This window comes from Camellia sinensis, chromosome 15, assembly GCF_055761805.1.
Source record: "Camellia sinensis isolate YWXY chromosome 15, ASM5576180v1, whole genome shotgun sequence".
NCBI lineage: Eukaryota > Viridiplantae > Streptophyta > Magnoliopsida > Ericales > Theaceae > Camellia > Camellia sinensis.
This window is the reverse complement of record NC_138975.1, coordinates 48,738,678-48,810,766: the sequence shown is the minus strand read 5'-3', so window position 1 is coordinate 48,810,766 and position 72,089 is coordinate 48,738,678. Positions and strand designations below refer to the sequence as shown.

Sequence of the window (72,089 nt, the reverse complement as noted above, 5' to 3'; positions counted from 1 at the left end):
GATGTTATGCCGAGTCTATTGTATCAAGAGTCGTCACACGTTAATCCATGATGTTTCGACAACCCTTGAAGCATCTTTACTCCCCCCTTTGAGCTCACTCCATGATAAAGGGAAGGTGTGTTTGTTATTCATTGCATTCATTGAATTTTGTCCAAATCGTTGCCGAAATCATCAAGCAAGCAAATTGCTCATTGATTGTTTTGGAAACGACTCAATCCTTCTCTTGAGGCTTTCCATGACAGAGAAGTGTGAGAGGGACACACAGAGCTCAGAAAATTCTGTCTACATTGTTTTCACCTCAAAACACAAAAATAAAGTTTTGCATAAAATTAGGGCACAGCCGGCCATCAATGTTTAGTAAGGCAATGTGTTTTTGCAGAAGCAGAGGGTAATGACTGACGGTGAAACAGGACAAATTCCAAGGAATGCAGACAGAATTACTTCTGAAATCACTACGAGCATGCCATCCTTGTGCTTCCATTGTAAATTGTAAATTAATGATCTCAAAATGGTTATAGTTATTATCATCGTAATTAATATTGTTGTAGCAATGATTCGTTAGATAGTTAGCGTATTTTGTTGTAATAAATTAGCTAATTAGTTAATTATAGCTTAGCCAGTTAGTTAATTATTCATTCATTCAGTTTTGTAATAATTAGTTTAATTCGGACTCTCGAACATTGATTCGCACCCTCTTACAGGAGGGCCAATATGTAATAACGTGTATGTCTCCCAACCCTACATCTTTCTTCCTTTTACTTATTCGCTTACGATGGTAGTGTAGAGCACCACTTTTCAAATTAACATCTTTATGCTTTGCATCTATTGTCTTGCATACATCCAAGGTTCGGTTCATCAAACTAACCAAATGTTTAAATTCATTGCTTGAATACGTGATTCATCACATGTCTTGAATGGAATCATATGCCATGTTCATAGCTGAGCCCATTAATTGCATCTTGTATGTGTCGGATTAGTCATTTTGCATTAGTTAGAGACATGCATGTTTTCTAATTATTTTGCTTTGTTTTGGCTCAGAGAACTGGGTGATCATTTAATTGCTTTAGCATATCGCATGTGTGTGATTGTTGTCATATCAAATCATGATTCCATGAGGCTAATTGCTTAAGTGATACATCTGTTTGAATGCCAGTGGATGAAGGTTAATTTCCAAAATTGGGATAAATTGACTAATGTACATACAAACTCGCTTTTTCGAGTGATGCATATTCAAAACAATTTTCAAAACATGCATGAAATCAAAGTGTTCTAACTTTTGCAAATTAGTCTATATTTGCGTGCAACACATAGTAATGTTAGCCTAATAATCGGAACAAGAGCATATAATGTAAATAAAAATCACATCATGATTAATAGAAGCCGATCTTTGATTAGGCAAGTGGAGTGCTCAATTCATGACCTTCTCCTCCCGTGCCTAAGTTCCCAAGCCGAGACACGTTGGTGATAACAGATAAGCGGCCTTTGGCATGAGTTACGGGTTTTCTAAATTTTTCAAAAATATTTAGGTGACGACTCTATATCTGGCAAAGCAGTCCATTTTTGGCATTTTGATTCAAACATCGATTTTCCAAAAAAAGCGCCGGACTTGGACTCTTTTTGTGTTTTCACTGTTTCATATTGCACTTTGTGAAATCAGATTCAGAACCACAGGCATCCGAACTATAAAGCTAGTCGTATCCGAAAGGAGCACGAAAAGCAAGCTACACACCTCTCTGTTGGAATTTTTTATTTAACAAAATAAACAAAAAAAATAAAATTTCTAACTGCTCTTTTATACAATAATAAAATTATTTGAATTTTTAATTGAAGCAAATTTCTAACATCATTAATTTCTGACCCAATTAATAGAGGATATAAGAGATGGAACTAACATTGGTTGGACATTCATTTCAGACAGACAAAAAGGATTGGTGCACACCTTTACACAGATGTTGCCTAATGTTGAGCACAGGTATTGCTTGAGGCACTTCTACACCAACTTCAAACAGAAGTTTAGGGGAAACCTGTTTAAGGAATTGATGTGGAAAGCTGCAAAGGCTGGGACAAAACGGGAGTTTGATTATCACATGAAGAAGTTTGGAGAATTGGACAAAGAAAACAAGCCAAATGAGTGGTTGATGCAAGAGAATCCTGAAATATGGGCCAGGTCTTACTTCAGCACAAGATCCAAGTGTGATATTCAAGTGAATAATCTGAGTAAGTCTTTCAACAAGTACATTTTGCCAGCAAGGGATAAACCAATCATCTCAATGGTGGAGTGGATTAGGAGGAAAATGATAAACAAAATACAAGTCAAGAAAAATGGAATGGAAAAATATGTGGCTCTATTTGTCCAACTATGCAACAGAAACTTGAGTCAAACAAAGAGGATGCTAGGAATTTCTTTGCTAGCTTTGCAGGTGACTTAAAGTTTGAGGTGGATTATTATGATACAACTCATGTAGTGGACTTGAGGGCAAGAACATGTGGGTTTAGGGATTGGGATCTAACAGTTATACCTTGTAAACATGCCATAAGTTGTATATACCTTAATAGGGAGAAACCTGAAGCTTATGTGCATGACTACTTCAACAAGGAGACATACTTAAGGCCATATTCTTTCATGATAAATCATGTGCCAGGAGAACATGATTGGATTGAGACTAGATATGATGCCATAGCCTCTCATTACTATAGAAAACCATGAGGGAGGCCTAGAAAAGAGAGGAATAAAGCTACTGATAAGCCCAAGAATCTACATAGGGTATCAAGGAAGTACAAAATAGTGCAATGTACAAAGTGTATAAGTTTTGGACATAACAGAAGATCATGCAAAGGTCCAGTACACAAGAAATCCAAAATGTTCAAGAGGAGGGGTGGAACAACCACCAGTTCCAAAAAATCTGCAAGTCAACCAAGCAAGGTAAATTTATTTCAGTTTCACTAATTTCATTTTATGCATTTCAATTTGAATTGAATTCTTTTTGCAGTTCTCAAATGCTTCATCTCAACAAGCTGCAACACACGCATCTTCATCCCAACCAACTGCCACTCATCCTGTTTCATCCCAACAAGCTGCCAGTACTCACCCATCTTCATCCCAACCAGTTGCCAGTACTCAATCACAACCAACAATGCCTTATGGAGCAAGTGGAAATGGAAGTGGATTTGCACACCTGGAATGAATGCAAAGGACAAGGCAAAGGGTTTAAAGGATTAGGTTTAGGTGGCCTATCTTATGATTCAAATAGACATTGTTTTTTGTAATTGAAATGTTGTTACTTCTGGAATGTTATAGTGATTCCGGTTATCCCTTTTCTATTCTGTTGTTTTCCGGACGTAGTTCCGTGGAGTTGGTAGTTGTACCTATCGTGTTGTCAACCTTTAAACTCTTTTGTTTGAGTTTTAGAACGAGTTGGGCTCGGTTGTTTCAGGTTGGTAGAGCTTTAGCTCCCATTGTTGTTGCCTAGTTTTTGAGCGGTCCGCTCGAGCGGATCTTCTTGCGCTCGAGCGGGGTTTTTACAGTTTCAGTATTTCGTGCCTCTGCAAAACTTCTGCAGATGTGTTTTCTACGCTCGAGCTGATTTCTTGTGCTCGAGCGGGATTGTTAGCGCTCGAGCGGGTTGTACTTTTTGGTATAAGTTCTAGGAGGGAGAAATCTACGCTCGAGCGGACTGGTTTTCGCGCTCGAGCGGATGTACTTTATTCTTGTGTCTCGGCGCTCGAGCGGGCCTTATTGCGCTCGAGCGTACCTAGATTTTTATTCTTGACACTCGAGCGTTGTGTTCTCTCTCTTACTTTCCCAAAACTGATTTTTGAGAGCTCCTCACTCTAAAACCTAACTTCTCTCTAGGGTTTGATCTAGTAGGAGTGTTTTCCTCACCTTGTGCCTTTGTAAAAAGTGTGTTGATCGTCGAGGGCTTCGTTTTGATCCAAAAATTTTGAGATTTGGAGCAACTTCAAGATTCTCCATCTTCTCCATTTGAGCTCCGAACTTGAGGTAGGGATTTCCTTGTTCTTTTTCAATACTTCGTCTATAGATAGACATGTGGTAATTTTGTATTGCATGAAAATCATATCCATGTTGGATTTGTTTGAAATCATGAGAAGGAACCTAGGGTTGGGTGTTTGAAAAATGGTTATGTCACCATTGATGGTTGTTTTGGGCTAATTGGAGTGTAATTTAGCATGTTGTAGTTGATAGAAGAAAAAGCCCTAAATCATATTTTGATTGATAAATTAAAATGGAGGATAGTGAACCCTTTTTTGAAAATCTCTATTGTTGATGAGGGTTGGGTGAAGGTGTTAATATCTAAGGGGTTAACTTTGGCTTTGGAATGGTTTGAAATGAATGTAATGGACTAATGTGAGTCATGGCTTTATTATCAATGGAATTGGTTGGTTTTGTGACTACAAAAGGGACGGAGTTGGTTTTGTGAAAACAAAAGGGAAGTGGAACTTGTTTTGTAAAATGGGAAAAGTATTTTTGAAATACGTATGAAAATTGGATTGTTGTTTCTCGAGTGTTGAACACACACTTGTGGGGAATCGTAGCTTTAACTACCATGTTAATGTCGTTGTTGGGTTTGTGGTCTCATAGTAGTTGAGTCCTTAATAGATGTATTAAATATTTGCATCTAGAGGTTTTGTCCTTGGTCATCGGTGGAGGATGACACGGTTGTGTTGAATTGTCGTGTATGCATTATACCATTGTTGATGGAACATCGTATGTGATGAAGTGTTGAGATACATTTTATATGTATGCTTGCTCGGGAAGAGGTAGTTATGTGTTCATATACTTTAACACATTGTTTGTATCTGGATGGTTTATGTATATGTGTTATACATGTTATTTGTGCCTTGTTGCATTTGGTTGGTGGTGTTATACCCTGCGCTAATAATCAGAGGTACCGTGACCTTCCAGCTAGCGCCTGGAGAACTGTCTACGCTAATAATCGAAGGTACCATACCCCTCCAGCTAGCGCCTGGTAAACTGGCTTGTTGTTGTGAAAGGTGTATCTTTGGCTTACTACGCTCATAGCTAGTAGAGCAAAGTTTAGCTGTTGTTGTTGTTTCAGTGTATCTGAGAACATCATGATTTGTGTTAGTTACAGTCTTAGAGGGCCGAGTTGCCTCATTGGTTTATCTTATGCATGTATAGTTATGATTGAATTGGGAATGAACCAAAATGCCTTTTGTCTTTTGGTAACGTGAAGAAGATCGAACACTTTAGAAACATGTTTTGAAAAGGGCACATCTATAGTATGTGTAAAAAAAAAAAAAAAAAATGTGGAAGAGAGTAATGGGCTTAGTGAATTTATTTCCTAAGAAATTGTTAATGTTATGAAAGGTTTGGAATGGGGTTTAATGAAAGGAAAAGAAAGATGAATCATTTATAGCATTGAATGAAATGGTTGTTTTCGAGAAAAGTTCATACATATATATATTTTGTATAAACTGTCACATTACTATTCTAGTATGAGATTGAGCATTCATGATCATAGCTATCTGTAAGTTGTTATTGTTGAGGGCCATGTTGAGATCCCTACTGGACTATATATTCATCCCACGTTGTTGAATCTTTTTTTCAGGTGTTTAGCAGGATGAACTACAAGATTTGGGTCTTCTTATTTGTTGGTCACGGGGCCTCTTTGTTGTAGGTGGAACGCCATGTATATGTAAAAGGGTTGCACCCTTCATTTGATTATTTAATGTTGTAAGCCTGAGGGCAATTTATTTATTATACCCATGTTGTATTTACTTGCATACGAATGAGAGTAATATTATTCACTTCTACGAGTTTATTTCCGCATGTTATCTCTGAAATGGAATTAAGTAAATGAATTTGGTAATACTTCGAGTAATAAAAAAGTGGGGCGTGACAAATGTCGTTGGAATGTTTCCTTCCTTGGAATTTTGTTATTTTTGTTGTCTTGTTGGAATGTTATCTTATGTTGAATTGAAATGTTATTTGCAATTGTAAGGTTGGAATGTTGGTCATTAGGTTCGAATTAAATTGGAATGTTGAAATGTTGGAATGTTGTTATTTTTTTAGACATGCTTCAGGTGTTGGAATGTTGATAAATGTTGATAAATTGATCCTTCAGGTGTTGGAATGATGCTTAATGAATCGATGCAATGTTGATAAATTGATGCAGTGTTGGAATGATGCTTTTTGTGAGTACAATGTTGATAAATTGATGCTTGATGAACATGTTTCAGGTGTTGGAATTGAACAGGTTTTGTAATGCTTCAAAAATATATTTCATTTATAGCAAAAATAGTCTTCAATATTACATATCTTCCTTCCTTATATCAAGTTACATAATACTTTTTTTTTTTTTTTTTGCTTTCATTTGAGTGTACATGCAATATAGCATAAAAATAGTATCTAGCTTCCTAGCAACATTCTTCAATACAACTTTTATTTTTTTTGAGCTTTTTTCACTTCTAACTCTATATGATTTAATCGTTGCACGAGTCTTTGTAGCAGATCACGCGAGCGACGGCACAATGGTGGATCAATCCACTAAAAATATTCATAAGTGGCATGAATCTGAAAATTTTAATAAATAAGTTTAAATTTTTATTTCAATATTATATAACATAACAAATAAATAAATTATTTACTTCATTATTAAATATTGAAAGTGATTACCTCAAATTTGCACATCCTACAAATCTTTTTCCCATATTTGCATTTGTCCAAGCTATTCTCACCGGAGATCTTTGGCCACAGTAGCATGTACGAGCTAAACTTTGTCCACTATAGTGGGAACCTTGGAAGGATGACATCTTCAAAAATGGAAGTGGTCCCAGAATTTTTTGGTTGGAAAAAGTGGGTTTGGAATTTTTTTTGGCTGGAAAAGTGGGTTTGGAATTTTTTGGTTGCAAAAATTGGATTTGGTGGCTTCTTGTTTATATAGGCAAGTGGATAATAGAATTGGGGGCAAATTGGTCATTTAACCCTTTCATTTTGGCGCCAAAACACTTAAAACTAGCGCAGACACGCTTTTCTGGCACGTGTTCCACATGCACTGTTAAGTCTACCGATTCGTCACTTTTGCAAAATAGTCAAAATCACAGGGTGTTTATGAGTATATTTACAAATGTCAGGAGGGTAATGTGAAAAAAGTGTTAAACCACAGAGGGGGTAAAATGTAATTATCCCATCAAATTTCCTCCATATCTCATGTATTCACTTTTCAACACGAGTCATTATTTCACTACTCGCAGCCACATTTTCCCCCCAACCCCCAACCCTACCGCCAACTATTAACAACCATAGCCAGACCATTATCTACAAGTATGGAATTAAGATAGTGTTTGATTCTCTGAACCTAGTGGTAACCGTGTTATATATGAGACTTTATAAATTAAAAAATAAATTATTATAATTATCTTGAAGTAATTTAATATTTTGTCTTGTGGTATACATAAAATTTATACGTTACTTTTTATGTTTATAACTTTTTTAAATTATTAATTTAAAAAAAGTAAAAATATATATGTAAATCTATTTAGTGCAATTTTAATATTTGTAATAAAAAAAAGTTAAACCTAATTAAATAAGATTACATGAGTTATGACATACCTCTTCTTGTTATGAAAATATACAAATTTAAAAGTCATAATTAAGACAAATATACGATTTTATTATTAAATGTGAAGTGAATTGATATTTAACAATAATTGATATGATATTTCTGTTATTAATCCAATAATTTAAGTTACATTTTTTTTTAATTTTAATTTCATAACTAAAAATGCAATATGAATATAATACGCACAAGGATTTCTAATCTTTAAGAATAAGAAGGTTTTAGAATATTTTCAACCTTTCATCATTTTCTTTTAATTTTTTTTTTATCTAATTTGATTTTAAATTTGAATAAAAAAATTTATTTGATATAAATTACTTTAAGTTTTTCATTAAATTTTTATCAATTTTTAAAAGAAATTTCATTCTTGTCCTAATTTTTTTTTTGTTTTCATCAATTTCTATAGGGAAAAACAAATAATTTCCAATGCTTCATCTTTTAAAATTTTTATCAAACTATAATTTGAAATATACTTATCTCAGTTTACTTATCTGTTCTATTATCAAGGTTTATCCTCAATTAGATCAGTCACTGCACAGTTTTTAGTTGCATTTTCGGCAGCATCTAGAAAGATGTCAATGCAGTTCTCTGAGTCTAAGGAGTCTGATCCAGATGTAAGAAACTTTTTCTATTTGCTGTTCGTGTAGCATGAATTAAAATCTAAAATACTTTAATCTTTGGAATCAGTAGTTCATTCATTATTAGTTGTTTACAGTGGGGCTGCTGGAGTACAAGTCAAGAGATAAGAAACCCATCCATCAGAATCATTTTTCCCACAATTGAAAGAGTGAAAAATACAAGTTGTGGAATCTTAGCTTCAAAATACATTCTGTGTTTCTCGCAGGTATCCTGTCCTTTGACCTTTTGATTACCTAGAAGATAGTTTAATGGTTTTTAACTGGATTCCATGTGTTATTTTGCTTTATTTGTTTGTTTGTTTTATTAATAAAATATTTCTGATCATTTATATTTCATTAAGGTATGGGATAAAAGTACAGGTGTGCAACTAAGTCCAACACAGCCCTACTAAGGTTTATGAGGAATATCTCATGTCTAGCTTGGTTAAATCATATATTCTGAATGCAAAAAAAAAAAAAATTTAAAAAAAATTAAAAAAAAAAAAGCATATTTAAATCAGTGTGGGATTGGTGACTGCCTGCCACTTCAATTGGTATGGATAAGGGTTTGTGGAAATAAGCAAATATCAAAACCGCAATGCTAGGTATCATAAAAAACCTTTCATGAAAATAATCATGAAAGCTTTGTGACCCTTGAATTACACTTAGAATAAAGCACCACACACTAATCAAGGTAATCCAAGGATTATAAATCTTTCATGATCATTTTCATGAAAAAGTTTTCATAATCTCTAACTTTTCTCATATCAAAATTAGTAGTGCTTTCAAGTGAAACATAAAATCTATCTTCTTTTCCAGTTAACCCCTTGAATGTTAGTACCAATATGGTTTACAACTACGACATCAAAAAAACAAAAAATGAAGATACAACAGTTTTTATTTATTTTTTTTTTCTTTTTTTCCTGTGACTTCTCCATTATTATATTGGTGAAGACTCGCTCATTTCTTCTTGTTTAATAATCAATTGCCTGTTTTTTATTTTTATTTTCTTTTTAACACGTAATTTACTAAACGCTTTTTTTTTTTTTTTTAACGAAAAACATGGCAAAGATTAAGAAACGTAGGCATGCTTTGTGATGCGATTCTTATCCCAACAACAGAGTTAATCATCCCATGCATGTCAAGGTAAACAAATTCCCACCCTATTGTCTGTCTCTTCCAAGATTCCTTTCTCTCTTTTTTTTTTCTTTTTTTTTTCTTGATCGGCAACGAAAGGAAATTTTATTAAAAAAAGAAAGAGTACAAAAAGAGGACAAGATGTCCTCTACAATAGAAGAGAAAACATCAATCACCAAAACTAAGAAACAATTAATCATTACATAGCACTTTTCAATCTCAAGAAATAAAATTATTAAAAAAACGGAATCCCCTTAAAAGGAGTCGAAATGGAAGTCCAAAACGATGCCAAAAAACCAACTCTTCCCACATGGATGCTGTATCATCAAATTTTTCCTCATAGATCCTTGCATTCATTTCCAACCAAAACCCTCAAAACACAATGCCACATCACTTTTGCTTTCATCATGCCTCCAAAGTCCGGAAAATCCATTGAAATCATTACTAGACAAGTTCCCAGAGCCATCCATTGGACATCAACCAAACAAAAGAGATGATACTATAGTGATCCAAAGCCATATTAAGTTTATTTCGTGAAGTTGAGTCCCAGGGCCATCCATTGGACATCAACCAAACAGAAGAGATGATACTATAGTGATCCAAAGCCATATTAAGTTTATTTCGTGAAGTTGAGTGCATTCTTCTATTTCTTATGGATTCCCCTGCCATATTAAACGGTTGTATTCACAGATGTACACCTAGAGTGAATGTAGTCTTATTCACATTCAAAAAAAAAAAAAAAAGAGGCCAAATGGAAAACTTACCTTATGAGATGGAAATCTAACATTCTGTTCTGGAATGGAGATTATTTGATTCAAATAACAACAATAATGGATCTCAGCTCAATTCCTTCGAACTTATGCGTTAGGTAGCCATTTCACATTGAAACAAACATCACATGTGTGGGTCGTCCAACTTCTGAGGATTCTACTGGATTACCATCTCATGATATTTTTTAACATCCTATGATTTCAATCACTTCTCTCATTACTAAATCATCCTGACCCTCGTCCAGAAACCCTTCTTTGTTTTACAAAATCCACAACCACTTGGGAAAAATGCAAACTCTGTTTTAAAGAGTCTTTCTGAATGTTATCTTTCTGAATGTTATCTTTCTTTTATTTGACATTAGATCAAGCGTTCTCTACCTTCAGACCAATAGCCTGTTAATCACCTTCCAAATTGCTAATACAAATTGACCTTGCATTGCTTTGAGATTGAAATTAGCTTCCAGAGAAGTTGTGGAAAGAAGGCAGAACCCAACCCACAAAAGAAGCGAAAATTACAATTCTTTGTTAACCAATGACCATGACTATTCTGCTACAAAGCTATCACCTGAAAGCATAAATGTTAACATCCAAATTTTTTGAATTGGTCTGACAAGGCCTTTACATTCAAAATTTTGCTTGATATAGCTTATTTATTTGGAGCGTAATCAGAGAACATTCAAAGGTGTTGAGGAACCTATGCATAGAATCAAGAGTTTTTTCTTGTCCATTTTATATTGCTGATCTTTTGGGAGGGTTTTGCCTTCAATAGACACTCTACTTTGTAAATTCTGTCTTGTAAGAATCCTAAGGCTTATTGGCATATTTATAGGAGTTGTCCTTTTTGGTCTTTGGAGGTTGCATATGTATAGGAGTTGTCCTTTCTGGTCGTTGGAGGTTATTACGGTGTAATCTCCTTCCCTTTTGTTATTTGGTTTTCCGTTCATTTTTAGTTAATGAATTTTAGTTACTTAGCCAAATATATATATATATATATATATTTTGCATACAACATCATAGATTGAGTTAGAAAGCCACAGTCCCATAGCAACTCAGTTCTATCAACCTTCAACCTTTAATTGTCTTTACTTTTAAAATTCTTCATGTGGCTGCAATTAGAGAGACTATGAATGTGACTCAACTTTTGAGGAGTCTTGAGGCTTATTTTATTCACCTGGACAATTTCAAAAGGTGCTACCTGTTTGTATATATACATATGCTCCTCCCTTTTCTTGCATAAGAAGTTCCAATTTGTAGTGCTGCTTCCTAGCCCTAATTTCTCCATGATGCTGCTTCCACCATCTCTGTCACTTTTATTCTCTTTTTTCTTTTTTCTTTTTTTTTCTTCTCATTTTCCAAGTGTCAACATTGAATTGAATATAGAAGCAATTTTCAATTTGTGATCAAGATCATGCCTGGGTTTTCATGTATGCATGAATGATCATGATCTCAAAGATTTGCAACCATATGATGTATCGGAGTAGTTTTACTATATTGTTATATAATAGACAAGTATGGGAAGAATGTTCTTCCCAAAAATCATACTTTTTGTGGTGCTATGTCTTTTTATTATGTGAAGTTACAATTTAAGCCACATTATGTACTCTCATGCTTTAAAACATCTCCTTAGTTGTCATTTCTATTTCAATTTATGTGAAAGTTAATTTTTTTCCCCCTTCATCCACATAAGCTTTAGGGTTACAAACATGACCTAAAATACTAATCTTATTTTAACTTCTAGGGTAATTATAAATAAAAATTTTGAGATTTGTTAAAAATATGAATTGCCTCTATAGTTTAGAAAATTATAAACACCTCTTTGTTGGAATTTTTTATTTAACAAAATAAACAAAAAGATAAAATTCCTAACTGCTCTTTTATAAAATTATAAAATTATTTGAATTTTTAATTGCAACAAATTTCTGACATCATTAAAACTATTAATTGACTTGCTAATTTATTAATAAAAAGGGCCATTTGTTGTGAAACTAGAAGCTTCAGGGGCCAAGATGTAATTTTCAGAACCATATAAAGCAATTCATATTTTAAGTAAATTTTAAAGGGTGTATTCGTAATTTACCTTAAATTTTTTAAAATATATATATATATATATATTGAATGGTAGTTTCCATCTTGACAGCTTGATTTCAGTGGGTAAAAATGAGACAAATTCACAACAACTACTTGCAACGGCAGACCGAATGGGGGGACTAGAGGGCATATAGGGCTTTTCTCGCTAGAGGGGCGTTATGTTGTGGCATATAGAGGAGGGACTAGTGGGGCATATATGTTGTGGCATATAGGGCTTTTCTCGCTTTCTTCACATGCTTGAGCGCATTAATAAAATACATATATCAAAAGGCTCTAGAAAATTTGTGTTATTAGTAGTGTTTGGTTTCTTCTTTACCAATTGCTCCTTTCAAAAATACTTTAAATTCTCACCACAATTAATTAAATTAAAAATGTTTGGTTAATGATTTATAGTTGTGTTTGATTATCACTCGTAGTGATTATTTTTGTTTATAAATTTAATTATATATCACCACAATTTTTATATAGAGTTTAATTTCAAAATAATGTGACAATGACAAAAATTATGTTCATATAATTTGTTTTGTTTGTATAGCACTACTATTATATAATTTTTCTATTTGTATAGCCACTACTAAAAAAAATACTTTTTGCGACCGCCACAAGCCGTCGCAAATAATAAAAATACTGTCGCAAAAGATTTTTTGCGACGGCCTATGCGACCGCAAATGAGGGACGCAAATGTGGGGGTGGCAAATACTTTTTGCGACGGCAAAGCAACGGTCGCAAATTATTTGCGACCACCTAAACTACTTTTTGCGACAACTATTTTGCCGTCGCAAAAAAAAATTAAAAAATAAAAAACACTTTTAGCGACCATTGTTTTACTGTCGCAAATAATTACTTCTTAAAAAAAAATCATATACGGATTTGCTACAACAAAAAAATCAATTACAAGCACCAAACAATTTTTTGTTAATGAAAAATAACAAAATTAACAAATTAATTAAATTTATAATAGACATTATCCATTAACCATCCTTAAATACACTGTACTAAAAAATTCAAGTCTTCAAAAAAAAAAAAAGAGCAACTTAATCTTTGGCTCCCAACATCACCCGCTCGATCATATCAACTATTCCCTCAACAAAATCTGCAAAAACATATATCAAATTCAACCAGGTGCCTTCATAGTATAAAATGCTATGTAGTTAAACACAATATAAATTCAGAGAGACAGAGCCGTTCTTCAAAGTGTGAAATCCCAACTATTAAAATTCTAAAAATAAAATAAAGGGTGATCCACAATCTATAAGATGCTAGTCTGCAGGAGTAAATCTAGTAGAAAACCAGAACAGAGACAATATGATACCCAAATCAAAAATTCAAAATTTCCACAACCCGTCATCAAAAACCTATAAATTACAGTAGATTCTTCAATCTCAGTTCCAATAGGACATCTAGGATTTTTTTATACAACAACAACACAGAAACTCACAGTATCCAAAACAACAGCACAAAAACTATCAAATACCCATTAAAGAGAAGTGAAGAAAGAAGAGAAAAGAGTGCACCTTTGAGATCATGGGAGTTCCAATAAAGAGAGACTCAGATTTGAAATGAATTATTTGAAAATCACTTTGCCCTGCAAATCTGAAAAAGTTCTGTAGACAGCTCCTGCAAAAGGCTTCACTAGTTGGCGATGCTCACAGAATCACTAATATGACTCAAAACAGGTACATGAGAATCTACTAAAAGTGAAACACATAGCTCAAAAATCATGTCAATATATTAGTATTAGATTTTGAAAAATGATTGGTCATAATATAAATAGTATAAGGTAACCCTGTGCAAAGATATGATCAACCAAATTCAAAACTATTCAAACTGAAAGAAAGAAAGAAAGAAAGAAAGAATAAAATAAGATTAAGAAGAAGAAGAAAAAAAAAGGTCAAAGTCGTGAATTGTATAAATGTTACCTAACGGACCAAATTTCAGGCTCCCAAAACTCACTGGAGTAGATGGCCTTATTGTTAGAAATTTATTACATGGATCAATTTTATTATCCTTTTCTAGGTTATCAGTTTTTTCTTACTTGTCCATGATGGCTTCACAGTCCATATTTAAATCAGGAATAGTTGCCATTTTCAATGCATATTTTGTACTAATTGTTTTGACCTCTGTATCAGAGTAGATTCTGCAGAGTTATGCATATCAATTAACGAATTCATTCATTGTTCTTAGATGTAAGTAATATATACAAAATGTCTTTGATATCAGTTAGACATCAATTGAACAATAAAAATCAAAAGGATGAAAAGACAATTGGTGTTCTTTGTAAACATACCTCAGCAGAATAAGCTTGGAATATGGGTAGAAAACGTTTCCGGCAATAGTCATTGACTATAAGAGTGAGAACTGGTAGAGAAACAGAAAAGCTGGACTATGTACTACTGGCCAAAATGTTCCACCAGTCTCAAACTTGGGTGCATAAACATTCAATAGCTGCACAAGAAATATGTCAAAAAAATTCAAATTGCCAACCACGCAAGCCAGCACATGGACAATACTTGAAAATTCAGAATGGCTATCCACTAGGTAGAGAAATTGAATATTCTTTTGTTTACTGAAGAATTCCTAATATTCTTTTGATTACAAGCGAGTTTTCTCAATTGAATAGAGAAATTGTAGCAAATACAAAGAGAAACTGATAAAACTTAAAAAATTGGTAACTGCTAGTTACTCACAGTTGGGCATGCTTGAGCTCAATCTTGAGTTTTTGTTGAACTCTCTCCATTAGACTCAATTTAAGATTCAACTGTATGAATCAAATCATTTTGCTTGAAGCTCGATTCGTAAGATTCTATCAACCATGTTAGAAACAACAGAAATTGCACAGCACAAAACTTCAAAGAAGCTCAGAGCCAGACAAGTAAATACCTTGAGAGAAAGGAAGAACTTGCAGACAGATCTTTTTGCTTGAAGTGAATGAGAAAATGAGCATTGGTTGCCCCTGTTGCACAGCCCTTTGACAAAAAATTTACATAGAGAAGGTTCCCAAGGGGCAGGAGGACCATCACCATTAACGTATTTATATTCGTTGCCAGATATGTGTTTTGTACATTGAACTCTTACCTATCGAACATGTTGAGCAAGTAGAAAGATCAATACCATATCTTTTTTGGGTGAATAATATCAATTCAATATCAAGAATGGTTTTTACATGGCAAAAAAATTGCAATACCTCTTTGATTATAGTTGCCAAATTTTCAGCCACCTCATGTGACAGAAAGTAACTCGAAGGAACGAATGGCACAGAATTACATTTCCTTTTTTCATTCGGAAGCTCAGAGTGCTCATCATCTGCAGCCATAGTGTCCGTATTTCCATTTTTCTGACATGTGAGAAGACATGTATGTTGAAAGTCGTAAGGCTCATAATACAATGGTAGACCATCAGCTGTAGCCAGAAATTTGGGTCGAAAGCGGTGAACTAAATTTAGTATATCTTCATCTGCAGAAAAACACACTCACCGTGAGATAAAACTCAAATCATGGTTGCATATACATGAGATTGTTAAACCCATACATATTTCTGCGACATGGTTTAGTGATGGCTGAACGAGATTGTGGAAAGAACACCATTCTTCTTCAGGGGCCAACACTAGTGCAGCTTTCATCTCATCAAAGTGTAAAAGTTGTTTCAGCTGATCAAGACGGAGCTTATCCTTTAAGAAGTAGACAAACGAATAAATTTTCGAATTCCATTGAGAAAGACAATCTTCTAGAAATTCAAGTGTAACAAACTACTTTACCTTGTAAACACGTTGCCAAAACTGAAATGCACAGAGGTTTGCCATAAATACCATTTCCTTTCTACCAGTTAGGGCAGTACTCTTATCATCTCCAGAATAATAGCAGTCAGTGTACTCTGCATACTGAAGAATATATGCAATTGATCAGAAAGAGGAATTGTTTGAGTAATCAAATGAAATAATGAAATTCTGAAGTTTAACAATTTAATAAATATACCAAAATTTCCTGCGCAAAAGGACTTAGAATAGGTAAAGGCTGTGTATCCATCAATACACCAAGTAGAATGCGATTCTATGCTAGAAATTGAAACTAAATGACATGAAATCGTGAAAAACAGAAATTGCAAAGAACAGAATTCCAAATAATATTGAAGGCGTCGATCATAAGAAGAAATCGCAAAGAACATAAATTGAAGAACAGAAATCGCGAAGGGCAGATGAATGCATCGATCCAAACCCTAGCAAATGTATATACAGAAAGTATGCGAGAGAGATCAAGAGATATTGACAGATCGAGAGAGAGAGAGAGATTCATACCATTGTTCTTCAGACGACGATGGGCGAGCGAGAGAAAGAGAACGATGTCAAGAGAAGAGTTTGAGCGAGCCAGTGCCAGACTAGGGCAAATATAAATAAAAGAAAATAGGGAAAATAAAAACCTTGAAAAATGTTATCATATTTTTTGCTACGGTTAAATAGACGGTCGCAAAAAAGTAGACGCAAAAAGTCAATTTTCTAGTAGTGAGCACTACTACTTGTTCTATACTATGAAAAAAAGTATCCATATAATACTATTTCCTTTTTTATTTTTGTTTTGTACATATCCTAATATTGTCTAAGAAATTTATTTCCAAATTTAATGATGTTTTTTAAAAAATTTATAATTATAATAATATATCTTTTATTATAATTTACATACAATATTTTTTATATGAATAAAATAATTTAATGTGATCAATTTTAAATATGAAATTTAATTGCCACCCCCTTCCCCCTTCCCCTCCCCTCTATTTTTTTTTTTTTTTTTTTTGATATAGGAAATTCCTCCCACACTCTTGCAGGTCCAGGGCAATGCCTCTTGCAGAGATCACCAAGGTATCCTATTGTCCATTTTGGGTTAAGAGACTATAACTTAAAAACTTGCCTCGACCTTCCAAAATAAGTTTCTCGTAAGTCAGAACTCGTGTAGTGGGGAAGCATTGAATTCATACTAAGTGCTGTAATAATAGCAATTTGAGGCTAATCTCTTAACCAACTGATCTACGCTCAAAAGGTTGACCCAAGGAAATTCTTGCGCCCGGCACTAACTACTTGTGACATTTCAAACAAAAAAAAAGTTGCAAGTTGCAGGCAAAGTCTTGGTGCAACTGGTGATGTGATCTCATCAAATATTTTTTTTCTTTCCCCGAGCAAATCAATCTTGGTTTCTCTTCTTTCACTCTAAGATTTAAACATAAAGAAAGGTTACAACTTGCAGGCAAAGTCTTGGACAACTGGTGATGTGATCTCATCAAATATTTTTTTTCTTTCTCCGAGCAAATCAATCTGGGTTTCTCTTCTTTCACTCTAAGATTTATACATAAAGAAAGGCTACAACTTGCAGGCAAAGTCTTGGTGCAACGGGTGATGTGATCTCATCAAATATTTTTTTTCTTTCCCCGAGCAAATCAATCTTGGTTTCCCTTCTTTCACTCTAAGATTTAAACATAAAGAAAGGTTACAACTTGTAGGCAAAGTCTTGGAGCAACTAGTGATGTGATCTCATCAAATATTTTTTTTTTCTTATTCCGAGCAAATCAATCTTGGTTTCTCTTCTTTCACTCTAAGATTTAAACATGGCTTACAATACTAATCTTATTTTAAATTTTAGGACAAATTATAAATAAACTTTATAAGATTTTTTTAAATATGAATTGTTTTTGTAATTTGAAAAATTATAAATACGTCTTTGTCAGAATTTTTTATTTAACAAAATTAACAAAAAAAAAAATTTAACTATTCTTTTATACAATAATAAAATTACTTAAATTTTTAATTGAAGCAAATTTTTGACATCATTAAAACTATTAATTGACTTGATTTATTAATAAATAAATAAAAAAAGGTCATTTATTATGAAATTAGAAGCTTCAAGGAACGAGATGTAATTTTCAGAACTATATAAAGCAATTCGTATTTTAATTAAATTTGAAAGAGTGTATTCGTAATTTATCTTAAATTTTTTAAAAAAGAAAAAAAATATATATTGAATGGCAGTTTCCTTGTCAGATCATCTTGATAGCTTTATTTCGGTGGGTAAAGATGAGGAAACAACAATGACACATCCCCTAAAATTTGAGTTCTAAACCAGCTCTAGGGAGCTAGAAATTCCAAATAAAAAAAAAAAAAAAAAAAAAAAAAAAAAAAAAAAAACCAAAACCAAAACCAAAACATCACATAATGTAGAGCCCATATACATAATTTAAAACTGTTAAACCTCTCAAACATTTCTGATGGGACAAATTCACAGCAACAACTTGCAACGGTGGACCCAGGGGGACTAGAAGGGGCTGCGGCAGAGTCTGAAAATTTTGTATTATTATATATTGGTAGTGTTTGGTTTCTTCTTTGCTAATTGCAAAGATGACCCCTCCTTTCAAAAATACTTTCAGTTCTCACCACAATTAATTGAATTAGGAATGTTTGATTAATGATTTATAGTTGTGTTTTTTATCACTTGTTTTATTTATAAATTTAGTTATATATCTAAGAAGCACAGGTGCGGGTACGAGTATGGTACGGGTACAAGTACGGGTACGACGATATGGCAAAATCTCAAAAAAGTAGGGTACGGGTACGGCTATGGTACGCCGATATTTTTTTATTTATTTTTATTTTTTATAATTATGGTTAAAAGATCTAATCTACAAATAGAAATTAAATATCAAAAACTAAAAAGAGAACTATAAAACTAAAAGACAAATATTAATATATTTCAATTCAACATAACCAACACCAATTCAGTCCATAATCCAAGCAAAGGAAAAACAATCAACACCAATATCATAAAAATAATATTTATGATTATTAACATTCTGATCTAATTTTTAATTTTTTAATTTTTTGATCTAATTTATGAACCTAAACTGCTGATCTAATTTTTCTAATTTTTATGAACCTAAATATTTCTAATTTTTTGATCTAATTTTTATTAACATTCTGATCTAATTCTGATCTAATATTTATGAACCTAAACTGCTTGATTAACATTCTGATCTAATTTTTATGAACCTAAATATTTCTAATATTTATGAACCTAAACTACATCAACATGACAACATCAGATTATAACTCTCTGAAGAAGAAAGAAGAAACAAGAAGAAAAACGAAAAAAAAATAAAGATGGAGAGATTCTAACCAGTTGCTTGGTATGGCTGATCTGCAGGGGACGAAAATAGATGATAGATGCTTGCTGATCTCTGCCAAAAAAAAAAAAAAAAGAGATGAAGAAGAAACGAAGAAGATGAGAGAAGACGAGGGTGATGAAACAGCGAAGAAGGAGAAGAAGTCGTACCCGATGCCGTGGGTCGAAGTCGAAGACAAGGGTGATCTCTGGGTCAAAGTCGAAGATGAGGGTCGAAGTCTCCTCTGTGTTGCTCAACTGATAAGATTAGGGCAAAAGTGATGAAATTAGGGCAAAAGGGATGAAATTCGTATATTCATTTTTTCAAATTTTTTTTTTAAATTTTTTTTAATATTGCTCCGGTACCCTTCAATCTCCAGAAAATTTGATTTCTGCCCCGACGTACCCAAAACGTACCGAATACGTACCCCTGCCGTACCCAAGCCGTACCCATGCCGTACCCAACTGAGGCAGACGTACCAGAGTGGTTTTTGTCGTACCCGGTACTCGTGCAGCCGTACCGATACGCACACCCGCACCCGGTAAGTACCCGGTGCGTGTACGGCACTATTTTTGGAGTACCCGTGCTTCATAGTATATATCACCACAATTTTTATATAGAGTTTAATTTCAAAATAATACGACAATGAGAAAAATTATGTTCATATAACACTACTTGTTCTGTTTGTGTAGCACTATTACTATATAGTTTTTCTATTTGTATAACAGTACCACTTGTTCTATAATATGAAGAAAAAAAAAATCCATATAATACTATTTGCTTTTTTGTTTTTGTTTTGTACATATTATAATATTGGCTGAGAAATTTATTTACAAATTTAATGATGTTTTTTAAAAAATTTATAATTATAATAATGTATCTTATATTATAATTTACATACAATATTTTTGGCTATGAATAAAATAATTTTAATTTAGCAATCAATTTTAAATATAAAATTTAATTGCCACTTCTCTCTCCCTTATTCTAAGGTAAAGTTTGGCATACATTTATCTTTTTATCTTTTTTCCATCACATTACCTCTCTACTTTTCTGCACATCTTTTCGTAAAAAGACAAAAAATACACTTAGGTTATCCCAAACAACCCTAATTCATGTGTCTTCCACTGACTACTTGTGACATTTCAAACAAAAGGAAAGATTGCAACTTGCAGGCAAAGTCTTGATCTCATCAAATAATTTTTTCCTTCCCAGAGAAAATCAATCTTGGCTTCTCTTCTTTCACTCTACAAGACTACAATCTATTTCCTACATTTTCCTAATCTCTGTTTCTACCTCTACAACTAAAAGAAAAACAACAACATGGCTGCCGCCGTGGTTGGAGGAGCATTTCTGTCCGCCACCCTTCAAGTGCTGTTTGATCGTTTGGCTTCTCGCGAGTTCCTCAACTTTTTCCGCGCTCAAAAGCTTGATGATAAACTCCTCAGGATGCTCAAGTCAACACTGCGGGGACTTAATGTTCTGCTCGATGATGCAGAGGACAAGCAGATCACTAACACTGCTGTGAAAGACTGGGTGGATGAACTTAAAGTTGCTGTGTATCATGCAGATGATTTACTCGATGAGATTACTACCGAGGCTTTGCGATGCAAGTCTGAAGCCAAGTACCATAGCGGGTCAGAACAGGTACCAAGTCCCACCTTGATTTCTTCTTCTAGTTCATTTGATGCAGATATAGTGTCCAAGATAGAGGAGATCATTGCTAGCTTAGAATATTTTGCGAAAGAAAAAGATGTCCTCGGTTTGAGAGAAGTTGCTGGGCAAAAATGGTGCCACAGATTGCCAACAACTTCTTTGGTTGATGAATCTGGTGTTTGTGGAAGGGATAATGACAAGGAGGATGTAATTAAGTTGCTGCTCTCTGATGAGGCAAGTAGTGGTAATCAGAAGATAGATGTGATTGCGATAGTGGGGATGGGTGGGGTTGGCAAGACCACCCTTGCTCAATTTTTATACAATGATGGCAGAGTGGATGATCACTTTGATATGAAAGCATGGGTTTGTGTCTCTGAAGAATTCGATGTTGTAAGGGTTACAAGAACAATTCTTGAGGCAGTGATTCCGAAACGTTCTGATACAACGGACCTTAGTAAAAAGGACCTTAATCAGCTTCAAGTCAAGCTCAAGGAAAGCTTGAGTGGGAAGAAATTTCTTATCGTTCTAGATGATGTTTGGAATGAGAACTATGATAGCTGGGATAGCTTGAGGAGTCCTTTTGGATGTGGAGGACATGGAAGCAGGGTTATTGTTACAACGCGCAATGAGAGCGTTTCATCTATTATGCAAACAGTTCCTATTCATCGTTTGCAGCAATTATCGGATGAAGATTGCTGGAAATTGTTTGCCAAACATGCATTTGAGAAGGGATATTGTGGTGCACATCCAAATCTTGAAAGGATTGGTAAAGAGATTGTGAAAAAGTGTAAAGGTTTGCCTCTAGCAGCAAAAACATTAGCCGGTCTTTTGCGCTCTAAACGGGATGTTGAGGATTGGAATAATATATTGAAAAGTGGAATATGGGATTTGCCAAAGGAAAAGAGCAATATTCTTCCAGCCTTAAAATTGAGCTATCATTACCTCCCTTCGCATTTAAAGAGATGCTTTGCTTATTGTTCTATATTTCCTAAAGATTATGAATTTCAAATGGAGATATTAGTCCTAATGTGGATGGCTGAAGGTTTTGTTGAGCAACCCAGAAGTAATAAAACGAGGGAAGAGGTAGGTTATGAGTGCTTCTATGAATTGCAATCAAGGTCATTTTTTCAACGATCAAACGCTAAGAAAGATTGTTTTGTCATGCATGATCTTGTTAATGATTTAGCTCAAGCCGTGTCTGGAGATTTCTGTTATTTGTTGGGCAACAACACACATCATATGTCTGAAAGGGTACACCATTTCTCATGTGTTAGAGGCAAATTTGATGGCTTTGAAAAATACAAGCTAATTAATGAGGCTAAGTTTTTAAGGACTTTTTTAGCACTAGATCCTGCAAAATATTCTAATTCGTGGTTGAGCAAAAAGGTTTTGGATGATATTTTACCGAAACTAACATGCTTACGGGTGTTGTCTTTGCCACATTATAAGATTATGGAATTGCCTCATTCAATTGGAAATTTACTACATCTACGATATTTGGATCTTTCTTATACGAAAATCAAACAATTGCCTGAATCAGTTTGTACCATGTATAATTTAGAAACATTACTGCTACGAGGTTGTTTTCAGCTAACTACCTTGCCGGTAAATCTTCGAAAACTAATTCAGTTGCGCCATCTTGATATTGCTGGAACTAATTTACAGGAAATGCCAATGCAAATGAGTCAATTAAAAGGCCTCCAACATTTAACTAAGTTTGTGGTGGGCAAGTCCAAGGGGTTAGGTATTGAAGAGTTGAAGGAGTTTTGTCATCTTCAAGGGCCGCTCTTCATTTCAGGTTTGCAAAATGTAACTAATGGCATGGGTGCAATGGAGGCAAAATTGGAGGAGAAAATGCACCTTACATATCTGATGCTCGAATGGAGTAGCAGTACCAATGATTCACAGAATGAGAGAGATGTTCTCGACAAGCTAAAACCTCATACAAACTTGAATATGCTTGAGATTAAAAACTTTGGTGGTACAAGATTTCCAGATTGGTTGGGAGATAAATCATATTGTAATATAGTGCATTTGTCTCTTGACAATTGTGAGTATTGCTTTTCCTTGCCACCATTTGGTCAGTTGCCCTCTTTGAAAGCCCTTGAAATTTCAAGGATGCAAGGAATAACAAAGGTAGGCCATGAATTCTATGGAGACAGTTCTTTAAGCAAACCATTTCAATCTCTAGAGACTCTTAGATTTGTAGAAATTGTTAGGTTTTATTTCTTGGCAATCCCGTTTGACAAAACTCCTTTCAGTTGTATTTATTTTCGCACTTTTATGTCAGTGAGGCTATGAGTGTTTAGATGCGAATCCAACCCGAATTGTGCCATTTCAGAGAAGTTTGTGATGATAAAGCTTTCAAGATTGCCACTTCGCTGATTATGACGGGGATCGAGCTGCCCGGTCAGCTCGCGGGGAAGTTGCCTGTCCGATCATGTTATTTTTTTTCCAGTTTTTCCATTTTTGGCCTTCCCGCTCGAGCGGGGAAAGTGACGCTCGAGCGGGGATTGGAAGCTCTCAGCATCTTTGCAGTCGCCTGTAAAAATACTGGAAGGTGTGATTTTACGCTCGAGCGGATTCTCCTACGCTCGAGCGCATCTTAGTTTATTCGCACACAGTTTTTGGTCAGTCCGCTCGAGCGGGCTGTGTTGAGCTCGAGCGGAGATCGCGGGACAGATTCTATAAATTCGCGTGTTGGGTCAGATTTTAGAAAAACTGCTCCAGATCTTCTTTTTGGTTTCTAGGGTTTATATCTGGGGATACTTTGGGAGTTTTTCTTTGATGTTTTTATTGAGTATTCAACTCATGATCTAAAGAGAGTACATTAAAGGTTTGTTTGTTATACACAAAAGAGAGAGTTATTCTTCAGTTGTGGATTCTGAAGAATTCGAGCCTGAAGCTGTGGTGGAATCCAGAGTGGCTCATCAGAAAGACAATTCCGTGGTGAAGATGGGGTTGGAAGAGGCACATAAAGGTTGGTTCAATTAGGCGTTGTGGATTCGCTAGGTAATTGAGAGTATACCTGTGTAATTCCTTTTATTCTTCTTAGTGGATTGTCTTGTGGCTGTTGCCCGTGATTTTTTTATCACAGTTGGAGGTGTCCAATTGTGGTTTTTTCCACGTTAAATCGCTGTGTTTCTTTGTCTTGATTCTTTGATTGTTTGATTGGGATTGTTATACTCTGCTTAAAATTGATACATAATCACAAATCAACATCTAGGGGAATTCTAGATTTTTCAATTGGTATCAGAGCGGGTCGTTCTATTTTTTTTTTAAAAAAAAAATATTTTCTTTTAGAACGAGATCTTGTTTGATTTGTGATAATGGATACAATTCGTGAAGGAAATTCTATGGTTCGACCACCCCTACTTGACGGATCCAATTATCCTTTTTGGAAAGCTCGGATGAGATCTTTTTTAAAATCTATTGATGAAAAAGTTTGGCAATCCGTCATGAATGGGTGGATTGAACCAACAATTACTGTTGATGGAGTTACAATCCCCAAACCAATTGATCAGTGGGACACAACTGATTACCAAAATAGTAGCTGGAATAGTAAAGCTATCAATTCTCTCTTTTGCGCTGTCACACCTGAAGAATTTAGTCGTATTTGTAATTGTGAAGTCGCAAAAGAGGCTTGGGATATCTTACAAACTATTCATGAGGGCACTCCTTCTGTGAAACGTTCAAAACTTCAAAGGCTCACATCTAGTTTCGAAAACCTTTCAATGAAAGATAGTGAGACCTTTGATGAATTTTATGCGAAGTTGAGTGACATTGTAAATTCCAGCTTCAATTTAGGTGAAAAAATTCCAGAATCCAAAGTTGTGGGAAAAATTTTGAGATCCTTGCCCGATCGGTTCCAACCAAAAGTTACGGCTATTGAGGAGGCTCAAGATGTTGACAACCTCAAGCTGGATCAGTTGGTTGGAAACCTTCAAACTTATGAAGCACATAGGAATTTCAAAAAGAAACAAAAAGATATTGCTTTTAGTAGTGCTCATAAAGTTGAAGAGGATTCTGATGAGGATTGCGAGATAGATTCCAAGATTATGGCTGCTTTTGTTAAACAATTTAAAAAATCTTTTTTGAAAAAGAATCCTAATCTTTTGGAATCTACTCATTCTCATAAATCTAAAGGCAAAGATAAACTCAAAATTAATCCTATAGCCAAGAAGGAGAAAGGAAAGATACAAGGGAACTCTGAAAGACTCCAATGCTATGAGTGCGAAGGATTTGGCCATTTTGCTCAAGAATGCCCCACTCGTTTGAAGAAGAAGAAAGCCCTTGCCATCACTTGGGATGATGAATCTGAATCTGATGAAGATGAAAGTGACAATGAAGGTCAAGGCGAAGAGGGTCATAAACAATTTCTTGCTTTCATGGCGGCTTCTGAAGCTGAAGGACAAACAGATTCTCCAAAGAGGTCAGTTGAGAATATCACTGATGATGAATCCTTAGAGAGTGATCATGAAGAGCTTGAGCAAGCTTATGAAAAGTTGTATCAGGAGTCTCTTAAGTTATTCAAATTGAATGACAAACTCACAAAGAAACTCAAAGCATGTGAATGTGAGAATGTCAAACTTAAGGAGGAGATTTCCGAGGCCAGGATTAATGCCATCAAGGTAGCTGATGATCGACAAGTTCTTTGTATAAAACTGTTGACTTGTGAGACAGAGAGGAATGAGCTACTGCAAACCCATGCCATGTATGAAGAAAAGATTGAATCTCTCGAGATGTCACAAGTTGCTTTGGAAGAACTAATGATCAAGAAAGAGGAAGAGCTCAAGTGTGCTATGGCTACAATTGGTCTTTGGAACAAAGGATCAAAGACATTGGAGGATATCATTGGGTCTCAACAAACAAGTTGTGACAAGAGTGGCATTGGCTTTGGTGGTAAGAAAGAGCAAAAACAGAGTGCTTCAACTTCTCATGATACAAGAACTCAAGGAAAGGGGGGACAAAAGATTCAACAAGAGAAAAGACTTCTCAAACTCCCTAGAGTTGGTAAGGTAAAAGAAAAGAAGGTACACCCTGTTTTTATTTGTCATCATTGTGGTATGCATGGTCATATTCGCCCTTATTGTTATAAGTTGCATGGGAGAGTGCCTCAGAAGGGTAGAAATTCGACTTACATGTCTAGGCGGAATACCAAGATTCATGCGGGTGTTCACTACACCACGACACTTACCAAGACCGCTAGACCTGATTTTGTTAAGACCAAAAAGATTTGGGTGAGAAAAGTTGACTTGTGTTAATTTGTTTGGTCGTTTTAGTTTATAGGTTTTTGTGTGTTTTTTTCGGGTCTTTTAATGTGTGCTTGTTTGTTTTTTGTCTTGCTTTGGTTAAGAAAAAAAAAAAAAAAAAAAAAAAAAAATTCCAAAAAGATTTTCTTAGTATGGTTTTACAAGCTTGAAATTTTTGAGTGGTCCTTGGTACATATTGGAATTGATGAGAAAACCTATTACATGTTAATATGTGTGTGCTTTCTGTGGTCATTACTCATTTTGGAGTGTGTGTTCTTTGATTAGTATGTCTCATTCTGTACACACTCTTGGATTAGCAAATTTTGGAGTCTTCCGCCTTAGTGATTATTTTTTCTCTATGGACTTCTGTCATTGTATCTTTTGCTTTTCTAGAGGAATTGACCTATACTAGCATATCTTGGGTGATGTTGAGTCTCTTAACCACCTACCATCTTTTTGTACCTCCATGGCTTTCCCCTCTATTCTTTGCAGTCTAGCCATGAGGAAAAGGCTACCTCAGAGCCACCAACCAGGCCATCCTTATTATATCCATGCTTCTCTGGTTCGGTTTCCATACTCTTGAGCGTGTCAGCCACCAATGATTGTGCAAAAGGAAAAGAAAAAGAAAAAGAAAAAGAAAAAAAAAATATGTAAAAGAAAGGAAAAAAAATGTGCAAAAGAAAGAAAGAAAAAAAAAAAAAGATTCATTGATTGAGGGGGAGCCTCCGCCTTTACTCACCAAATACCCCTTGATTCCTAGTGGTTTGACTTTCCTTTGTCGTGCTTAAGATTCTCTTGTCGGAGGTCCGGCTTTCATATCACTACCAGGATTGAATCTAGTGTTTGTCGAACTCCAAGAGTCACACACACACTTTTTATCATGGGATCTATGCTTTTCAGTTTATGCATCACTTTCTTTCATGAGGAATTTTCTACAGACTGTGCACATTGTGTTTACTAGTAATTGTGCTTCTTGGATAATCTTGTGTGTTTTAAGGTACAAATCTGAAATTCCTTGCTTGCTCCTCCATATTTTTTTTATCGTTTTCTTCTTGTTCACTGTTTTCAGTGTTTGTGGTTGATTTTAGTGAGGGGGAGTTTGGTTCATCTTGATTTGGGTTGGTAAGGGAGTTTGGTTTTTCTTTGCAAGAGTTGTTTAGCATGAACACTTTGATATGTTGGCTTCTGAGATTGGCTATATGTTTTGCATGTTGCTTTACACTATTTGCCCTTCTTGTCTGCTCCTGATATTTACATTGTCATATCATTGCTTGTGTGGTTTATGATCTTGCTTGTGTTGTTTGAGAGTTGTTTTTCATGAGTCTTAGTTTTCATCTATTCATGTTTTCCATCTCATGTTACAAGTTAATCGTGTCATAAGTCTATTGCTTTTTCATATACTCTTGTGGGACTAATAGTTTGTTTTGGAGATTGTGGCACTAATAACTGTTTTGCAGATCATGACCTTGAGAAAGAAGTTGGCTTTTGTTGGCTGTAATGGGTTGGGGTGTTTAGGATTTTATTTGTTAGGTGTGTTTTGTCACGGCATTGCCAAAGGGGGAGATTGTTAGGTTTTATTTCTTGGCAATCCCGTTTGACAAAACTCCTTTCAGTTGTATTTATTTTCGCACTTTTATGTCAGTGAGGCTATGAGTGTTTAGATGCGAATCCAACCCGAATTGTGCCATTTCAGAGAAGTTTGTGATGATAAAGCTTTCAAGATTGCCACTTCGCTGATTATGACGGGGATCGAGCTGCCCGGTCAGCTCGCGGGGAAGTTGCCTGTCCGATCATGTTATTTTTTTTCCAGTTTTTCCATTTTTGGCCTTCCCGCTCGAGCGGGGAAAGTGACGCTCGAGCGGGGATTGGAAGCTCTCAGCATCTTTGCAGTCGCCTGTAAAAATACTGGAAGGTGTGATTTTACGCTCGAGCGGATTCTCCTACGCTCGAGCGCATCTCAGTTTATTCGCACACAGTTTTTGGTCAGTCCGCTCGAGCGGGCTGTGTTGAGCTCGAGCGGAGATCGCGGGACAGATTCTATAAATTCGCGTGTTGGGTCAGATTTTAGAAAAACTGCTCCAGATCTTCTTTTTGGTTTCTAGGGTTTATATCTGGGGATACTTTGGGAGTTTTTCTTTGATGTTTTTATTGAGTATTCAACTCATGATCTAAAGAGAGTACATTAAAGGTTTGTTTGTTATACACAAAAGAGAGAGTTATTCTTCAGTTGTGGATTCTGAAGAATTCGAGCCTGAAGCTGTGGTGGAATCCAGAGTGGCTCATCAGAAAGACAATTCCGTGGTGAAGATGGGGTTGGAAGAGGCACATAAAGGTTGGTTCAATTAGGCGTTGTGGATTCGCTAGGTAATTGAGAGTATACCTGTGTAATTCCTTTTATTCTTCTTAGTGGATTGTCTTGTGGCTGTTGCCCGTGGTTTTTTTATCACAGTTGGAGGTGTCCAATTGTGGTTTTTTCCACGTTAAATCGCTGTGTTTCTTTGTCTTGATTGTTTGATTGTTTGATTGGGATTGTTATAGGTTTGTTTGTTATACACAAAAGAGAGAGTTATTCTTCAGTTGTGGATTCTGAAGAATTCGAGCCTGAAGCTGTGGTGGAATCCAGAGTGGCTCATCAGAAAGACAATTCCGTGGTGAAGATGGGGTTGGAAGAGGCACATAAAGGTTGGTTCAATTAGGCGTTGTGGATTCGCTAGGTAATTGAGAGTATACCTGTGTAATTCCTTTTATTCTTCTTAGTGGATTGTCTTGTGGCTGTTGCCCGTGGTTTTTTTATCACAGTTGGAGGTGTCCAATTGTGATTTTTTCCACGTTAAATCGCTGTGTTTCTTTGTCTTGATTGTTTGATTGTTTGATTGGGATTGTTATACTCTGCTTAAAATTGATACATAATCACAAATCAACATCTAGGGGAATTCTAGATTTTTCAGAAATGTTGGAATGGGTGGACTGGTATATATTAGAATCTGGAGAGTTCTCTAAGCTTAAAGAGCTTGAAGTAATCAAATGTCCAAAGCTGATTGGAGGCTTACCCAAACACATTCCATCTAGTGTGAGACTTGAGATTCAGGAATGCTCAAGACTTATGGCCCAACTTTCGAATATTTGTGGCGCAGGCACAATTGAATTAGTATTGGAAGGATGTGATGGGGTAGAATTGGGGTGTCGAGGTTTGTCTTCCCTAACAAAATTGGAGATTTCAGATATGCCTAATTTAAAGGAATTGACACCCGAGCTGTGCACTTTAACAAATCTGAAGGAGTTCAGGGTATGGAATTGTCCAAGCCTATTGTCATTCCCAGATACAGGGTTGCCGCCCATGCTTACAAGCCTTTCAATCTGGAAATGTGAAGTTCTAGTGTTCCCTGGATCCGAGGATATGGAGAACTGCTACAGATCCCTTGAAACTTTGTCCTTATCATGCTGTGATGCTCTCAAACCCATGTGGCTTGGATTTTTTCCAAAGCTTCGATCTCTACAAATCCATCTTTGCACAAATTTCTCGAGTCTTACAGATCTAGACATGCTTGGGCTCCAAAATTTGACATGTCTCGAGTCACTTATCTTAAATGGGTTCTCTAATCTGAAGTCGCTGCCTGAAGGAATGCATACCCTTTTCCCATCTCTTCAATCACTACAATTAATGGGTTGTCCAGAAATTGAGTCTTTTCCGGGAGGTGGGCTTCCATCCAGCTTACATTCACTTGAAATTGAAGATTGCAGCAAACTTACCGCTCGCCGAAGAGAATGGGATTTGCAAAGGCTCCCTTCTCTTAGACGCTTCAGATTAGCAGGTGAACATGTTAGAAATTGGGGGCAGTCCTTTCCAGAAGATGGGGTGGAGTCCTTTCCGGAGGAGGGGTTGTTGCCCTCGACTCTTATGTCACTCTGCATTGAAAATCTACCAAATCTGAAATCGTTGAACAACAGAGGCCTTCAACTCCTTGGCTCTCTCAAATACATGAAGATTGTGAGATGCCCTCAGATCCAATCCTTGGTCGAAGAGGGGCTTCCCAACTCTCTCTTTATGCTGGAATTCTTTGGCTGTCCAATGCTAAAACCTCGTTACCTCAAGGGGGAAGGACAGGACTGGCATAAGATTGCTTGTGTCCCTGTTATACACGTGGATGGTGAAGTGATCTTTGAGCAACTCACTCTTCGTCCAGCAATGGATTCTCAACCTTATACTGATACACTGTACGTACTTCCACATTCACTTCACAGGCTAATAGTTCTATTTTCTTTTTTTTTTCTTTTTTTTTTGTCGGTCTATATTGATCATAAGGTTGGTTTTGAGTGATGATATACAAATAATAATAAGAATGACGTGATATTCAAAACACCCATCATTGTCTTCATAACTTCATAAATGTCATTAACACATTGTTCTTGATGTATTTTATGTTTGCGAATCATTTAGTAAGGAAGAAACGAGGCTACGTTTGGTTTAGTTGTGGAATTATAAGTTGAGTGTAGAAAAGATAAAATTTGTTTGGTTATGAGTTTTAAAAAGTGCTTTTAAATTTTGAAATTAAAAATATATTTTTTAAAATATATATTTTAATAAAAAATTAAAATATTTAAAAATATATTTATAAAATAAAAAATATTTTAAGTAAAATTACATATTTAAAAAAATAAATTTTTTTAAAATTTTTTAATATTTAAAAAATATATTTAAAATATTTTAAAAAATACAGCATACAAATATATGAAATATAGTGGACATAAAAATAAATAAATAAATATTTACCCTAAAAAAATAAAATTAAGAAATCTTTTAAATATTTAAAAAATAATAATTTCAAAAAAATTCAAAATACAACTCAAAATGTTTGGTTATGAGTTTTGAAATTTTTTTATTGGAATCATAATTCTAAAAGAGATCCAAACGCAGCCGTAATTATTCTAAACAATTTTTTTTTCCCTAAAAGGAAATTGTATAATTTGTGAAATTATAATTCTTCATTTTGATGAATATGTTTGTTATTTGTGTTTGAAGTTCAGTACTTCTAATGGTTAATGGTTTGCACAATTCTTGTTATGCCTGCAAGTTGAATTCTTCCCTGTTAGAAACTTGTTTAAAGGACCAAAACCTTCTCTACCTTTTTATTTTTTTGGTAAAAAGCTTAGTAGCAGGAATCGTCTCAGATGGTGACGACTTTGAGGAAGAAGTGCAATTCTGCGCTTCTGAGGAAGAATCGCAACAGAATCGTGAATCTGATGTGAGGGAAACGCGAATCTGATGCGAGAAGGAAGCACTCTTGAAAGAGCAAGGAGAGAACCTGATCGCTGGCTTCGATCATCTGTTTGACGACTTCGATCTCGCGCCCTTTGACTTCCCCTTCAAAGCCCTGGTCTTCGTCCCTCTCTTCGAAACCCTAGGTCGTTGTCTCTCTCTCTCTCTCTTCGCCTCTATTTGCTTCACTTGCTTCTCTCTCGATCTATTCTGTTCTCTCTCTCTCTTTCCCTTTCTCTCCCTCTTAGTTTTCATATTTGACTTTGTTTTATATAATATAATTTTTATGTCTAAAATAAAAAATTATTTATTTTATCATATATAATATAATTTTTATTTATTATTTCTTAACTTTTTAACATATAATAAATAAAATAAATCATCTAATTGTTCAAAATAAATCTATTTAAATCATATATAATAATAAAAATCTTAAAATTTTTATAAAATAGAACTTCTAATTTTTATTTTATTTATTTTAACATAATTTATTATTCCTTATTTATTATAATGAATAAAATATAATTAATAAAAATAATACATAGGCGTTCCTAATCTACGACTCCTCTAAGTGGTCATGTTCCCCCACTCCCGCCCCTGCCCCCGCTCCCGCTTCGTGCAACTATGAAAAGTACTGCAAGTTTGCATAAATTTGCTATTGAGTGCATTTTACTTGATGCTGTGTTTGTGCATTTGACCAAGCTCGTGTTCTACTGAGTTATATCAGTGCTGGATTTCTTACATTTTTTAGTTTTATCCTTACCAAAGTTTTTTATATTTTATTAATAAATTAATTTTTTTATTACTTCATATTTCACTAATTTAGAAGTTAGTTTTCCTAAGTTGTAGCATGCTATTTTAAGGTCATTGTACATCATGTTTTTCAACTCTCATTCATTTTCTTTCTAGTCAATGACAATGAATACATGGTTTGGTCTTCTTGCATGGCTTTTAATTAACTACTAGTCTTGGATGTCCATAAATGTCCAGGATGCGGCAATTGGAGATCATGTCGCAACGGGAGATCGTTCAGGAATGTCTAAGATGTTGATGATCTTTTACCATGATGTTGAAGTAAATGTGTAACCCCCTCAGCTTCAACTTTCAACTTTTGCAGGTAACTTTTTACATTAGTATGTTGGTCTTATAGAGTTCTTTTATTGCTAAAATTGGAAGTGAAGCACTCAGAACTGTTTTTGACATTCCATGATTTTGAATCAAAACAGTTTTGATGATGCAACTTGGAGGAATCGAAGTTGGATAAAAAGATTGAGGGAAAGCTCTATAATAAAGTTCTGCTTTTTAACTTAGAATAAGACCAATCCAATTTTTGAGTCTTGGAGTAAAACATATTATGTGGAGATTCTTTTTTCTTTTTTTTTCCTTCTAGCTATTGGATTGTTGAACATATTTGAATGTCAATGTTCTCCATTAGAAACATATTTTTATGTGACTCAGTTATGTTCTTGTCATAATCAGCTAAAAATTTGTGTTATGTAATGCTCCTTTTTCAGGAAAATCTGTACTTGTTGGTTCCTTTTCTAAGAAAGAGTGTACTTGTTTTTCATTTAATATTTTTCTTTTCCATATGGACAACCACAATACAAATACAGGAATTTGTGTTATTATTCTTTCTAGTTTTACTGGCACTTTGTGCATTAGTTTGCTAGTCTTATAGAGTCAACACATTCATCAATTTCTTATTGCTTGCACTCAAGATGCTTTAACATTACATGCTTGTGAATTAAAACAGTTTCGAATATGCGACAGAAAGGAAATAAAGTTAGATAACATAAATCAAAGGTAATGCTCTCTTTTTTGGATTGCCACTTCTCAAGTTCTGTGACAATTTCCATAGAGTTCGGCAAATAGCTTAGAAGTAGATCAATCCAATCTCTGTGACCTGGAGTCAATTCACCTTTTAATCAGTTAAAATCTTGTTACCTCAGTATTGAATTAGTTATTTAACAAAATGCATAAGGACCAGGACTTTATTAATGCATTAATTGTGAAAGGGCAATATCATCCCTCAATGTCAAAAGTATTTTTTTGAGAAAATTACTAATTAGTGGTAATTTGAGAAAGTAATTACATATTCATTATAAAAAAAAATAGTTATAATTATTAATAATTATAAACTTCACTACTTATTTGTAATTATTTTTTAAATTTTACATTGATATGAAATTTTCACTATTTTCTTTCCCTCTTGGATATCTTCTCCTACGTTTACCTCTTTCTCTTCTATCTTTTCTTTTTTTCTTTATTTATTTATTATCTAAACTACCCCTGGGTATTTACATCACAGCACAACGATCGTTCTGTCATAGTTTTCGATGCAGCTCCATCTCCAGTGGAGAATAGAAAGCAAATTTCAGAGAAGATAACCTTTCAAATTATGCTGGTCCATGATTTAGCTACACATCTTCATTCTAAATGGCCTTGTGGTAAATGGCAATCAAATTATGGTTGTACCATCAAAAATTGTTGCATCTAGATAAATATTGAAAATCTGAGAAAAAATGCTCCAATCTCTCTCTCTCTCTCTCTCTCTCTCAAATTGGGCTTTAATAGTGTAGAGTATGAGCTCTAAATCAGTATTAGGCTTTTTGTTTTTGGGAGAAGTGGATTTTTATAGGAACCCTCATATTTCTGAAGACATACTAAGTAGAACACTAGCATAGTTAAAGTAGTGTTAAATATGTAAACATGAATTCATTTTATAGCGATCCCGGTTTTCTCTCCTTTGGTTGTTGTATTCCGGACTTGGTTCCGTGGACGTCAGTTGTTGTATATGCTTCTTTCCCGTCCTTTAATTTCTTGTATTTGAGTTTTAGGATGTGTTGGGCAGGTTTGTAACAGGTTGGTTGTGATTGGGAACAAATGGTTGCTACCCAGTTTTTTGTGTCTTCGCTCGAGCGAGACTTTTGTCGCTCAAGTGAGCTCTGTGTTTTAGTTCCTTCGCTTGAGCCAAGGTTCCTTCGCTCGAGCGAGAGTTGAGTGTTGTGTCTGGTGGCTCGAGCAAGAAGTCTTGCGCTCGAGCTTGCGTCTGCTTTTGGTTCTGGACCTGAAGGTTGCATTTCTTGGCTCGAGCGAGCGAGCTGTATGTTTTGGACTTCTTCGCTCGAGCAAGCATTCTTGCGCTCAAGTGTGCTTCTGGGTTGCAGACCTAAAGCTTCGAATTTTTGGCTCGAGCGAGGCTTTCTACGCTCGAGCGAGGTTTCTTTGTGTCTGGTCGCTCGAGCAACCATTCCTTTGCTCGAGCGAGCCTCGATTATATCAGTTGGCAGTAGCAGTCTCCTTCATCACTTTTTGATACACTTTACATCTCAAACCCTAGATCCGGCTCCCTCTCTCTCTTCATATACCTTCTCTCTAGGGTTTCATCTACTTCTAGAGTGTTTCTACCCTAATCTCTTTGTAAGAAAGATAGAGGGTGGCGTGGGCTTCACTTTAATCTGAAAAATCGTGGATTTGGAGCACCTTGAGTTTTTGTCATCTTCTCTATTTGGTCTCTTCACTTCGAGGTAGGGATACCCTACTCCTTTTTATGAGCTTTGACCTAAATTTTAGTCATTTTGATTAGATGATGTCGTTAGGTAATTTTGGAAAAAGTTAGGGTTTGATTTTTAATTTATAAAAAGGGGGCTTTCAAATGTTAAACTCCATGTGTATGTGAGATCTTGGAAAATGGGATAATTGATGTTAAATTGGTGAAATTGGACCTTTGGGGTGATATTTGAAAAATGGGGAAATGCCCTAATTAATGTGATAAATTAATTTGTATAATTAATTTGGGGAAATGTGAAATTGAGTTGGAAACCATGAAATTGCGAAATTATGAGATTGAATGGTGTAGTTAGATAAATTAATCACTCACCCATGAAAATGTTGAGATTTTCTCTGTTTGATAAATTTATTATCTGTTTAGAGATAACTGCTTTGGGCTATCGGTGGAGGATAGTCTTGATTGTTATAGACACTGTATGTTGATTAGGGAAAATTGAAACTAATCATGTGGAATATGTCATCAAATATGACGGTTGGAATAATACATTGAATATGTGTATTGATTGATCATTGAATATGACAAGTGTTTAAATACATTGAATATGTATATTGTTTGGGAGGAGATAGGGGATGTACTCCATGGTTTGAGAGGAGATAGGGGATGGACTCCATTAATACAGCGAATATGTGTATTAATTGAAGTATGGAAGTGTTTTAATATGAGTTGCAGTCTCATGTGAATTGTGAAGTATGGAAGTGTTTTAATATGAGTTATAGTCTCCTTGAATTGTTTGGCCAGGTTCTGAGCCATGAATATGAATCGAGATTGTATAAGTGAAGGAAATTGAAATGAAAAATTGTTGTACTTAATGTTGAATTGAAAAGTATTGTAAATTAGTTTATAAGTGTTAACCATCTATCAAATGCTATTGTTTTAGTTATTTCTCATACTTAGTTTAGTATATCTCTACTGGGCATTGGCTCAACCTATATAGGACATCATTTTCAGGTTCAGGTGATATGCCACCTCCAAGGACGTAGCTTGGGAGGCTTAGTGGCTGAAGAACTTTTGTTGTTATCTTTTGTGTATTACATGTAAATTCAAGCCAAGGGCTTTATGTATGTTTGAGTTAGTACTCTCTTTTTGTAACCAAGTGTTGGCTTGGAAAGTTGTAAGCCCGTAGGGCGTTTACTTTTGTTGTCAACATATAATACTTTTGTAATGAATACTCTGATATATGGAAATATGCTTCATTCTCTTATGTCTATGCATGTCAAGAATGTGAGGTTCTATGTATTATTTTTGAGGGCGTTACACATTTTCTATTCCAAATCCATTAAGTGCTTGTCGTTTGCTTCTCTTGCCCTGACTGAGGTTTTCCCTTCAATCCCAAAAGTGATTCCTGAAAATAAGTCCTCATTTGTGACACTAGAAGGTGCTTCCATGTTGCATTTCTTGCTAGTGTGATGCGTTAAATTTGCATTTATTGGAAGCTGATCTTTTTCTTCATATGTGTCTGTTAAGCTATGGACTATTGTGCTGTTACTACTGCATTTTAATTGTTTGCTTCACTCCTTGCACTAGATAGCGTTCAACTTGGGTTTCTACCAAGAAATGTTGCAAAGTGGGTTGCTCCTTTATCAGATAGTGGTTTAGAAGGAAGCTCCAACATAGTACAAAGGATACTGTATGTGTCACAGGTGATGTTTAAGTCATATACTGGATCCTTTCCTATTGCAGCTTATTTGCTATGATAGTATGTTTATGCCAAGTTTTGGTGGTGTTATCTTGTGCAGGGACCTGCCTTTTCAGACATATCAAAAGTAGTGCAATCTGAACATGTTTCTTCAATATGTTCATTAGTTGCATCAATTCAGAGGTCTACAGGCCTCTGGCGACTTCAAGAGGTAATAGTGATGAAGTTTGTGAGATTATAGTTTTTCCTTTAGTATGTAGGAACATTCAACTATGGTGTGATTTGTGATTGGGAGGGTTGCATTGGAAAACCAAATCATATGCTGCATTGTTTTGGGGTAACCTATGTAATTTTTGGAGGTTTCCTCAATTCCAACTGGGAGAAGTTGGAACATTTAGATCCAAGGGGACCATGGCCTTCCATGCTCCCACATCTCTTGTACACAGTTTCTTACAGTTCTAATGAGAAACCTATTTTGCATGCATGGGCACTTTTTATGTGTCAGTCAAGTGTTAATTCATCACTTTGTTGTTGGAAGATTTGGATTTGCATATATTTACATGTTTATGAATGCACAACTCATTTTATGTTTTGAAAATTGTTAATAAAATATAAATTAGTTTGTAAAACATGTTATAAAAGATTTTGAGTCTAGGTTCTGTTTATGCACAAAAAAACTTCTCTTATTTATTTATTTATGTTTTTTTCTTGTTTAGTAAAAAAGGTATTTGTTACACGGTCTTGGATAAAACTCAACCCCAAAAGCTAGCTATTGAGGTGGGGTGCCCTTACGCTTATATACTGCACATTACTTTGGTACCCAAGCGATAGGAGACTTCACTTCACAACATTAAGATTTCTCTTATTTTTAACATTAAAGTTTCCATCCGATTTTTACATGGCTCTTCATGGTAAGTAATGAGAAAATGTGCTATGAAATTACCTAAGCAAGCAAAAGCACCTTAAATTTGTGAGTACTTGGAAGTTGTATATTATTAAACTAAAAAGGAAAAAATGAAAGTGTTGAATCTTGTTGATGCTAACAGTTCTCCAAAAAATTCAATCTGATTAATATGTATTTGTTCCTATCCTCGAAACAGTCATCCTATCCTTTTGTTCCCTTGAGTTTGACATTTATCTTCTTTTTGTTTCTTTTGTTTGTATCAGGTTTTAAGTTGTTACAAATGGCCAGAATATTTTGGAAATTGATTTTGTTTTCGGTGAGTGTTTTCTTGTATAATACTAGACTCTTCTCCAGAAATTTGAAATATATTTCTCTCAGTAGACTTATCTGTTCTATTGTCAAGGTTCATTTTCAATTGGGTCAGTCACTGCACAAAATTTAGCTGCATTTTTAGCAGCATCTGGAAAGACATCAATACAGTTCTCTAAGTCTGAAGAGTCTGATCCAGATGTAAGTCACTTTTACTATTTGTAGTTCATGTGGCATGAATCAAAATTTGAAATACTCTAATCTTTTGATTCAATAGTTCATTCATTATTGGTCTTTACATTGGGGCTGCCGGAGTGCAAGTCAAGAGATAAGAAACCCATCTGTTAGAATCATTTTCCCCACAATTGAAAGAGTGAAAAATGCAAGATAATTTAATGGTATTTAACTGGATTCCATGTGTTATTTGGCTTTGTTTATTTGCTTTTTTCCCTTTTTTTTTAAATAAATTATTTCGGATTTTTATATTTCATTAAGGTATGGGATAAAAGTATAGGTGTGCAACTAAGTCCCACAGAGCCCTACTGAGATTTTTGAGGAATATCTCATGTCTAGCCTGGTTAAATCATATATTTCGAATGTAAAAAAATTAAAATAAAATAAAATGGCTCTTTAGAACCATGGGGGATTGGTGATTGACTACCACTTCAATTGGTCCAAGGATTTGCAGAAATAAGCAAATATCAAATCAATAGTGCTTGCAAGTGAAACATAAAATCTGTCTTCTTTTCTAGTTAAAATAAAAATGAAGATACAACAATGTTTTGTTACAGCTTTGACTTTTCATTATTATCTTAGTGAAAACTCATTCATTTCTTCTTGTTTAATAGTCAATCAGCTATGTTAGGTTTTTATTCTTGGCAATCCCGTTGACAAAACTCCTCTCAGTTGTATTTGTTTTCGCACTTTTTATTTCAGTAAGGCTATGAGTTTTTAGATGCGAATCCAACCTGAATTGTGCCTTGCAGAGAAGTTTTATGATGTTATTTCTTTCAAGATTGCCACTTCGCTGATTATGATAGGGATCGAGCTGCCCGGTCAGCTCGCGGGGGTCCAGGGGGCAGCGCCCCTTGGCGGGTCCGGGGCAGCGCCCCCGAATCAAAATGCAAAAATGCATTCAAAGTTGCCTCCCCGCTCGAGCGTCCATTTCCCCGCTCGAGCGGAGAATGCTGAGTTTCAGAAGTTTGATGAGTCTGCAAATATACTGTGATCCGGGTTTTCACGCTCGAGTGTCCATTTCCCCGCTCGAGCGTACACCCTAGTGCGGAGTGCGCCATATAGTGTCCCCGCTCGAGCGTCCATTCCCACGCTCGAACGGACCTCGCGATTTCAGATTCTATAAATTCGCAAGTTGCTCCAAATCTAGGATTACTTCTCCAAATCTTCTTCATGGGTTCTAGGATTTATATCTGGGGATATTTTACTAGTTTTCTTTGATGTTTTGATTGAGTATTCAACTCATGGTTTAAAGAGTATATATCAAAGGATTATTTGTTTGTTCTACACAAAAGAGAGAGTTGTTCTTCGGTGGATTCTGAAGAAGTCGAGCCTGAAGTTTTGGTGGATTCTAGAGTGGCTCATCATCAAGACAATTCTGAGGTGAAGATGGGGTTGGAAGAGGCACATAGGGGTTGATTCAATTTGGGCGTGGATTCGCTAGGTAATTAAGAGTATACCTGTGTAATTCCTTTATATCTTCTTAGTGGATTGTTTTGTGGCTGTTGCCCGTGGTTTTTTTATCACACTTGGAGGTGCTCCAATTGTGGTTTTTTCACGTTAAAATCGTTGTGTCGATTTGTCTTGATTGTTTGATTGGAATTGTTTTATTGCTTAACATTGATACATAATCACAAATCACAACATCTAGGGGATTTCTAGATTTTTCAAGCTTTTTTTTTTTTTTTTTTTCCCTGGTAACACATAATTTGCTTAATGTTGTTTTTTTTCCAGAAAACATGGCAAAGGTTAAGAAACGTAGGCATGCTTCATGATGCGATTCCTTATCCCAACGATAGAGTTAATCATCCCGTGCATGTCAAGGTAAACACATTCCCTCCGTATTGTTCTGAAGTCTGTCTCTTCCAAGATTCCTTTCTTTTTTCTTTTCTTTTCTTTTTTTATTTTATTATTATTATTATTTTGATTGGCATCAAAAGGAAATTTGATTAAAAAACAAAGAGTACAAAAAGAGGACAAGATGTCCTCTACAATAGAAGAGAAAACATCAATCACCAAAACTAAGAAACAATTTAACCATCAAATATCACTTTTCGATTTCTATAAATAAAATATAATTATAAAATGAAATCCCCTTAAAAGGAGTCGAAACGGAAGTCCAAAACAATGCCAAATGACATACTCTATCCCACATAGATGTTGTATCGTCAAATTTGTCCTCAAAGATCCTTGCATTCATTTCCAACCAAATCACCCAAAAATTGTGAAGACAACACAATGACACATCACTTTTGCTTTCATCGTACCTCCAAAGTCCCAAAATCCAATGAAATCATTACTAGACAAGATCCGGAGCCACCCATTGGACATCAACCAAACGAAAGAGACGATGCCTTAGATCGAAGCCACAGGAAAATGCAAGAACAAATGATCCAAAGCCATATTAAATTTATTCTGTCAAGTTGAGTCATTCTTCTATTTCTTGTGGATTTCCCTGCCATTCTGAACTACTGTATTCACAGATGTACACCTAGGGTGAATGCAGTTGTATTCACTTATGAGATTGAAATCTTACATACTGTTCTAGAACGGAGATTATTTGATTCAAATAACGACTGTAATGGATCTCAGCTCAATCCCTACAAACTTATACGAAAGGTAGCCATTTCAAATTGAAACATACATCACATGTGTGAAGCATCCAACTTCTGAAGAGTGCTGGATTACCATCTCATGTTATTTTCTAACAACCTATCCTATGAATTCAGTCACTTCTCAGTCCATAAACCCTTTTGCGTTTTGCAAAATCCATAGCCACTTGGGCAAAATGCGAACTCTGTTTTAAAGAAAGTATTTCTGAATGTCACCTTTCTTTTATTTGACACTGGATCAAGAGTTAATCCTCCACCTTCCAACAAATAGAGGAGATCATTGAAGAAGTGAATTAGTATTAAAAGGATGTGATGGGGTAGAATTGGGGTGTCGAGATTTGTCTTCCCTTACAAACTTGGAGATTTTAGATCTGCCTAATTTAAAGGAATTGACACCTGAGCTGTGCACTTAACAAATCTGAAGGTGTTCACAGTATGAAATTGTCCAAACCTATTGTCATTCCCAGATATAGGGTTGCCGCCCATGCTTACATGTCTTTCAATCAGCCATTGTAAAGTTCTACATTCTTTGCCGCCCATGCTTACATGCCTTCTAAAACTAGTGTTCCCCAGATCTGAGGATATGGAGAACTGCTACAAATCCCTTAAAACTTTGTCCTTATCATGCTGTGATGCTCTCAAATCCATGTGGCTTGGATTCTTTCCAAAGCTTCGATCTCTACTAATCCAATTTTGTACAAATTTTAACAGTATTACAGATCTAAACATACTTGGGCTCCAAAATTTGACATCTCTCGACTCACTTTTCTTAAATGGGTTCCCTAATCTGATATCTTTCCCCTGAGGAGGACTACCCGAACTCAATTTGATTAACTTTACGATCTAGCAATGTGAGAAGCTCAAGTCGCTGCCTGAAGGAATGCAAACCCTCTTCACATCTCTTCAATCACTAGGATTGCTTGTGTCCCTGTTATGCACATGGATGGTGAAGTGATCTTTGAGCAAATCACTCTTCATCCAACAATGGATTCTGAACTTGATACACTGTACGTACTTCCACATTCATTTTACAAGCTAATAGTTCTATTTTCTTTTTGTGTTTTTGTATGTCTATATTGATCATAAGGTTGGTTTTGAGTAATGATATACAAATAATAATATTAATAATGATGTGGATTGTAGTAATGTTATACAAATAATAATATTAATAATGATGTGGATTATTGTGGATGCTTCATGTTGAATCAAAACACCCATTATTGTCTTCATAATTTCATAAATGTCATTAACACATCACAGGGTCAACTCCGACTTTTCCTGGGCCCAAAGCAAAGCTTCTAATGCGGACTGCTTTTTTAAACCTTTTTTTTTTTTTTTTGGGAAAAATCAAACTAGATTGTAATTTAATTTTTTTTTTTTTAATTTTAAACTTCCATATTCTTGAGTATAAAACTCAAATTATTAGCTGTAAAATAACTAATCAAACTTGCATAATCAACTTATCAACCTTTTAGGTCTGTACTCAATCTTTTCCCTCCCAAACACACATTAATGTGTACTAATTGACCATTTTTTTTTTTTTTTGTCAATAGCTTTCTATACATAATCTTTATATTTGGGAAAGAGCCACCTATTAGTTTCAAATAATTACCATATCAACAAGTTTTTTTGTTTTTTTTAGGGCCTTTTTTTTGTCAGCAAGTATAATAGTTGACAGCTTTTGGGGGCCCTTTTTTCAATTAATTTTCGGAGGCCCAAAGCAGGCGCTTCCTCGACTTTGCCTCAGAGACGGCACTGACACATCTTTCTTGATGTATTTTATGGTTGCAAATCATTTAATTAGGAAGACACATAATTATCCTAAACATTCTTTTTTCCCATAAAGGAACTTGCATAGTTCAAGAATTTATGATTCTTCATTTGATGAATACGTTTGTTATTTGTGTTTGAAGTTCATTACTTCTAATGGTTAATGGTTTGCACAATGCTTGTTATGCCTGCAAGTTGAATTCTTCATTGTCAGAAACTTGTTTAAAGGACTACTGATGAAAACCAAAACCTCCTCTGCCTTCTTATTTTTTTTGGTAAAAAGTACTGCGAGTTTGCATAAATTTTCTGGTGAGTGCATTTTACTTGGTGCTGTGTTTGTGCATTTGGCCAAGCGTGTGTTCTGCCGTGTTACATCAGTGCTTGATTTCTTACATTTTTTAGTTTTATCCTTTTCCTAAGCTTTTATTTTTAATTTATAAATTAAATTTTTTTAATTACTTCATATTTCACTAATTTAGAAGTTAAAGTTAATTTTACTAAGTTGCTAGTCGTCTATTGTACATCATTCTTTCCAACTCTCAATCATTTTTTTCCCTAGTCAATGAACACATGGTTTGGTCTTCTTGCACGGCTTTTAAATAACTATCAATCTTGGATGTCCAAAAATGTCTAGGATGGAGCAATATCAAATCATTCGGGAATGTCTAAGAAATTGATGATCTTTAACCATGATGTTGAAGTAAATGTGTAACCTTCTCAGCTTTAACTTTCAACTTTTACAGGTAACTTTTTACATTCGTTTGCTAGTCATATAGAGTTCTCTTATTGCAAAAATTTGAAGTGAAGCACTCATAATTGTTTTTGACATTCCATGATTTTGAATTAAAACAATTTGGATGATGCAACATGTAGGAATCGAAGTTGGATAAAAAAGATTAATGGAAAGCTCTATAATGAAGTTCTGCTTTTTAACTTAGAACACCAATTCAATTTTTGAGTCTTGGAGTAAAACAGATTGTCGCAAATCTGTTTTTTAATTTTTTTTCCCGTTCCAGCAATTGGATTATTAAACCTATTTGAATGTCAATGTTCTACATTAGAAACATGTTTTTACATGACTCGGTTATGTTCTTGTCATAATTAGCTAAGAATTTGTGTTATGTGTTAAAATTGATATATTATTGATTGTTTGATGTTGTTACAAGATTGATGTGATTTATTACAAATCAGAGTAGCTCATTATATAGGAGAGGGTTTGGGTAGTAGGTGAGGAGTAGGTGAGGGTAAATTGGTGGTGGTAGGTGTAGGTGAGGAGTAGGTGAGGGTAACCTCACCTTAGCTGCCCGCCGGACCTCAACCTAGTCCGCTAGAATTTTTTTTTTACACATACCTTCACTCCTCACGGATGGCAACCACTCTCTCCTCCGTTCGATTCCTTATCACCATCTTGGTGCCTTCTTTTGCTACCCAGTGCTTGCTCACAAGCCTCTCTCACCTTCGGCCACATCTCCGACTGCAACTCCGGCTCATGCTGTTCGGCGTCCGAGTCCAGGTTGATCCGATGAGTAAGAGCGTCAGTATGACCATTCTGTCGCAATACGAACAACCTCAGTGTCAGGACGACTCCAACGTCGCCGACGTTGAACAACCTCAGTGTCAGGACGACTCCAACGTCGCCGACGTTGCCTGCGGTGACAGCGGTTACGCCTCCGCCGACGAGGCCGTTCACCCCCAGTCGCTCGTCCGTCTCAGAACTACTTCCTCCGGCGAAGCAACCTCCATCGGCGTCGCCGTCGATCCAGCCTCCGCCGACGAGGCCGTTCACCCCCAGTCGCTCGTCCGTCTCAGAACTACTTCCTCCGGCGAAGCAACCTCCATCGGCGTCGCCGTCGATCCAGCCTCTTCGACATCACAACTGAATCGGTCCCTGCAACAGTAGCTCCATCAAGCCCTCTCTCTCTCTCTCTCTAACAGATCTCTCTCTCTCGGCAGTTTTGAACCAAAACAAAATAAAATAAAATAAAAACAAAAAAAAAAAAAATAATAATAATAATAATAAACACACTGCTATGCACATGCATCCACAAGCACACACGCGGTACACACCAAACCCAGCACATGGGGCACCCACTCACTCTCTTTCTCTCTCTCTCTGGTCCCTTTCTCTACAGCAGACCCACTTTAATTATATTTATCATTATTCTCTCATATTTTATTCATCTCTCTCTGTCCATCCAACCTTCTTTTATTTTATTTTATTTTATTTATTTTTTTTTTTTCACACACTGTGATCCACCACTCCATGATCCACCATCCGTCAACTTTTGTCCCCCTCTTTTCCTTTCTTTTTCATTTCATCTTGCCCACCGACTTTTTGCTAAAAAAAAAAAAAAAAAAAAAAAAAAAAACATAAAAATAAAAATAAAAATAAAAATCAAATTTGCACAACAACCCATATTTTATTCATCTCCGGGATCACCCCCGCTCACAATTTTCCACAAAAAAAAAAATAAATAAAAAAAAAAAAAAAAAAAACAAACAAACAAACATAACAACATCAAACAATCAATAATATATCAATTTTAACATTATGTAATGCCCTTATTTTCAGGAAAATGTGCACTTGTTGGTTCCTTTTCTTAGAAAGAGTGTACTTGTTTTTTATTTAATATTTTTCTTTTCCATATAGACAACCATATTACAAATATAGGAATTTGTGTACTTATTCCTTCCAGTTTTACTGGCACTTTGTCCATTAGTTTGCTAGTCTTATAGAGTCAACACATTCATCAATTTCTTATTGCTTGCACTCAAGATGCTTTAATATTACATGCTTGTGAATTAAAATAGTTTTGAATATGCGACACAAAGGAAATAAAGTTAGATAACATAAATCAGAGGTAATGCAATCTTTTTTGGATTGCCACTTCCCAAGTTCTGTGACAATTTCCATAGAGTTCTGCTTATAGCTTAGAAGCAGGTCAATCCAATCTCTGTGACCTGGAGTCAATTCACCTTTTAATTAGTTAAAATGTCTGTTACATCAGTATTGAATTAATTATTTAACAAAATACATAAGGACCATGACTTAATTAATACATTAGTTGTGAAAGGGCAATACATCCCTCAATGTCAAAAAGTATTTTTTTGAGAAAATTACTAATTAGTGGTAATTTGAGAAAGTAATTACATATTTATTATAAAAAAAAGTTTATTATAATTATTAATAATTGGTAATTTGAGAAAGTAATTAAATATTTATTTTTTAAAAATTTTAATTATAATTATAAATAATTATAAACTTTTACCACTTATTTATAATTATTTTTTAAATTTTACATTGCTGTGAAATTTTCACTACTTTCTTTCCCTAGATATCTTCTCCTACATTTACCTCTTTCTCTTCTACCTTTTCTTTTTTATTTATATTTTATTTTTTTATTATCTAAACTACCATGGGGTATTCACATCACAGCACAACGATCATTCCGTCATAGTTTCCGATGCAGCTCCATCTCCAGCGAAGAATAGAAGGCAAATTTAAGAGAAAATAACCTTTCAAATTATGCTGGTCCATGATTTAGCTACACATCTTCATTCTAAATGGCCTTGTGGTAAATGGTAATCAAATTATGCATATACCACCAAAAATGTTGCATCTAGATAAAAATTGAAAATTTGAGAAAAGATGCTCTTATCTCTCTCTTTTAAATTGGGCTTTAGTGGTGTAGAATATGAGCTCTAAATCAGTATTAGGCTTTTTGTTTTTTGGGAGGTGTTAGGTTTTTTATTACCAATCCTGTTTGACAAAATTCCTTTCAGTTGTAATTTTATTCGATCTTTTATTTTAGTGAAGCTGTGAGTATTTAGATGCGAATCCAACCCGAATTGTGCCTATGCAGAGGAGTTTGTGATGTTAATTCTTTCATGTTTGCCACTTCGCTGACTATTTCGGAAGTTTCACTCGCCTGCAAAATTACTGAGAGTTGGGATTTTACGCTTGAGCAAACTTTCCTGCACTCGAGCGAGGTCCACTCGAGCGGCCATTCCTGCGCTTGAGCGGAGATCGCGGCCCTGTTTGCTACAAATATGCGTTTTAGTCAGATTTTAGGGTAAGACTTCCAGATCTTCTTTGAGGGTTCTAGGGTTTTCCTTTGGGCTATTTTGCTAGTTTTCTTTGATGTTTGATTGAGTATTTAACTCATGGTTTAAGAAGTATACATCAAATGATTGTTTGTTTATGTTATACAAAAGAGAGAGTTGTTCTTTGGTGGATTCAGGGGAATTCAAGCTTGAAGCTTTGGTGGATTCTGGAGTGGCTCATCATCGTGATTCGACATCGGCATTGTGGATTCAACGTTGGGCAAGAAAATTTCAAGGTGAAGACGGTGATGGAAGAGACACATTAGGGTCGGTTCAATTCGGATGGATTTGCTAGGTAATTTAGAGTACACTTGTGTAATTCCTTTATGTCTTTTTAGTCGATTGTTTTGTGGCTTTTGCTTGTGGCTTTTTTTATCACAATTGGAGGCGCTCCAATTGTGGTTTTTTCACGTAAAATCGTTGTGTTGATTTGTCTTTGATTGGGATTGATGTTTACTGGTTAAAATTGATACATAATCACAAATCAATATCTTGGAGATTTCTAGATTTTTCAAGGGGAAGTCGATTTTTATAAAAACCCTCATATATCTGAAGCAATGTTGTCAAGGGCACAAGAGATATTAAGCAGAACACTAGCATGGTTAAAGCAGTGTTAAATATGTAAACATGAATTAATTTTCTATTCCAAATCCATTAAGTGCTTGCCATTAGCTTCTTTGCCCTGACTGAGGTTTTCCTTTCGATCCCAAAAGTGGTTCCTGAATATAAGTCCTCATTTGTGGCACTATAAGGTGCTTCCATGTTGCACTTTTTGCTAATGTGATGCTTTAAATTTGCATTTATTGGAAGCTGATTTGTTTCTTCATATGTGTGTGTTAACCTATGGGCTATTATGCTATTACTACTGCATTTTAATTGTTTGCTTCACTCATTGCACTAGATTGCGTTCAACTTGGGTTTCTACCAAGAAATGTTGCAAAGTGGGTTGCTCCTTTATTAAATAGTGGCTTATTCAGGTTTTCAGGATATGTTTATCCAAAAGAAGTCCTTGTGACTGCTTTAGAAGGAAGCATCAGCATAGTATGTGTCACAAGTGTGATGTTTAAGTCATATACCGGATCATTTCCTATAGTGCAGACTGTGCTGCTTATTTACTATGATAGTATGTTTAATGCCAAGTTTTTGTGGTGTTATCTTGTGCAGGAACCTAGCTTTTCAGATATATCAAAAGTAGTGCAATCTGAACATATTTCTTCAATATGTTCATTAGTTGCATCGCCTCTGGCGACTTCAAGAGGTAATAGTGATGAAGTATGTGAGATTATAGTTTTTCCTTTACTATATAACATTCAACTGTGGCGAGTTTTGTGATTGGAAGGGCTGCATTAGAAAACTAAATCATATGCTGTATTGTTTTGGGGCCACCTATGTAGTTTTTGAAGGTTTCCTCAAATGCAACTGGGAAAAGCCATCTTATCCTTTTGTTCCTGTCCTCAAAACAACCATCTTACCCTTTTGTTCCCTTAAGTTTGATACTTATCTTCTTTTTGTTTCTTTTGTTTGTATCAGGTTTTAAGACGTTACAATTGGCCAGAATATTTAGAAACTGATTTTGTTTTCAGTAAGTGTGTTCTTGTATAATACTAGACTCTTCTACAGAAATTTGAAATATATTTCTCAGTTTACTTATTTGTTCTATTGTCAAGATTTATCCCTAATTAGGTTAGTCACCACCCAGTTTTTAGCTGCATTTTCAGTAGCATCTGGAAAGACATCAATGCAGTTCTCTAAGTCTGAGGAGTCTGATCCAGATGTAAGAAACTTTTTTCCAGTTGCAGTTTGTGTAGCATGAGTCAAAATCTGAAATACTATTATCTTTGGATTCAGTAGTTCATTCATTCATTATTGGTGTTTACAGTGGTGTTGCCGGTGTACAAGTCAAGAGATAAGAAACCCATCCATTATAATCATTTTTCCCACAAATGAAAGAGTGAAAAATGCAAGTTGTGGAATCTTAGCTTCAAAATAAATTATGTGTTTCTCCCAGGTATCCTGACCTTTTGATTACATGGAACGTCCAATGGTTTTTAAATGGATTCCATGTGTTATTTTGCTTTGTTTGTTTGTTGTTTTTCTTTTAAAAAAAAAAATGTTCTTGATTTTTATATTTCATTAAGGTATGGGATAAAAGTATAGGTGTGCAACTAAGTCCCTCACAAGCCTACTGACATTTATGAGGAGTATCTCATGTCTAGCCTGGTTAAATCATATATTTCGAATGTAAAAAAGTTAAAATAAAATAAAATGCCTCTTTAAATCCATATGGGATTGGTGACTAACTGCCACTTCAATTGGTCTAAGGATTTGTGGAAATTAGCAAATGTCAAATCAATAGTGCTTGCAAGTGAAACAAAAAATCTGTCTTCTTTTCCAGTTTTTATTTTTATTTTTTTGAATTGAAGATACAACAATGTTTTTCTGCAGCTTTGACTTTCCATTATTATCTTAGTGAATTCTTCTTGTCTAATATTCAATCACCTATTTTTTTTATTTTGTTTTTCCCTTGTAACACATAATTTGCCTAATGTTGTTTTTTTACAGAAAACATGGCAAACGTTAAGAAACCTAGGCATGCTTCATGATGCGATTCCTTATCCCAATGATAGAGTTAATCATTCCACGCATGTCAAGGTAAACACATTCCCTCCTTATTGTTCCGAAGTCTGTCTCTTCCAAGTTTCCTTTCTTTTTTCTTTTCTCTCTTTTTTTTTTTTTTTTTTTTTTGATTGGCAACAAAAGGAAATTTGATTAAAAAACAAAGAGTACAAAAAGAGGACAAGATGTCCTCTACAATAGAAGAGAAACCATCAATCACCAAAACTAAGAAACAATTTAACCATCACATATCAGTTTTCAATCTCTAGAAATAAAATGAAATCCCCTTAAAAGGAGTCGAAACGGAAGTCCAAAACAATGCCAAATGACATACTCTATCCCACATAGATGTTATATCATCAAATTTGTCCTCGAAAATCCTTGCATTCATTTCCAACCAAATCACCCAAAAAATGAGAAAACAACACAATGACACATCACTTTTGCTTTCATCATACCTCCAAAGTCCCAAAAATCCATTGAAATCATTACTAGACAAGATCCCGGAGCCAAACATTGGACATCAACCAAACAAAAGAGATGATGCCATAGATCCAAGAATAAGTGATCCAAAGCCATATTAAGTTTATTATGTGAAGTTGAGTCATTTTTCTATTTCTTATGGATTCCCCTGCCATTCTGAACTGTTGTATTCACAGATGTGCACCTAGGGTGAATGTAATCATATTCACTTATAAGATGGAAATCTATCATACTGTTCTGCAACAGAGATTATTTGATTCAAATAACGATTGTAATGAATCTTAGCTCAATCCCTACGAACTTATGCAGATGGTAGCCATTTCAAATTGAAACATACATCACATGTATGAAGCATCCAACTTCTGAGGACTATTGGATTACCGTCTCATGTTATTTTCCAACAACCTATCATATGAATTCAATCACTTCTCAGTCCAGAAACCCTTCTGCATTTTACAAAATCCACAGCCACTTGGGGAAAATGCGAACTCTGATTTAAAGAAAGTCTTTCTGAATGTTATCTTTCTTTTATTTAACACTGGATCAAGAGTTAATCCTCCGCCTTCCAACAAATAGCCTGTTAATTACCTTCCAAATCGCTAATACATATTGACCTTGCATTGCTTTGATATCCAGAGAGAAGTTGTTGTGGCAAGAAGGTAGAATCCAACCCAAAAAAGAAAGAAAAATTACAATTCTATATTAACCAATGACGATGACTATTGTGTACAAATCTATCACTTGAAAGCATAAATTTTGACTTTCAAAATTTTTGAATTGATCTGACAAAAGCCTGTACATTCGAAATTTTGCTTGATTATGGCTTATTTGGAGGGAGCATAACACGAGAGCATTCCAAGGTGTTGAGGAGCATGTGCATAGAATCAACAACTTTTTCTTATCCATTTTGTATTGCTGGTCTTTTGGGAGGGTTTTGCCTTCCATACACTCTTTTCGATTTTGTAGATAATTTGTCTTGTAAGAATTCTTAGGATGTTTGGCATATATAGAGGAGTTGTCCTTTCTAGTCATTAGAAGTTGTTATGTTGTAACCTCTTTCCCTTTCTGTATTGGCTCCTCCCGTCCATTTTTAGTTAATGAATTTTATTTACTTAGCAAAAAATATGTTGTTTTTTCTGCATACAACATATCATACATCAAGTAAGAAAGCTATTCCCGTAGCAACTCAGCTCTTCCAACCTTTGGGAAGAAGTTTTTTTGGTTTTTTGGGCTATAATAGCACTAAAAGACAAAATAGGCTAAAATAGTCAATAAGACAAAATGTCATATCAAACCTATAATCATTTCACTTTTTCTCTCACAAACATCACATTCAACTACAAAAAAAAAAAAAAAAAAAAAAAAATCTAACCCTCTTCCCCAACACAACTATTTTGGCCTACTAAAATAGTCAAAAACTAAAATAGCCCACTAAAATAGCCAACTTCCCAAACAGGGCCATTATTTTTAAGATTCTTCATGTGACTGCAATTAAGGAGACTAGGAATGTGACCCAACTTTTGAGGAGTCTCGAGGCTTATTTTGTTTACCTCAACAATTTCCAAAGGTGCTAGCTGTGTATATATACGTTCCTTTCTCTTCTTGCATAGGAAGTTCCAATCCTTAGCACTGCTTCCTCACTCTAATTCATCCATGGTGTTGCTTCCACACCATCTCTCTGTCACTTTTATTCTCTTTTTTTCCTTATTTTCCAAGTGTCTGAAAATAGAGAAGACGAATTTGTATAGACTAAACAGAATGAAGCCCTAATAACCTAAACTACTAAACTACCCTTAATGAATAACATAAACTACAATAATCATAATTCACACCCCCCCTCAAACTGAGGATGCGAGCGTAGAAAGCATCGAAAGTTTGCCAAGAAGAAAACGAAAACGAGCAACAGTGTGAGTCTTCTTAAAAAAATTGGCCAACTGAAGAGAGGAGGGAACAAAATGGAGAGTAATAGTGCTAGCCTGAAGATGCTGTCTGACAAAATGACAATCTATTTCAACATGCTTGGTCCGCTGATGAAAGACGGAATTAGGGCAATTTGGACAGCACACTGATTATCACAATACAACGGAGTCGGATTAGAAAGAGAGACACCATATCAGAAAGAAGCCACCGAAGCCAAATGATCTCAGAAGTAGCATGAGTCATGGCACGATACTCAGCCTCAGTAATGGAAGGAGCAACGATAGTCTGTTTCTTACTCTTCCAGGATTTGAGAGAATCGCCAAGGAAAACACAAAGACCAGAAGTGGATTTGCGATCAGAGATGTTAGCTACCCAATTAGCATTAGCATAGACACGAAGAGTCAAGTCCACAGACGCAAATAACAACAAACATTGCAACAAAGTGCCATGAAGGTAGCGCAAAGTACGAACTAAGGCAGCATAGTGTGTGGAACGAGGAGCAGAAGCAAACTGACTAAGAATATGTGCAGCATAGGAGATATCCAGATGAGTAACGGTGAGATAAACAAGGCACCCAACTAACTCACGATACAAAGTGGGATCCTCAAGAGGAACGCCATCAGAAGCAGAAAACTTAGCATGCAACTCACGAGGAGTGTCGACAATTTTGTCATCAGTGAGATTGGCACGAGAAAGAATATCACGGGCATATTTAATCTGAGAGAGAAGATACCCAGTAGGAGAAGTAGCAACCTCAATACCAAGAAAATACTGAAGAGACCCCAAATCCTTCATCTTGAACTCTTGAAACAACTGATGCTTAACCTCTTCAATAGTACTATAATCAGAGCCAGTGATAATCATATCATCCACATATAAGAGAAAGAGAACAAGGCCAACAGAAGTGCACCGAACAAAGAGAGCACAATCATGATGACTAGGGTGAAAACCAAGCTGAAGTGAAGCAAAGTGAAATCGCTCATACCAAGCACGAGGAGACTGCTTGAGACCATATAGAGTATGGCGAAGAGGACAAACAACATCAGGAGGGTAAGAAAGACCCGGTGGAGGGCGCATATACACTTATTCAGCAAGATGCCCATTCAGAAAAGAATTTTTGACATCTAGCTGAAACAAAGGCCAGCGATGGGCAGCGGCAACAGAGATAAGAGTGCGAACAATAGTCATCTTGGAACGGGGGCAAAAGTCTCATCGTAATCAATCCCATACTCTTGAGAAAATCCCTGGGCAACCAAATGAGCTTTGTACCGTTCCAAAGACCCATCAGAAAGGGTTTTGACCTTATAGACCCATTTACAGCCTACAACATTCTCGCCAGCGGGTAATGAAACCAAATCCCAAGTCTGAGTATTAGCCAAAACAGTTAACTCATCATTCATGGCAGCAATCCAATTGAGATCATGACAAGCTTCCTTGTAGGACTTGGGCTCAAAATATGTATGAAGATAAGAAAGAAAAGACTGATAGGAAAGGGAAAAACATATATTACCAAAACATACCAGTTCGGAGAATGACGGTTTTGCTGTAGAAAGTGATGCGTAGGAGGAGCGGGATCCAAAGAAACAGCTGGAAGGACAATAGAGCTAGAGACAGGCGAGCTCGGAAGTTCTTTACCGCCCTGATAAACAAGAAGAGGAGCAGTGGAAGCGGGAGCTGGAGAGAAAGTAGCTGGTGAGATATTAAAAGTGCTAGTAAGAGGCAAAGTAGAGACCTCAAGATTAGAAACAAACTCATTGGGAGAAACACCAAGAGGAAATGAGTCAACGTGAACCAATTCATCCTTGGTAATAAGGACAGGGGTGGAAGGCATAGTGTAGTAGGGTAGTTTTTCTAAAAAGGTGACATGCCTAGACATATATAGCTTTTTGGTGGTAGGATCATAGCACCGATAACCTTTCTGATTAATGCTATACCCTAAAAAGACACATACGACACAACGAGAACTAAGCTTAGAGCACACCCATCTAGGAAGGAGCACAAAGCATGCAGAACCAAAAATACGAAGAAGAGAATAATTGGGAGTAACACCAAAAAGACGCTCATATGGAGATGAGCCTGAGAAAAGAGGAGTAGGCATCCGATTGAGAAGATATGCAACAGTGAGCACAGCTTCTCCCCAAAAAATAGAAGGGACAAAAGACGAGTGCAACAAAGAGCGAGCTGTATCAAGGAGATGGCGATGTTTGCGCTCAGCTCGACCATTTTGTGCAGGAGTGTCTGAACACGAAGACTAATGAATACTGCCATGAGTAGCTAAACCCTTCTCAAACTCAGGCAAGTAATACTCATCCCCCAAATCAGAATGGAGAACTTTAATGGTGGCAGAAAACTAAGTGCAAATCATGGAGTGAAAATTAGTATATATTTTGTAAAAATCAGATTTTCTAGTCATCAAATAAACCAAGGTAAATCGACTGTAATCATCCACAAAAGACACATAATATTGCGAACCACCCTTGGTAACTATAGGGGAAAGACCCCAAACATTAGTATGAACCAATTGAAAAGGAGAAGATGAAATAGAACCACTTTTATTAAAAGGAGGAGCAGACATTTAGCCAGTTTACAACCACAACACTCAGAAATATCATTAACGGGAAAATTGCCTAAATGTCCAGACCGAACCAACATCCTCAAACGATCACTCGACAGACGACCTAACCTAGAATGCCAAACATAAAACAAAGAGGACTTATTATTTAAACAAAAAGAAGACAATGTAGTAGAAGACGCTTCTGAAGGAACATGCAAGTTGTCCAAGATATATAGTTCTCCAACTCTACGCCCGATCCTAATCTGCCTCTTGGATACTCGATCCTGCACAACACAATGAGAATAAGAGAAAACAATATCAAAACCGGAATCAGATAATTGACTAATAGAAATAAGACTAAGTGAGAGGTAAGGCACATAAAATACAGGAGAAAGAGACAAATGGGAAGAGGAAATAGAACCAATAGAGTGTACAGGCATAGAAGAACCATTGGCGGTAGTAATAGTGATAGAAGAAGAAGGAGAGACATAATTACTGGGGAGAGATGCAACAGGGGTCATATGATGTGAACAACCAGAATCAAAACTCCACGAAGTGTGGATATTACCTGAACAAGATGAACCAGACAAACCTAACTGAGTGGTAGTCATAGCGGAGGCCGGGGATGAGAGATTTGGATTGGCCACCATGAAAGACTTGAACTGCTCAAACATAGACTGCATATTAAAAGATGACCATTCTCAGAAACTAGTGCAAAAAAGGCGGCAGATGAGCGAAATCTTGAAGATGTCGGCTTAGAAGATGGTAGACCAGATGAACGACCCTTGGGCTGCAAACGTTTAGGACAAGCATGTTTCCAATGGCCTTTCTGATGACAGAAGCTGCACTCATCCATGGAAACCCGAGCCTTGGGCTTACCAGTAACCTGAAATAAAGGAGAAGGTGGAGTGGGCAAGAGTGGAGGAGTGGCAAAAATTGACTAGGAAGCAGGGGCACCATGAGCTATCTTAAACCGAGTTTCTTTTGCAATAAGCTCACGGACAGCCCCATCCACATAAGACAAGGGAGACCGATGTAGAATATCTCCCCGAAGTGGCTCAAATTGATCACAAAGGGCCATAAGAAATTGAACAAGACGTTGCTTCTCCCGATACTTGGTATAACTGTCAAGTAACTGCAAATCTGATGGTTCCATCAAAGCAAGCTGATCCCAATAAGTAGTCATCTCATTGTAGAACTCCTGAATGGACTTATCTTTTTTACTAGCACTGTGAATAGACATCTCAAGTTCATATTGTTTTGCAAAGTTAGACTCAAGGTACATAGTTTTCAAATAGTCCCAAACTTGTTTAGAAGTAGAATACTTGGAAAATTCATACCAATGGTAGTTTGAACTGAATTATGAAACCAAGTAAGAATTTGTGCATTTTCCTTATCCTATTTAGTAAAATCGGCCTTAGTTTCTGTGGATTCCGTAGGTTTAATAGTCACACCAATAACATAATTCCACATGCCTTACCCATTATAAAAATTTTCATGACATGAGACCAATAAGAGTAATTGGTACCATCTAACTTAGTGGTGATAGCTTGCAATTTATCATCAGCCATAGCGCTATAATTTAAACAACACAGTGAAATCAAAGTAGAGTGAAAAGCAGCAGAGGAATACCCATGACTGAACAATAGACAACTGAAGACTGAAGGCTGCAACAAATTAAAAAAAAAAAAACAGTCGTGGGCTGAAGTCGAAGCAAAGGTACAGATCAGAGATGTCACAAGGGCAGCGAAAGGTTAAGCACAGCCCTAATAGGGAGTTGCAAACAACTGTGAGCACCAAATGAAGATCACGACGAGCTTCAAGGCACCAGACGAAAGTATAACTGGAGCAGTGACGAGGGAGAGAGTGAGAGAGAGAGCAATGGCAATGACCTGCAACAAGAAAGAGTGCACCATAAGAGTCTACGAATAGGCTGCAATGTCCTCTGACGAACTGATGATGAGTCGATTCCTGAGGAACTGTTTTAGATGAATGGTTCAGAGAGTGAACCACGAACACGAGATGAGAGAGATGACGTGCAACAGAAGCTAGGTCAGCCGTTTGTATGGCTCTGATACCATGAAAATAGGGAAGACGAATTTGTATCTTATTAGATAATTCACCAAAAGGCCAAGTACAAATATATAGACTAAACAGAATGAAGCCCTAATAACCTAAACCACTAAACTACCCTTGATGAATAACATAAACTACAATAATCATAATTCACAGTGTCAACATTGAATCGAATATAGAAGAGATTTTCAAATTGTATTCAAGGTCATGCTTGGGTTTTCATGTATGCATGAATGATCATGATCTCAAAGATTAATATGATGTATCAAAGTAGTCTTACAATATTATGATTTAATAAACAAGTATGGGAAGAATGTTCTTCCCTAAAGTCAATACTTTTTGTGGTGCTATGTCTTAGTATTATGTGAAGTTACATTTTAAGCCACATTATGTACTCCAGTTCTTTAAAACATCTCCTTAGCTGTCATTTCTATTTCAATTTATGTTATCGAAAATTGCTAGTTTTAACTTAAAGATAATAGAGGAGAGAATGTATGGTAAAAGCAGGTAGCTCGAAGACACTTCAGTACCGCTACTTGGGGACGCCCAACTTCTAATTCACTTAGGACAAAGGCAGTTGGAGCTTTGAAGACAAATTCTGTATTGGGTTCAAGACTTCACGCCTGTAACTACGAGCTTGGTATCGTTTTCATTGTTCCACCATCAGATGCAAACAGTAGCCCCAACCATAAGAGTACGAGTTTGGATGATATTATATTGACGTTTGTTGTGCCTGCCCCGAAATATAGACCCAATGACACACCAACAACAAAACAGGCTATGAGAGAAGCATTGGTTGAATGCGAGAGAGAGATATCTATGGAAGCAGTTGCATCAGGATAATTGATGGAAGAAGAAGAAGAGATCTCAAATGAAGAAGAGTAAGTATTGAAGGCAGCTGATTATGTCGCAAAGCAGCGGGGAGATGAGAAAGCTTATGCTGATATACTATGGAGCCAAAATTGATTCACCTGGTCTTCTGATTAAATTGCTTGTTGAGAGGAAAGTAATAGATGGCTTGAAATGTTCATGTATGTAGTTCCTCCAAATTTATCATAGAGGAATGTAAAATCTGAAGAGAATGTTGTATTCTATATCTCTAGATTAGATTGAAGAGGATTGATGTATATACACTTGGTTTTAGGATTGTAGATTTTAGAGGTGCCATTCTTTGGGGGGTTTGAAGGGTTGGTATACCAAAGGACTATTCTTTTCATTGGTTTGTGATTGTATTGGGGGTTGAGTAAGTCTTTAGATTTCCATTGTTTATATACTAGTGGCATGAACTGAAATAAAGAAAGAACAAGATTGCAAGAAAGTGTTGATTTGTCTTCATTTTCAAGCTTGCCTTTAATTTTTATAAGCAGTGGCCTTGGAGATTCCTTTTTAAAGTTGGTTACACTAGATTGATTGGAATAAACTGTTAAAATTTTTAGTACTAGGACCCTATGTGTTGGAGTATTTTATATTTCTTCCCAAGCAAAGTTAGGAACATAGAATGGATCACAGGATAATTTACAGAAAATGCAATAGATGGTTAGGGTTAAACCTAGTTATGATGGGTCAACATTACACTTTTTGTGATCTATTATGTATTTCTAATCTGTGTTCTTAGTATTAGTGTTTCTTATTTGAGCAACAAAAGCCATGTACTTCATCATTTGTTTCACTCTCTATCCATTCTTTCTTTAATGTCCTTTTTAAGTTTTGAAAATGACGAGATTTTCGGCAAGTAATTTGGGGCTCCATTGAGTAGGTGTTAAGTTCAAAATCTTGTTATCACCTAAAGTATAAAGTTAGCATAATCACATTTTTAAAAATTAATATTGTTCACTATCAATAAAATTATTCCCAAACTTTTGTACAATAGTTACTTAGAATTTAGGGTCCTATAGAATTTCTCATCAACTAGAGTGTAATTTAAATTTGACTTGGTATCAAGTAGAGTGTAATCCAAATTTGACTTGGTAAAGTTTTGATGCAATCATGACTTGGACTTGTTATATATATATATATATATATATAATTCAATCAAATAATTTTATAATAAAAAATTATTTAAGTTCACAATATTATTTATTTCTTTATTCAATTAATTTCATACAAGACAAGCATGTATATTTATGAAATTCTGAAGGAATAGTAAATTACTTATTGAAAGGTACAATTGAGACATTTGTGTCCCATATAGGGCTCATTTTTTTGATATTCATATGGTAATGACGATGGGTGTGGAGATGATGTAAGGGATAAGTTATTGGAGTGCTTGGCTATATGTATAGGTAAGGGTATATTTGGATTAGGACTGTTTGGTTACAAAAATTAGAAAAATTAAATATTTTTTAGTTTGACCTTTTCTTTAGTTTGAGAATATTTTTGTCATTTCATTATAATTTTTAACATAGTCATGGGCCAAGTTACATAAACAAGATTAATGTAATTTTGAAAATTAAAAGTGAGATACGCATATTTGTTAAAATTTTAAGAGAGGTTTGTATAGTTTTTTTTTTTTTTTTTTTTTTGAGCAGGGAGGTTTGTGTAGTTAATCCAAATAAGAAATAAAAGAAAGGGTAAATTATATTTTGTCCCTTTTATATTTAGTCATTTTTTCACTTTGACCCTTAAAATTTAGGGTAAATTACAATTTGCACCCCTGCACTTACGCAAAATCTCACTTTAGTTCGTACACATCAAATTGTGACACTTAACCCCCTGCACTTTTGGTCAAGTATAACATTGGCCCTTCTGTTAACAGTGAGGCTAACAGAAGTTACCCTTTAGGGAGTTAAGTGTCACAATTTTGATGTATACAGACTAAAGTGGGATTTTGCGTAAAGTGTAGGGGTGCATAGTGTAATTTACCCCTCTCTCTCTCTCTTGCTTTCTCCTGATAAAAAATTTAAAAAACTATTTTAATCTTTTCCATTTTATTTTCATAATATATATAATTTTTAATATAAAAATTTAATTTTATAAAATTAAAATATCATTGAAAATATACCTTTAAAATGAGACTAATATTAACTATATTAAATAAAAAATTAAAACAAATTAAAAGTAATTACTTTGAAATTATTATTTTTTAAATATAAAAATTAATTTGATGAAAGAAAGACACAAAAATTATATATTTTTGAAATTCTCAAAAACAATCTTCATTCAAAAAAAATCATATGAAAATAATTTTTTTTAAAAGTAATAAAAAAACACACAAATCCAATCTATGCATAGGTGCAAATCAAATACAGAGGAGTTTTGGAAAGATGGTTAAAAGCTAGTTTTTTGTTTCTTTTTTTTTTACTTTTTTTGAAAAAAAAACGTGTAAAAAATTTGAGAGATGATATGATGATGTGATCATGATTTTTTTACACGCTTTTTTTTTAAAAAAAAAAACCAAAAAATTAGCTTTTAACTATCTTCCCAAAACTCCTCTGTATTTGATTTGTACCTATATGCCGATTGGACTTGTGTATTTTTTATTTCCTTTAAAAAAAATTATTTTCATATGATTTTTTTTGAATGAAGATTGTTTCTAAGAATTTCAAAAATATATTATTTTTGTGTGTTTATTTCATCAAATTATTTTTTATATTTAAAAAAAATAATTTCAAAACATAACTAAACATAGTAATTACTTTTTATTTATTTTAAATTTTTAATAAATATATTTAATTTTAGTATCATTTTAAAGATATATTTTCAAGGGTAAATTATTGATAAATCCCATTTAGAAGTGTTTTAACCCCAGAAGTCCACGAAGGAATTTTTTGACCCATTTAGTCCCATGTATGTATCGTTTTATTCCATAAAGTCCTTTTTCTTGATTTACACTATTTTCTTGAACACTTATGCCCTTATATTTAATTTTGATACCCTTATAAATATTTTTTGAACAGTTAGCAACTTTATGATGTGAACATTCATATTTTAAAATTCACATTGGTAGGATTGTAAAATTGGCCCGTAGGCAGCCCGAAACCCACCCACAAGCCGGGGCGGGCCCGGCCTGTTGACAATGTGAATATTCACATTGACATGTTAACATTCACATTAATGGGAGTGTAAAATTGGCCCGCGTCCCGTGGCGGCGTGAAACCCGCCCGCGACCCATGGGCGGCCCGGGGCGGGCCCGGTCCGGCCCGTTGACAATGTGAATATTCACATTGACATGTTAACATTCACATTGATAAGAGTATAAAATTGGCCCGCGGTCCATGGCTAGCCAAAAGCCCGCCCATCGCCCTGGGCGGGCCCGGCCCGGCCTGTTGACAATATGAATATTCACATTGACATGTTAACATTCACATTGATAGGAGTGTAAAATTAGCCCGCGCCTCGTAGCTGCCCGAAACCCGCCCACGGCCCATAGGCGGCCTGGGGCGGGCCCGGCCAGGCCTGTTGACAATGTGAATATTCACATTAATATGTTAACATTCGCATTGATAGGAGTATAATATTGGCCAGCGGCCCAGGGCGGGCCAGACCCGGCCCGTTAACAATGTGAATATTCACACTGACATGTTAACATTCACATTGATAGGAGTATAAAATTGGCCAACGGTCTACGGCGGGCCCGACCCAGCCCGTTGACAATGTGAATATTCACATTGACATGTTAGCATTCACATTGATAGGAGTATAAAATTGGCCAGTGGCCTAGGGCGAGCCCGACCCGGCCCGTTGACAATATGAATATTCACATTGACATGTTAACATTCACATTGATAAGAGTATAAAATTGGCCAGCGGCCTAGGGCGAGCCCGACCCGGCCCGTTGACAATGTGAATATTCACATTGACATGTTAACATTCACATTGATAGGAGTGTAAAATTAGCCCGCGCCTCGTGGCTGCCCGAAACCCGCCCACGGCCCATGGGCGGCCCAGGCACGAGTCCGACCCAGCCTATTGATAAAGTGAATATTCACATTGACATGTTAACATTCACATTGATAAGAGTATAAAATTGGCCCGCGGCCCATGGGCGGCCAAAAGCCCGCCTGTCGCCTGGGGCGGGCCCGGCCCGGCCCGTTGATAATGTGAATATTCACATTGACATGTTAACATTCACATTAATAGGAGTGTAAAATTAGCCCGCGCCTCGTGGCTACCCGAAACTAGCCCACGACCCATGGGCGGCCCGGGGGGGGCTCGGCCCGGCCGGTTGACAATGTGAATATTCACATTGATATGTTAATATTCACATTGATAAGAGAATAAAATTGGCCAGCGGCTTAGGACGGGCTCGACCCGGCCCGTTGGCAATGTGAATATTCACATTGACATGTTTACATTCACATTGATAAGAGTGTAAAATTGGCTCGCAGCCTGTGGGCGGCCCGAAGCCCGACCGCAGCCTGAGGCAGGCTTGGCCCGACCCGTGACAATGTGAATATTCACATTGACATGTTAACAATAACATTGATAGGAGTGTAAAATTTGTCCGCTGCCCGATGCTTGCCCGCGGCCCGGGGTAGGCCTGGCCAGGCCCGTTGACAATGTGAATATTCACATTGACATGTTAAAATGCACATCGATAGGAATGTAGAATTGGCCCGGGGCAGGCTCGTTTCGGTCCGGGCCCGAGCATGTCCGAGACCCTAGGTTAGGGCCTAGGTCATCACTTTGAAGCCCGGCCCATCGGCCCGCTTAAGGCCCATTCAAGGTAGGGGTGCAACTTAGGCGGGCTCAACCCGAGCAACCCGAGCCCAGCCCGAATTTTTTTAGGGCTTGGACAAAATATTTTCAAATTCGGTATGGGCTTGGGCAAAAATTCAGAAGCCCGAATTAAATGTGGGCGGGCTTAGAGAAAGACGTCAAGCAACCCGAGCAACCCGATGCCCGAATTATACATATATAGATATATAAAAATATTAAATATATATATATATAAATTATTATCCATTACATGATATTAAAATAATTTATATTATTAAATCATATTGAATATATATTATATATATAAATAACATAAAATCTTACTTTTTTCTTTTTATTTGCACTCATAAATTATAAGGACTACTATAGTGACATCTCTCTTACATTATATAAATTATTTGTTTTGATGGTATTAATGATTTTCTATTTTTTTTTTAAAAAAAGTAAATAAAGTCAAATTTTAATAATTTAATAATGTAGCTAGGAAAAAAAAACTAAAATTCATTTACAATTCTGGCAACTCTGGCAATTCGGGTTTAACTCGGGTCGGGCTTGGGCAAACAACCTCGGGTTACAATTCGGGCTTGGGCGGGCTTGGGCAGGTCTCAGCACAACTTGGGCTGGGCTTGGACAACCTCCCAACCCGACCGAACCCGCCCGAGTTGCACCCCTAATTCAAGGCTCGCCCTGAGGCGCAATGTATTTTTTTGTGGAAAATAATAAAATTTTGGTAGAAAAAATTAAAAAGAATTAAAAAAAAAATGGTTAGGCCCGCCCAAGCCCGACCTAAGCTCGAGGCTAAGCCCAGGCCCACCAGCCCAACCCGAGGCTCGATCCATCGGCCCGTCCAAAGCTCGAATACTCTTGTGCCAGGGCTAGGGCCTAGGCCTAATTTTTTGGCCCGTGGGCCGGCCCGATCCGGCCCGGGAAAGACTCGTTTGGGCCCAGGCTCGAGCCTAGTCCGAGACCCTAGGCTAGGGCCTGGGCCATCACTTTGAAGCCCGACCCGGCCCATCGGCCCGGTTAAGGCCCATTCAAGGCTCGGTCCGAGGCCCGGCCCGCGCAAAGGCCTAGTGTCTTTTTTGTTAAAGATAATAAAATTTTGGTAGAAAAAATTAAAAAGAATTTAAAAAAATGGCCAGGCCCGCCCCGGGCCGTGGGCGGGTTTCAGGCAGCCACAAGGCACGGGCTAATTTTACACTCCTATCAATGTGAATGTTAACATATCAATGTGAATATTCACATTGTCAACGGACCGGGCAGGGCTGCCCTAGGCCGCTGGCCAATTTTATACTCTTATCAATGTGAATGTTAACGTGTCAATGTAAATATTCACATTGTCAACAGGCCGAGTCGGGCCTGCCCCGGTCCGCCCAAGGGCCGTGGGCGGGTTTCGGACAGCCACGGGGCGCGGGCTAATTTTACACTCCTATCAATGTGAATGTTAACATGTCAATGTGAATATTCACGTTGTCAACGGGCCAGGTCGGGCCCGTCCCGGGCCATGAGCAGGCTTTTGGCCGCTCATGGGCCGCGAGCCAATTTTATACTCTTATCAATGTGAATGTTAATATGTCAATGTGAACATTCACAATGTCAACGGGCTGGACCGGGCCCGCCCTGGTCCGTCCATGGGCCGCGGGCGGGTTTCGCGCCGCCACGGGACGCAGGCCAATTTTACACTCCTATTAATGTGAATGTTAACATGTCAATGTGAACATTCACATTGTCAATAGGCCGGGCCCGCCCCGGCCCGACTTGAATTTTTCCGGGCTCCCACGAGGATTGACATGGGCCGGGCCCCTACACATTGACGATATGAACATTCACATTGACGGTGTGAACATTCACATTAAAGGTATTTTGGTAATTATGTCACCCATAGGACTTATTGAAACATAAGAAAATAATGTGAAATAAATGGAACGCAAGTAGATGAAAATGGTATTTTAGTCTTCTTATCTCAAATAGGAGCTAATGGAATAGTCAAAAAGAATATGGATTGAATGGAATAAAACGCTTAGAAAGTGGATTTATCAAAAAAGCTCCCTATTTTCAATGATATTTTAATTTTATAAAATTAAATTTTTATAGTAAAAATTATATATATTATGAAAATAAAATGAAAAAGATTAAAATAGTTTTTTTTGAAATTTTTTATAAGGCGAGAGAGAGAGAGAGAGAGAGAGAGAGAGAGAGAACGTGTGAGGGTAAATTACACTATGCACCATGCAACTTACACAAATTCTCACTTTAGTCCTTACACATCAAAATTGTGACAATTTGATGTGTAAGGACTAAAGTGAGATTTTGTCACGCCCCCAATTTTAATTACTCGGAAACATTACCAAAAGCCTTTAATTTAGAAGCATTTTTTTCTTTTTTTACAAATATCTATTACCCTTGAGTAATAAAAGCATAATAACACATGTTCTCCCTCGCAATGAATAAAACAATAATAATATTACATGCCAAGCTTCCACTACAGAGCTACAAATAATTAATTACAAATATCAGTGCACAATATTTATTTCCTTCACACCCATGATGAAATTGCACATAAGAGACACATGCACTTCTTAACTCTTCAACTAATGAATCCGAATTCTCTTCCTAAAAAAAAAATAAAACAACGAGGGATGAGCACAATTGCCTGTAGACGTCCCCGAACGCCCCGGGAGGATGAGTCCCCGTTCTGTTCATTTGGGGTCACTACAGCTCAGACTCTCAAATTGTCACGGTTCTAAATCTGAACCAAAGAGTCCAAATCCGGCAAATCGTTTTGAGAAAATAGATTTTTAGGAAAGAAGTGCCAAACATGGACTGCTTTGCCAGATATAGAGTCGCCACCTAAATATTTTATTTTGGGAAATTTAGGAAACCCTGACTCGTTGCCCAAGGCCACGTGTCCGTCATCACCAAAGTTGCCTCGGCTCGGGAACTTGGGTACGATTGGGGAAGGTCACTTCGTGAGCACCCCCGCTCGCCCGATCAAAGATCAGCCTCTACTAACCATGATATCTATTTTTGAAAACATTATGCGTTCTTATTCCGGTTATTAGCCTAGATTTACTATGTGATGCGCACAGCATACAAGTATAGACTCGGTCGCTTGAATTGGAACAAAACATTTCATGTTTGTTTATTTTGAAAATGGTTTGATGGTGCTACCCACAAGTAGGCTAAGACGTGGATTTGCCACCCTCGGGTGGGCTTAGAAAAACATGATTTTGCCACTATCAAGTGGGCTTAAAACACACATTTGATGAATTGTTCCAATCCAAATAACCCAACCTTCACCCACAGGTACTCAGGCAGATATATCATATAAGCAATTAGCCTCATGGTAAGCATGCTATCATGGCAGTCACTTACACGCATGCAAGGATGCTAAAGCACAAAACTTACCGAGTACTCCAAGCCAAAACAGAAGCTAATTAGAAATCCATGCATGATCCTAATTATACGGAAATGCCTAATGCAACACATGCAAAAGTGCAACTATAGCAGGCTCGGCTATTCTAGACATGGCATATGAAATGCTACAGCTAACATGTATTCAACTTGGAATTGAAAATACAATGCAGTTAGTATGATGCGCCGAGCCCGGTGCATGCAAAACAGATGAATGAATGCAAACATGCTATCATACTGTATGCTAATTGAAATATGCCCTAATCTAACCATCATAAGCGAGTAAATAAAAGGGAGAAAGACGTGGGGTTGGAAGACATACATCACACACACGCACACTTATTACAGTTGTGCCCTCGCGCAGAGGGTCTGAATAAATAATATACAGTCCTGAATAAATAGCACAGTCCGAATAAGTACAAAATCCTAATTAATTAGCAAATTAATCTAGGAAAGCAGTAAATTGCACGCAAATCTGTGGACCGCCTCAGCTCTGTTCCGAATGATGGATGATGCATGCTCGAGTTGCCTTGCGTGAAAATCCATTGCGATGCCCTGGTTTGCCTCTGTTTGTAATTATTCTTGGGATGTGTGCCAGGCTCTGGAAGGTTGCTGATTTCTGATTTGCTGCAACAGAGAACAACAAAGGGACATGGCAAAGTATTTTCACATATGTATACATGACTACTCTTCGGGGAGTGTAGTCCTCAATCCTCGTGCCACCAATCACGCATATCGATGCATGATGGCCGAGGAGTCGAATTGCACAACTCAATATGAAATGAATGCACATATAAACACAACAAGACCTAAACTCCATCATGGGTAATCCGGAGTGTCAGTGACTGGGAATTGAGACACGTTCCGTCACTCGAAGTACGAAACGTCCCTCGTTTCCCGTGCTCAGGCTAACTCCTATCCCAAGCACAATGCAATATGCATGACATGCATGAATGCAACTAATATACAACCTAGCATGCACAATGCTATGAGATGGCATATACAATGCACGATGTAACATGGCATACACAATGCGCTAACATACAACCTAGCATACACAATGCTATGAAATGAAATGGCATACACAATGCACAATGGGCTTACACCAACATGAGTGGACCTCAGCCACACTCTCATCAGTAGCCATGAGATGAAAATGAGACACTCGAAATGCGTGCACACATGCACGCAAACCGAGGACCGATCCTAAGGCACAAATGCCACTCTAACGAGGCATGGCAAGGCACGAAATATGGCATACAAACATGCAAGTTTCAGCACTGAAATGTGATGCAAAATGGTCCCGAAACATGGAAACATGGCACCCGATGCATGGAATGGCCCTGAAACACAAAACTAGGCATACGCATTGGCCTATAGCTATACAAAACATGCGTTATTTTATCATGAAGCATGAAGACAGATGCAATACAGTCCCAAAACATGCATATTTCCAGTTTATAACAAGCCTCAAAAATGAACACAAATAGGGCTAATCTATCATGCAAAAATGGCCCTAAAAGAGAGATTAAACACAAAGGGACAGAAGCTGGCTCCAAATGGAAAAGAGCCCTTCAACAAAGTTGAAGAGGGGTTCAAAACAAGGCACTTTACAGTTTACATCAAGCCACAAAAATAATCACAAATAAGGCCAAACTATCATGCAAGAAAAGGCCTAAAATAGGGATTAAACACAAAGGGACAGCAGCTGGCCCCAAATGGAAAATATCCTTTCAAAAATGTTGAATAGGGTCTCAAAACAAGATATTTTATAGTTTATGAAAAGATCCAAAACAGCTCACAAATAGGCCTAAAATACTATGCAAAAATTGGCCTAAAAGAGAGATAAAGAAGCAAGTGATAGAAGGAGGTCTCAAACAGAGGAGAGACCTTCAACAATGTTGAATAGGGGCTCAAAAAAAGTTATTTTTCAGTTTATGGAAAAGTCCAAAACAGCTCACAAATAGGTCTAAAATACTATGCAGAAATAAGGCCTAAAAGAGAGTTAAAGAGGCAAGTGATAGCTGCAGGCCTCAAACAGAGAAAGACCCTTAATCAAACATGAAAAGGGGCACAAAATATGACTGTTTACAGTTTGGGTCGGAGTCCAAAAATGCAAGCAAGTATGGTTTAGATACAAAGCAAAATAAGGCACAAAAGAGGGAAAATGGGACTCACCCTTGTAGACCAATGCTTCAACAACTTTTGGGCCAAGTTTGGGAGTTCTTCACCTCTGGAAAGCAGCCTCAAGTTGCTGGAATGGAGGATGGAGGTGTGGTGCTATGAGGTGGTGTAGAAATGGTCCAAGAACAAAGGTGTTTTGAGGCTTGGAAGAGAAGGAGAGGGAGGATGAATGCAAGAGCTCCAATGGATTTTTCTAACCCCCCTAAAATGCAGCTGAGGGTGCTGGTTTTATAGGGAAAGGAGTGGAGGAAAGGGGGGAAAAATGGGGGGGAAAACCAATTCAAATTTCCCCCCAAAAGGAAAGACCCTCGGGTATTGGGTCTGAAGGAAAACAAATTGCACACCTGGAACACACTTGGGGAGGGGATCATGGCCGGCCAGCTCAAAGGGGCCAAAATGGTCATCTAACCAGGTAGGTGGCCGGCCTGCCACCTTTTCTGGTCGGCCTGCTACTTTTCAGGACAAAAAATGAGTCTGCCGGAAAGAAAGGTGGCCAGTCAGTGATAGGGAAGTCCAATGGTGGCCGTTCAAGTGTCCAAATTGAAGCCCCGGAAGTTATATTTCCAATGGCGCAAACCTTGCATTAAAATTCCTCCTGTGAAAAAAGTTATGCTTGTTTTGGTGAAGCCGCGCAGATTCGGTTCAACCGGAGTGATGCCTTACTTCAATCAACCTTATCTCCCCCGTCCGGAATTGGTTTTAGGAGATTCTTGAGTGAAAAATGAAGCCCTGGAAGTCTTATTTCCAATGGTGGTGGCCTCATAGCTTGATTCCAAGTATGCAAATGAATAGGCCCGATTCGGCGAGGGCTGCTTGCCTTTTTCTTAACGGTTCATGCCCATTTTCTCCCCCAACTGGATTTCTTCCCTCTTCTCCTCTTTTCTTCAACTCCAAACCCCTAAGTAAGGTGTTTTGAAATATTTTTCAAAGATTTCATCTCTCTTTCGTTCATTTCCACTTTGTCCTTGCTCGGTTTACCGAAAAGCGCAACATTTGACAAAATGCGAGCCTCGGAACATCGTAAAAACTTTATTTCAAAAACGTTTTGAAAGAGAGGGTTTTAAGACTAAAATCTTTTGATCAAGCTCGTTTTGGTCCAAAAAAAGGGTATGAAGTTGAGATTCGACTCTATCTCCTTGTCGAAGAAATTAAACCTTTGCACTGCCCAACTTCCAAAACCATCAGTCGTGTCCAAGTCTTGAAGGTGGTCAAAAATTGGGTGTCTACAGTTGCCCCTCTTTGACAGAACTCGGAAGTCAAGAAGTGGCGGGAGTGAATGTCAAAGCCCAGTGACGACCCATTTTTGACAAGGACGAAGACTTAGACAAACAAGCAAGGCAAACAAAGATGTGCCCGCAGGCATGCCAGCAGACAGGGGCAAAATGCAACCGACAATGCAAGAAGCCGAAGGTAACTTAATGATCATGCAAATGCAGCAAGCTGTAATGAAGCACATATTCACAATAGATGCAACAGTTTTAAGCAAGAATGCAAAGCAACAACTACATTTCATGCAGTTAAGAATACGGAGAATTATTCAATTCTCGCCACGTCTCACACGGAGAAGATACAATACCTGCGCGGTTCGTTTGGTCGCACCAGCCTCAAATGAACCGTACATACAATATCGTGCCTCATGCTGCTGGGGATCTCTCACTTCTTCTTGATTGAGCCACAGGTACTACTTTTCTTCCTGACTATGGTCACAGCTTTCCCTATTCTCCAACATGGTGATAGACTAGGTTGATTCGGTATCCAGAATTAAGGCGCATACAGATGCTATCTCAATCTATGGGGCTGCCATACAGATTTCAAGCCGAGGATATACCCCTGGGTATTTAAACCAGACTTTAGTCTCGGAAATCCCGAACCTTTGCGTTCTAGGCATAAGCCATTCAAACTCTAGTTTCCACCGTCTCAGTTGGTCTCCTAGGAACTCACCGCAAACACAGGCAGGTGGCTATACTAGACCACCAGAAGTCATTCGGGCACGACAAACACCAAAGGAATTGCACCTTTAGAGGATTTAAGGTCTCCTAGACCGGAAAGTGCACAAGACGGTGCGAATAAATGCAAGTGCGATGCGCAAAACAACGCGAATGATGATGCAGGATTTAAGGTCTCCTTAGACCGAAGAGTGCATAAGACAGTGCAAGTGATGCAAAAAAAACAATGTGCACAAGACAGTGCGATGCAGAGTGAATGCACAAAACAGTGTGAGTGATGATGCAGGATTTAAGGTCTCCTTAGACCGGAGGATTTAAGGTCTCCTGGACCAGGTGAGTGCACAAGACAGTGCGAGCTAAAGGTGCACAAAACAGTGCGAGTAGAGTGAATGCACAAAACAGTGCGATGCTAAAGGTGAGGTGCGCAAGATAGCGCGATAAAATGCATGCACAATGCAAGTAATGGTCATAGCGCAAGATAGTGCGATGCAATACACTAACAAGTGCAGGTGAGGTGCGCAAGATAGCGCGAATGATACAATGCACAAAATAGTGCGATACGCTAAACAGCGCGATTGATTTGAAATGCACAAGATAGTGCGATGAAATGCAAGTACAAAATAACGCGATGAATGCAATGCACAAGACAGTGCGATGGAGGTGCGCAAAATAGCGCGAATGATAAACTGCACAAAACAGTGCGATTGTGGTGCGCAAAATAGTGCGAGTGATAAACTGCACAGAACAGTGCGACGGAGGTGCGCAAAATAGCGCGAATGATAAACTGCACAAAATAGTGCAATTGAGGTGCGCAAAATAGAGCGAATGATTAGAATTGCACAAAACAGTGTGATACGCTAAACAGCGCGAGTGATTAAAAATGCACAAAACAATGCGATACGCTAAACAGCGCGAGTGATTAGAAATGCACAAAACAGTGCGATACGCTAAACAGCGCGATACACTAAACAGAGTGAGTGATTTGAAATGCACAAGATAGTGCGAGTGAGATACGACCACAAGATGCACAAGATAGTGCTAGTGAGATACAAAGTGTTAGTGCACAAGACAGTGCGAGCGAGATAAAATGCACAAGAAAGTGCGATAAAATGCATCTTCTATGCAAGTATGGGGGCATTTTCCATGCAAAAGATACGAGCATTTTCTATGCAAGTATGGAAGCACATTCTATGCAACATTGAAAGCAAGCATATTCTATGCATGAAACAAGCAAAGCATATTCTATGCGGAATCGAAAGCAAGCATATTCTATGCATGAATCATAACGATGCGCGGCACGCATGCAACAACAGTGTATATGAAAGTTCACATTCTACGCAATAGAGGAGCATCAAATATGTACTCTGGTGCCTCTGATTTGCCTCTTAGAGGGCTTCACAACTCACTCAGCTCAAAAAGGGCACACCATGTTCATATTGGCGAGAGATAACATCTGCATGTGAAACCCTCGGGTGCTGCTTGGACTGCCATTCTGACTTGAAGCAGGCTTACACTTGGGGTCGAGATACACTCATACTCTAGAGAAACAGCGAGGCCTGAGAAGGTGCACCTGGAATGAAGTCTCAGATTTTGCTAAAGTTGAAACATGCTAAGATGCTCCAAATTTTCCCTCTTTTCTTTTGCTTTGCAGTCTGGAACCTAAATAGCTTTAAATAGGTTCTTGTTTTACTATTCTGACATGACCTGGGTTAAACCCTGCGGCTTTATGAAAGAACTGATCCTTTTTTGCACAAATGTGGAGAACGACACGGCACTTTGAGCACAAAACGATTTTTGAAATTGAAATGAGAAAAAGGGTTCTCAACCGGGTATTGAGCCTACAACTGACCATAGCCAAAACGACTCAACAATGGAAAACAAAGGTAAAACGCCCTAAACACAACTCAACAAAGGAAAAACAAGGTAAAATAACCTAAACACATTTGTTGACACTCAAACGACTTAAAAAAAGAAACGAGACAAACAAAACGCACAAACACAACACTCAGCTGTGTTACAAAGGTGAGAGACCTCTCGGTGCACGAGGAGCCAGTTTCTCCGGGTATTGTTTCCCACCCTTTCTCATTTGTGATTCTCACATCACTCGGCCCTCAAGCTCTGTTTTTCTGAAAAAGCCCTTTCCTCACTTTTTCTCTCAGCGCACACCTCTCTATTCTTCAATCTCTCATTTTAAATCCCTCCCCTGGGTGGTTGATGGATAAACAGAAAGTTGTGGGCTCTTGCCCCTAGCATTCCGCTAGATTCTTCTTCTTCTGCACGCGGCTAGTGAGTTTCTCCCACAGAGGGGCTGTGCTACAACTGGCTGTGTAGCAAATCTACAACTGACATCGGTTGACAATGCTCTGCTAGGGAGTTTAGACGTGATCAGATCTGTCCAGATAAGGGAGTGGAATATCTTGATCCATTCCAGTTCGTGCTTTGCACTTGGTTTGATACCTCGTTGCTCGGAGGGTGAGAGAGCTTTCAGCCCTTTTGCTGTTAACTTCAGTTGTGCCCTTTTCTGGCAGGTAGAGTACCCTTCTTGGCAAGTATTGTGTCAATGGGGAAAAGACAGAACACCTG

General features: G+C 36.7%; 3 protein-coding genes and 2 long non-coding RNA genes across 6 annotated transcripts; 2 read left to right on the top strand and 3 right to left on the bottom strand.

Annotated features, from left to right (window-relative positions):
• Window positions 1-13,104: 13,104 nt before the first annotated feature.
• LOC145813702 (uncharacterized) lies at window positions 13,105-14,731 on the bottom strand. The gene is made up of 3 exons (XR_014356921.1): window positions 14,501-14,731; window positions 13,728-13,830; window positions 13,105-13,306 (listed from the first exon to the last, which is right to left on the bottom strand). It is a non-coding gene; the product is annotated as an uncharacterized LOC145813702 (long non-coding RNA).
• A 254-nt stretch (window positions 14,732-14,985) lies between these two features.
• LOC145812980 (DExH-box ATP-dependent RNA helicase DExH8-like) lies at window positions 14,986-16,235 on the bottom strand. The gene is made up of 5 exons (XM_082908236.1): window positions 16,185-16,235; window positions 15,968-16,090; window positions 15,742-15,880; window positions 15,398-15,666; window positions 14,986-15,288 (listed from the first exon to the last, which is right to left on the bottom strand). Exons 1-5 carry the CDS (start codon window positions 16,233-16,235, stop codon window positions 14,986-14,988), a joined length of 885 nt encoding a protein of 294 aa, XP_082764362.1.
• Window positions 16,236-20,444: 4,209 nt separating this feature from the next.
• On the top strand, window positions 20,445-26,326 carry LOC145813694 (putative disease resistance RPP13-like protein 1). The gene has a single exon (XM_082909512.1). The coding sequence runs from the start codon at window positions 20,674-20,676 to the stop codon at window positions 23,305-23,307; it is 2,634 nt and encodes an 877-aa protein (XP_082765638.1). The 5' UTR covers window positions 20,445-20,673; the 3' UTR covers window positions 23,308-26,326.
• A 2,877-nt stretch (window positions 26,327-29,203) lies between these two features.
• LOC114299456 (putative disease resistance protein At3g14460) lies at window positions 29,204-57,745 on the top strand. 2 transcript variants are annotated; one of them, XM_082909511.1, is made up of 16 exons: window positions 29,204-30,473; window positions 32,506-32,632; window positions 36,611-36,726; window positions 36,823-36,933; window positions 37,890-37,942; window positions 38,030-38,136; window positions 39,904-39,993; window positions 43,186-43,294; window positions 46,364-46,624; window positions 46,793-46,950; window positions 47,820-47,913; window positions 48,186-48,237; window positions 48,323-48,429; window positions 48,535-48,663; window positions 49,218-49,307; window positions 56,812-57,745. In XM_082909511.1, exons 1-2 carry the CDS (start codon window positions 29,209-29,211, stop codon window positions 32,564-32,566), a joined length of 1,326 nt encoding a protein of 441 aa, XP_082765637.1. In that variant the 5' UTR covers window positions 29,204-29,208; the 3' UTR covers window positions 32,567-32,632; window positions 36,611-36,726; window positions 36,823-36,933; window positions 37,890-37,942; window positions 38,030-38,136; window positions 39,904-39,993; window positions 43,186-43,294; window positions 46,364-46,624; window positions 46,793-46,950; window positions 47,820-47,913; window positions 48,186-48,237; window positions 48,323-48,429; window positions 48,535-48,663; window positions 49,218-49,307; window positions 56,812-57,745. The 2 variants fall into 2 exon arrangements, with proteins under 2 accessions (XP_082765637.1, XP_082765636.1); XM_082909510.1 differs by lacking the exons at window positions 46,364-46,624; window positions 46,793-46,950 and having other exon boundaries at window positions 47,557-47,913; window positions 56,812-57,601.
• Window positions 43,971-44,857, bottom strand: LOC145813693 (uncharacterized). Its single transcript, XR_014356914.1, has 2 exons — window positions 44,385-44,857; window positions 43,971-44,288 (listed from the first exon to the last, which is right to left on the bottom strand). It is a non-coding gene; the product is annotated as an uncharacterized LOC145813693 (long non-coding RNA).
• Window positions 57,746-72,089: the final 14,344 nt, after the last annotated feature.

Excerpts from the sequence above, each read along its gene's own strand:
- LOC145812980 (XM_082908236.1), bottom strand. The coding sequence starts at position 16,235 with ATGGATACACAGCCTTTACCTATTCTAAGTCCTTTTGCGCAGGAAATT. Across the intron at positions 16,091-16,184 it reads CTTTTGCGCAGGAAATTTTG|TATGCAGAGTACACTGACTG; the intron begins GTATATTTATTA and ends TATATTCTTCAG. Across the intron at positions 15,881-15,967 it reads TTTGGCAACGTGTTTACAAG|GATAAGCTCCGTCTTGATCA; the intron begins GTAAAGTAGTTT and ends TACTTCTTAAAG.
- LOC145813694 (XM_082909512.1), top strand. The coding sequence starts at position 20,674 with ATGGCTGCCGCCGTGGTTGGAGGAGCATTTCTGTCCGCCACCCTTCAA.
- LOC114299456 (XM_082909511.1), top strand. The coding sequence starts at position 29,209 with ATGTTGGAATGGGTGGACTGGTATATATTAGAATCTGGAGAGTTCTCT. Across the intron at positions 30,474-32,505 it reads CAACCTTATACTGATACACT|GATGCGGCAATTGGAGATCA; the intron begins GTACGTACTTCC and ends ATAAATGTCCAG.